We start from the raw sequence: 72089 nt of genomic DNA on the forward strand, positions 1-72089 counted from the left end.
CTCATATATATGTGGGTTTTCTCTTAAACATGTGAATCTTCTCATATATATGTTATTTTTCTCTTAAATATATGTGAAGATCCAACTATATATATGGATTTTTATCTAAACATGTGAATTTCTTATGGATTTTCTCCTAAATATATGCAAAATTGCACTTATATACGTGGATTTCCTCCTAAATATGTGATTTTCTCCTAAAATATGTGAATATATAATTTATATATATATATGAATTTTCTTCTAAACATGCAAATTCTCTCTTAAATATATGTGAAATACATCAGATATATACATATTTCACATGTTTATGAGAAAAATCACATATATAAGAGGAACTTCATATATATTTAAGAGAAAATTTACATGTTTGAGATGAAATGTGCATATATATGAGAAAAATTATATTTTTGTGAAGAAATTTGTATATATGAATCTACATATTCGTATATTTTATGCAAAACAGTATATATTCTCATATTTGTATCTCTCCGATTCGACATAAAAAATCTGCATTTTTATAGTCATTGAAAAATTGACACATGCTTATAACTTTATTGTTTTGAATCAGAACCGAAAACCCCTCTAAGATTTTCATTTTTGAGTTCTAAGATAAAAAAAACATGTTCTACAAACATGAACAACCAAACAATCTATCTTTCAAAGAACGTTTATTCATAGTCGCTTACCGAATCAAGGTGATCTTGGTGGCATTGAAATGCTAACACCTCGATTTATCCATCTTTTTTATTATTTTTCATATTTGTAGTGCAGGTAGACAAAAAATAGTACAGAATAATCAGGATAGCCGCAACCACGCTTGTACATCTCTGATTTTAGGAATGTTATTGAGGTTGTATCTCAACACTCGTTCACCATTTTCCAATGAATCAGGTGTCATTGGAAAGGTATTTTGTCTAGTTTCTTTATTTTTCTGAAATCCTTTATTTTCTGTGTTGAAAATCAATAATGAAGTTTATTACAGAACTTAGATGCAATACTTGGGCACATATTTGGGAGAAAATTCACATATTTGAAGAAAACTCATACATGCAAAGGAAAATATAGTTTTTTTTACATTCGAATATTTGCGATTTTGACCATAAGATGAATTTTGGCAATTTATAAGGTTTTTAAAAAAATATGGCATTTTTACCATACAGTACAATCATTTTCCATTTTTTTGTTTAGCATATTCCATTAGCCATGCCATACCATGCCATTAATAGCAATGATTGCTTATGCCAACACATTATTTTTTCTTTCTTTTTTTTCCTTTTAAAACATGTCAATGTGTGACCTTATACAATTTGTGAAATGTTCTCCTTTTTTGTTACTTTTCATTATTGATTATTCTATCAGCTTTTGTTTCATAGTTTCCAATCACTATGCGAGTGTTCACATTTTTTATGCAATTAACTTTTGATAAGTGGTGTAGTACACTTGCTTCATCAACACTCGACCTCGTTTGTTTGATTCTCATGCAAGGGAAAGACATTTAAGTAGGAATGAGCATTGATTTTTAAAAAATCCTGTCAGCTAAGTTTTTTTATGTGAAAACTTATATGAGGATAGGTGCCAAAGGATTTATACATAAACAATACTGGTAGGCAGTGGGAAAAATTGGGTCCACTTGTACTAATGACACTTTCTCACCATGATTGATTTGATGTTTGTTTCATTCATGGTGACAAAGGATTACAAGTAATCAGTTTTGGATTTAGATTCAGATAGAAAAAGCTAATACTAAATCTGAAAAGTGCATGTAATTAGATTTGGATATTCATCAAAGTAGGATATTTCGTCGAATTTGTCAAAAGGCTTAAGTGGGGGCAGTCTTCATGTGACAGGGGATTCGATCTTGGGAGTTCAACTCATCACAGGACCCACTGACCACATAGGTAACCACCATTGGAAATGTCAATTTTAGTTCATGTTTCATTCAATATCTTCTCACAACTTTGCTCAGGCAGTTGATTCATTCTCATCATTACAAATGTGCCCTGAAGTAGCTAGTTTGGGCCCATAGGATGGAGATTGAGTGGTGTTACATTCGGATGCTTGCGAGCGCTAAGCATAACTCCAGGGTGAAGTCAATAGATTTCCATGACCTAATTAAGCAAGTCTATGAGCTTAGGCACATCATTCACTGGCGAATACTTTAGGGTGCGTTTGAGAGCATAGGTTCTCAAATTTGAGAAATTGGATTTAAGATCTTATGACACTAAGAAAAAATGTTTTTTACTGGCATACAAGTGAAAGAGCATTTTCTTTGGCGCTATTTAAATTAGAGCTAGTGAAAAAATATGTTATACTGGCTTCAGAGGTACTGCACTACTATAATAAACTTTTTATGGCGCACACAAAAAGTGCACCAATAATAAGTGTGTCAGAAAAAAAAGTTTTTTTAGCAGACATAAAAAGTATGCAAATAAGATAAAAATGCATTTAAAAAAATCTGGTCATTTCACTCATTCTTGTGTCCTCTCCCTCTCTCACTTTTTGTCTCTCAGCTACCACTGCTCGCCACCATCGTCGGCAACCCTTCTCTCTTTCTGTCAGTATGCTCTCTCTCTCTCTCTCTCTCTCTTTGCCACCACTGCCTATCACCGCCGACCACCATTGTCGATGTCCCCTTTCTCTTCCTATTTGTTTGTGTTCCCTCTCTCTCTGCCAACACTGATGGCATCCTCTCCAACATCCTTTGCTCCCGATGACATCCTCATCCAAAGTATGCTAAATTTGATTTTTTAATTTATGCTTTAGATTTTAAGGGCAGATTATAATCTATTTTTTATAATTTATTAAGTAAATGCATGCTAAATTCAAAATTTTCATATATGTTTTAGATTTTAGATATTTTAGATTATAATTTATAATTTTGTAATTTATTGAGTAGATGCATGCCAAATCCGATTTTTTCTAGTATGATTTAGATTTTAGTTTTTTTTTTAAATTAATAATTTAGAAATTTATTTAGTAAATGCATTCTTAATCCAATTTTATTTTAAGAATGATTTAGATTTTAGAGGTTTTGTATTTTAATTGATAATTTATGAACTTATTTAGTGAATGCATGCTTAATCTGATTATGTTTTTAAGTATGATTTATATTTTAGGGGTTTTGTATTTTAATTGCTAGTTTAAAAATTTATTTCATAAATGTGTGCTTAATTCAATTTTATTTTCAAGTATAATTTATATTTTAGTGGTTTTGTATTTTAATTTTAATTTAAAAAATCATTTAGTGAATGCATGCTAAATCTTATTTTCTTTAAGTGTGATTTAGATTTTTAATAGTTTTGTATTTTAATTACTAATTTTATAATTTATTGAGTAAACACATATTAAATCTGACTTTTGTTCTTAAGTATACTTTAGATTTTAGGGGTTTTATATTTTAGTTGTTAATTTTATTATTTATTTAGTGAATGCATACTTAACCCAATTTTATTTTCAAGTATGATTTAGATTGTCAGGGTTTTATATTTTAATTGATAATTTAAAATTTTATTCTGTGAATGCATGTTTAATCCAATTTTATTTTCAAGTATGCTTTAGTTTTTAGGGAGATTGTATTTTACTTGTTAATTTAAAATTTTATTTAGTGGATGCATACTTAATCCAATTTTTTTTCAAGTATGATTTAGATTTTAGGGTTTTTTCATTATAATTGCTAATTTTATAATTTATTTTGTGAACATGTGCTTAATCTGATTTTTTGTCATAAACATGATTTAGATTTTAGGGATTTTAATCTCATATATAACTTAAAATTTAGGGGCTTTGCGTTTTAATCAATATGTTTATAATTAATTTAATATATATGTATATATATATATATAATTAGATTATCAGAGTTTTCTAATTAATTTAATAATATAACTATTATATGTATATAGTACTTTAATAATTTTTATGTGATCCAGTTTGGCAAATACACTTTGAAATTGCGCATATTTGAAAAAGTGTCAAAACATTATGAATGACAGAAGTTGGATCTAAATTGAAAGGTAATTTTAAGTATTTTTTTAGTTGTCTTATTTGCAAGTTAAGTGTATATTTAGATGTAATAGTTGATGATGACATGTCCTCGATAACCTTTATTTCATAGGAGAGGCCTCGACCAATATTTGAAAAGAGTTAAGAATTTATTAGAATTTGCCTAAAACAATAATGTAGTATATCAGGAAAATCTCAGGTGCCCATGTCGAATGTGGTAGCCACTGCAAGATGTGTTTGATTATATAATGTGCAATGAATTTTTAAAAAGCTATGTCAACTGAACCTATGAGACCATGTGCAAGTGTTGTGCTAGTTGAAACGTCTGAAGTACATCCAAATCCATTAGCTAAAACATCAAATGATATGGATGAGTTGATAGTGGATAGATTTGAAGTACATCCAAATTCGACAACCGATGATCATGTAAATGAAATATCTGGTGAAAGTTTAGAAAGTTATTTAAGCATCAGAAAATGCATTTTTTAGCATTAAAATATCATAAAAAATAACATTTTTGCTATAAAATAGCGACAGAAAAGATATTTTTATAGTGCAACTTTAACATAATTTTTTTTCTTATGCTAATAAACTTGTTTTTATGGTGCTATATTAGCACTAGTAAAAACTCCTTTTACTGGCGCTATGCATTAGCATCAGTAAATGCATTACCATTGATACTTTTATTGGTAAAACTAATAACACTACATGAGCTCTAGTAAAACTTTTATTGACATTAATTTAGTGCTTGTAAAGTTTCTTGTGATAGATTTTGTAATCAAAGATCTCTAATCCCAACCCAACCATGTATTAAGAGTCAAGTATGTGTCTCGTACTCTAGAAGGGAAGATCTATTCAAGATACTTCCTTAGCTTATAATATACCGGACCCACACTACATCATATCACAAATTTAAGATGAAGGATGAGGTGGAATGTCTGCAGCAAGTGATTAAAAGTGTGCAATCATATTTCCCCTAGAGTAGATGGTGGGCGATCAGCTGCAGCAGCACACCAAAAGTGTGCAATCACGTTGGCCTCCCGTTTTTAAACCCTTGAGCTTCCCATGTACAGTGCCTTTTCACAGTACATGAGGAATGTGCAATCACATTGCACCTGATCTGCCTTATAATAGATGCATGGCCCTTAAATGCGTTCTCAATAACCGAGAAATTTTGGTCAAACCTAAAATTTCCACATACCCACTTTTGTCTTTTTTCTGAATAGTCCAAGGGAAAAACATCCCATCACCGACCCCACAGTGCCTCTGGATAAAACCCTTGAAGTTTCCATGTACAGTGCCTTTTTCCTCATTGACTGAGAAATTCTGGTCAAACCTAAAATTTCATCATACCCACTTTTGTCTTTTTTGAATAGTCCAAGAGAAAAACACTCCATCACCGACCCCACATTGGCTGGCCTCCGGTTGATAAAAGGTTCCCACCGGTTGGTAAAAGGTTCCCCTGTACAGTGCCTTTTTCAAATATTTTACCAACAAAAGCGTGTATATTGTGCCAAAATTATGATATATTTATTTCGAGGCATTATTTTTTTTTCTTTTTCCCCTTTCTCAACATGTTTTTTTTGTGAAATTTGCAAAATGTTTCCCTTGACATTTTTTTTTTGTTACTATTTTCATCATTGATTAGTCTGTTCACTTTCGTTTTATAGTTTCCAATCTATGGATGCAATTAACTTCCAAGAAAGTGAGTTTTTTTTTCTTAGGCAACATTTGTTATTAGAGATGTAAGCGATTCATATTTGCGAGAAGGCTTGGAGGCATGATGTGAAGCGCGCTTTTAAGAACAATAGTCAACCCATTGGTATAAAATAGAGTACAGCAGGTAGGACACAATTTTGCTTATGGGATACAACCAAGTTTTTTTTTTTTTATTTCGTGCATTTTGCTTATGGGATACAACCAAGTTTACACGCCGACTTTCTACACTAAGCAAGACCACCACCATGACACAATCACTGAGCAGCCTCAATAAAAAAAAAGCAAAAAATTAAAAGACAATAAAAAAGTGTTTTAGATCGGGTAAAAGCAAAGTCTAAATAAACCCTAAACAGACACCGTAGGCATCCCTCCAAAATTTTTATCTCATTTTGGAGTAAGGTGCACTCAAAATGAGATAAAAAAAGATTCTTTTACCAAAAGGTCAAAGTTTTCAAACGTTGGAAATAAAAACACAATATTTAATATTCTAAATACTTTTTTTTACAAATTCAAAACGTTAAAAATAATAACCAATGGTCAAAGTTAAAGACCGAGACCCAAACCGAACCAAATTGAACCAAAGCTAAAACTAAAGCCAAATTCAAAATCCAAGTCTAAAATATTTAATAATTTAAATATTTTTTTTTACAAGTTCAAAACCCAAAAAATAATAGCCATATATCAAAGTCCAAAGGCTAACCACCCAAAAAAATTGCAAAACCTTCATCGTGGATCTAACCCATTTGCATCCCAAGATATGCATAAAAATCCATGTCAAAAAACACGTGGACACAAGAATGGATGATGTGGGTTTGATCATGCAAGTTTGAATTTTTTTCTCAAAAAATAAAACATAAGGAGAGAGAGAATTTTTATTTTTAATCCATAAAAACTAATGCTTTGATATTTTAATGTTAAAAAATGTATTTTTTTTGAAATGATACTTTTTAAATATTAAAAATATTAAAATAATATTACTCACACGTATCAGTGTCCATGTTTACGTGTTCGGTCGTGTCATAGATAAAAATCTATATGTCTAGGCTTGTGCAACACCAATTGCTTCCGACTGGGGTTTTGCTTGGCTCAGTTGCCTTATGATTTTAAGGTTCACCGGAAGATTTTTCCGGTAAAGTAAATTCTCTTGATCAGTATTAAAAAGTGTTTTTCTAAGAAAAATTCAAAATAAAAATGGTATATTTAACCTTTAAAATATACAAAATATAAGATAAACATAAAAATGTAAATATTATGATAAAAGCACAATATTTTTTTAAATAAGCCCATATTTTGAAGCTATCTTGTTTTTTCTGGGTTTTGCAAATCTCGTGATAAGCTTGATATTTATGACTGGTATGGACTCACTCACAGGTTATGAGTGACTTTTGCCTCCAATGGTTTCACTTATCTCGCAGGGGCTATTATGAATGTCACCAAGTTGATGAGACGTCACAAGTTCAAAATCCACGAGTGGCGTACCTTGCCACAAGGTCGAAGCTGGTTTACTCTCTGGTGGGCAGAGGGACCTCAAGGGTTTTACCAACAGAAGGCCATCTAATGTGGGGCCGGTGATTGGGGGGTTTTCCTTTGAATGATCCAAAAATAGGTCGCGAATGACTTTTTTTGGTCGATGGGGACCAGTGTTGGTCGTAATAGAGACCAGGGGGGTCAGCTAAGTCTGAGTGAGCTGGGCCAACCCAACTGACCCGAGTCAAACCAGCCTGCTTCCAAAGTCTCTCTCTATTTCTAGGGGAGTAGGGTTTAGGAAAGACCTCCACCGGATCAGACCGTTCGGGTCCGCGTTGAGTGGCTTCCCGCGTTCTCCGCGCGTAGAGAGAGAGAGAGAGGGGTCACCTTGATGACGAGCCTTTGGTATTTAGTTCAAGAACTTGCGATTTGAAAGCGCAGAGAAGGAGCTATCTTCAGAGAGAGAGAGAGAGAGAGAGAGAGAGGAACCCATTAATGGGTGCTTAAACGACATCACAAAGTTTTATATATTTGGAGATCTTGCAAATACTTTGTGGGTCTTTGGTCTTATTGATTCTCGCCGTCTTTATGATCGGTTTGTGCATAAGGTGTGGTGGGTTTTATGGGTTCCCTATAAATCGTTTTCCTTTGGAGAGTTAGAGATTTGGGGAATCTCTAATTTTTCCCCACCTTTTTTTTGGATTTTTTAATGATTTCATTTGATCTCTTTGGGATGCCAACTGTTCAAGGTGTGTGTATTTTTCTTGTGGTTTTCTTGTGATCTGGTTTTGATAAAAAAAGTTGAAGGAGATATCCGTCGCTCTTTTTTGAATTTGGGGATTTGGATTGATTGTCGGGGTTTTAAGATTGTTGATAATTTGGGTTTTTTAGAATTGCTAAAGGTGTGGGGAATTCTTGGGGTAGAGGGTGAGATGTGGTATGCTGGGGGTTTTGATGGGACTCTTCTCTCTCTGCTGCCGTTCCTTTGATGTTGCGGAGGAAGGGAAGGAGGACCTTCTGAGGTACAGAGACTTGGGGCGTCATGCCTTTGGGGAATTCTCTATGGCCATCGTCCAGGCCAATCAAGTCCTGGAGGATCAGAGTCAGATAGAATCGGGGCCGTTCGGGACGTTTGTCGGCGTGTATGATGGGCACGGAGGAGCTGCAGCCGCTCGTTACATTCGTGATAACCTCTTTCAGCACTTCAAAAGTTCGTGTTTTATTCGATTTCTGAGTTCTGTATCATTCTTTGATGTGTTACAATGTTAAAATGTGTCTTTTGCCTGAACTGTTGTTTGGTGATCGGAAATTGATTTTTATTGATGTTAGGTTGTAGAATTTGATTGTTGGTCTTTGATGAGAAACTTGTGGCAGTCCATGATTTGGTTTAGTACCTGCAATTGAATAGGGAATTTCTGTTATCATCTTGTTTTGTGGAGGTCTTCATTGAGCTTTTATTTGGTTGCACTCTAGCTCTCTATAATTAGGCTGCCAAAAACTGCTATAGTTTTGTAGCAGTGTCTAATCCTGCTTCGTTTAAACTTAATTCGAATCCACCAACTTGGTTGAGTTGCCATAAAATCCAGTCCATAATTGGATATACTTTGCTAATCGGATCATTTTTACCTGAAACTATTTAGGTCGATTGGCAAGATGCACCATGAATGTAGTTTGCAAACTGTTGGTCCATGGACTTTGCATTTGATTAATTGATTATGTATGATGCAAGATTATTGTTACATGCATAGAGATGACAAACCAAATGGCTGCTGTACGAATGGTGTTGTGGTTCCATTTGAAGCTTGTCATCCTTTGCAACTTTTAACTTTAGGGTGTGTTTAAATTTGCTCAGAGTATTGTCCCTTCATATCCCTTGTGACCTGTAGTTAAGATGTGCAAAACAATGGAGTCGTGAATTGAATGTCATTTCATGTAAATGATAACAGGGAGGTTGGTGAATAAAACTATTTATTTCCACTTTTTCTGGAATCTCCACAATCTCATATTTCTGAAGGTCATACACCGATCATGGAATTCCAGAGAAAAGGAATGAGAATTCTGCTAATCTGAATACTTTACACCCTTATATGATGAAAAATTCTCACTTTATTTAATAAAAATGATAGAAGAGTGTGAAATTCGTGATTGGAGGTATCGATTATGGAACAGGTAGCTATATAGCCTATTTCAAATAAAACCAAATCCTTGAAGAAATTTCTACCTTGTTTAGATTAAAAGCAAGGGTACCCGTGGAAAAAAATGGCTAAGCGCCCTTTATTATTTCTTATATATATATATATATATATATATAAAGTGTAGGTTGGGAAGTTCTTGATCCTTGCCTATGGTAAAAAAAAGTTCTTGATCCTTGGTGAGTTACAGCTTTATGTATTTTCTTCAGGGATTCCTATGATCATGTATTTTCTTCAAGGATTCCTATGCTCGAGATTGTTGCAATTACTCTTCCTTCTAATCTTGGGAATATCTGTTTTAGTGATTTAATTCTGAGCTGCTTTCTGTTGATTCTAAGATGTGCTCGTTTGCAGTTTAATTTTTTTTCTTTCTTTGTCTTTTTCTTTTTCATTGCAGCATTTTTGTCAGAGGCTGAAGTTATGTCCCCTGACATCATAGATAGAGCCATTCAGGAAACAGAAGAGGGATTTACTGCTCTTGTTTCAGAACAATGGAACAGAAAACCACAGATGGCAACAGTTGGGTCCTGTTGTCTGGTTGGCATTATCTGCCAGAGAGCACTTCATGTAGCCAATATTGGAGATTCGCGTGTTGTGCTTGGGAAGTTTGTTGGTAATACAGGAGAAATTGCTGCTATACAGTTGTCAACTGAACATAATGCTAACCGAGAGGCTGTACGTCAGGAGCTCAAGGTGATGCATCCTGATGACCCACAGATTGTGGTGCTAAAGCATGGAGTTTGGAGGATAAAGGGTATTATTCAGGTGGCATCAACCCATCTATACTTTTAACATTGTTGGAATGTGTTGTTATTTTGATTTTTTGTGGTTTTCTTCATTGTGTTTTTGGAAACTGTTTTCGATCCATGTAAACTTCCTCTTTTTTCTAATGAAATGTGTAGGATTTGGCATCATTGAATTGTAAAATTCCTTTTCATTTTGATTTTGTTTCATCAGTTTTCATGAGTTGGAATGATAGTTTTTGAGTTAGGTCAAACCTTGAGATGGGCAACTGACCGGATTGGTACCAGTGTTGGAGTAATCCATCAATGTATTATTCTTCCTTGATTGAGACATGCTTTGTGCATCAAAGTTTAGTCACAAGATCCTCCTACTGATGCACATCACACTTTCACCCTTGTGTATTTTTAGGTTCTCCTGCACAAAATTGTTAACCGATTTGAACTTGGTGTAGCTTCAGTGAATCTGTGAGCACTCACATCTGTGACACGAAATACTCCTTTGTCATTTACCCATTAACATTATTCATCTAATTCTGGCAGATGATCATCCTCATCTATTTCTTAGCACATTTCATTCAAACAGATATTCTTTAATGCGTTAGTGCTATGTGTCTTTTATTGATGGATGTACCCCAGGCCCCTGCATGTTTTTAGGAAAGTAATAACAACCAGCAAGTTCAAACGTTTACTTATGTATTGCTTAAGTTATTTATGCCTGAATTGAAAAGACTATTTTCTCCTATTTTTCAACCATAGTCACCAGTATTGACAATAAATTGAATTTTTCAAGAGTTTACGTCAATAGTTTATCCAAAAATTAAATAAGCATTAAGTTGTAATATATGCTTTTTTATCTCAATTTTGTTATGATACTTGTAACTCTTCCCAAAAGTTTTAACCAAAAGTTAAATAAGCTATTACGAAAACAAGCTTTATGAATATCCTATTTCTTTTCTTTTTTTTCTTGTTTTCTTTCTTTCTCTTTTGCATATAACATGTTGCAAACTGTTGTACTTTTTTTTTTGTATTGGTTATCCGTGAGATTCACTAAGTGATAAAAATCTTAAATCATCCGTTAACGTTGTTTGGCTATATGGGTTCATCTTTTCCTCGCTAGTTCCTTCCCCAATACTCTAAAAACACATCTATAAAGAATCCAACAGAAGTTTGACATTTATTTTTCATGTGATTTGTGTGCTATTAGTAGATTCTGGTTTAATAGGGTCTCCACAATTAGTGATTTTTTTTTTCTTTTGGCAGTCTTGATAATTTTATTCCTTTACAAAAGCAATAGGCCATTTTTTGTTGCATTTGAATTTCATGTCCTCTTTCTACTTGGAAGACTTCCTAAGTAAAAGGGTATTGTCTGTTTGTATTCAACTTTTTTTCCTTCACTCAATTTCTTTTGTCATTTCATATCATATGTGACAAATTTGATGATTAATTGAAACATGAAAGAAAAAACTGAGTTTACTTAATTGGCTTAGGTTAATATGAAATATGCATTACTCTGAGTAGGGATTTTTGGTCTAGTCTTATCCTGATTGTAAGTAATGGAAAGTGACTTACGTCAACTATATGGTGCAGGTTTCTAGATCCGTTGGTGATGTTTACTTGAAACATCCTCAATTTAAGGGGGAATCACTCAATGCAAAGTTCAGAGTTTCTGAACCAGTAAATATGCCTATTTTGACTGCCAATCCATCTATCATATCACTTGAGCTTCGACCTTGTGATTCATTTATCATATTTGCTTCGGATGGTCTCTGGGAACATTTGAGCAATGAGAAAGCAGTGGAAATTGTTCACAAGCATCCACCTGCTGTAAGATTTCATCTCTTTATGTTATTATCTTGTTCTTTCTTTTCAAGCCACATGTAAATTATTGCTGAAACTTGATTGACACCTGGATGTAGGAATAATGGCTCAATGAACAAATGCAACAAGCAACCTCCATGTAATAAAATAATTCATCATCAGCCAAAAAAAAGGAAAAATGTTAAAATGCAGTTATGATTTTCTGCATGCTACATTGGCACTTCTTTGAAGTTGAATTGGTAGCAAATAATTATAGATGGTTGATTAATCATTACTATTCTTGCGAAAGATCTGCGCTATATGTTATCCAGCTGTATGCTCGATTTTTTGGTGGCTTATATGAGATGGCTCATCTTTTATTTTTCCCTTATAATTATAACCTTTTCAGATATGGTTGTATTAGTGTTAAATGCTTTGAAAATAGGATTCCTCTCATACAATTTGCTTTGTTTCTTTCATTCGTTAATGACCTTATATCTCATTGAAATGTGTAGCAGAATTTGGATGTGAAATAAACTGAAAGGGTTAATGCACATTCAGAATTTGTTCCCTCTTAATTAATTCATTCAGGATTTATAGTATTGAAATATTATTGGTTGGTTAACATAGTGGAAGGGTTTGAACAAGAAGCTTGAGTTCAGAATCTGAACTTCATGCAGCAGAAGAATTTGCACTGTTTTGTGGAAAGCCACCTTGCCACAAGGTCATAACTATAACATCTGTTTCACAGTTCGTATTTCCATTTCTAATTTGGAACAAACAGCCACCTTTCTAGATAATCCTATGAATTTTGAGATGCTGCTATGTCAAATTGCCTTGACTTTTGCTGTTCAAAACATGTGGATTTTTTTAGTAGCTACAGATAGATGCGGAGAATTCATACGATGCCACTGTAATTCGAGAGCATCTTATTGTATCTGACCAAAAGACCAAACTGTTTCGGAAATCTGAAAGAGAGAATAGGGTGGAAAAACTGAAAACTGAGAAAACATTGACTTGAGAACAAGCTGAAAGTTCTTGAGCTCTCTCTCTTGGGGCAAAATAGGCCAACCATAGTCGGCCTTTTCCCTCACTATCAATCTAAAGAGAAACTGTATCTTCTTTTTTTCTCATGACTATGAAAGAATGTTTCAAGCAAGAGACTGTTTTACATTCCTGAATTTTCTCCATCAGTTGCCTTTTGCCTATTCTTGGTAAATTGCGGTACTACTGGAAATACTCAATCTGTCAGGCAATTCAACCGCCTGATAAATGACAAGAATTCTTCCATAGCTCAAAATCTTTGTTCTAAAAGTGATTGAATTTACTTCAATCTTATTCACATGTATTTGCGCTACAGGGAAGTGCCAAGAGGCTTGTCAAAGCTGCTCTGCAGGAGGCAGCCAGGAAAAGGGAAATGCAGTATGCAGACCTCAGAAAAATCGACCGGAAAGTTCGACGGCATTTTCACGATGACATAACTGTCATTGTATTGTTCTTGAATCATGATCTCATCTCAAGAGGCTTGACGCAAGGTTCTACCTTGTCGGTCCAAAGCGCTTTGGAGCATTGAAAGTGCCTCTTATTTTCATCCACTGTTTTTGTGCTCTGATCGACAAAAAAACCAGCAACTTGCCCAATCAAGAAAAGAGGGATCACCCAAATTGCACTGAAGAGAATCATTAGTCAGGAGACTGGCAAAGTCTAAAAGGTAAATTTTATGCTTGAGCTTTCTGTCCAACCAACCTGTAATGTGACTCGAACATTCCTGGCTTGTATTTACTTGTCAAAGATTAAATGCAAATTTTGGTCTTGATGGTCCCTTGGATTTGGGTTTTGTATATCCTCTAATGTTCACAAGCTTTCTGGTGGTCACCAGGACACGTGACACGTCATTATTGTCTTTTTTGTTAAGAAAAGTATACAATGGGACACGGGGTGGTTTGCTGCATGTGTTCAGACAGTGCAGTGCGAACTGATTCTAAATTGAAGTAAAGGGTAGCCTTTTGTTGTGGTGTTCAACCCATGGCTAAACTTGCACCATTAGTGATAAGTGAGTTTTTCTAAGTGTTGTGAAAGCCTAGTTTGTCGGACATTTTAAAGGGTCAATATATCATGATAGTTTGATTATGTTATGATTGTTTTTGTTATTTAAATGTCACAATATACTGTCGATGTTTTTATCGATTATATAACATGAAAAAATATTTTTATATCGTTTTATGCTATAGTATTTTACCCTTTTCTTTATATATTTTTTCCACTTTTTGAAATTATTTATGTAGCTCTTGTTACAGTTGTCTGAGAGGATTGTGGTGGCAGCATGATAATCGTGACATACGGGGAAAATATTTGATACCCTCGAATGTACCGTACTTTTTAGTAGAAACAGCATGTTTCAACGTATTTTCTAGAGTTTTTTGTGAGTCAAGCCCTATGGATATGCTCTAATATGGTTCGTCAGACCAAAACATGTTTTAGATCATCCCATTGTATTGTATAATCGGATTTTTTTAGACCTTCAAAACTCAATGTTCTATAATGTGTAAAAAAGTTGCTGAGATTTTTATATGAACCATTCAAATAAAAGTGTGTTTTCTGGTACTGACCCCTTTGTCTCAGGTTCGACTTTCATCGGGTGTGTGGGTAACTTCAACTGGTGAGCTCCATAAGGGCTCGTGTGTCCGTGACTCCACATGGAAGCCCATTAATTGACCCAATTTTTGGCAAGGGTTCTTCATCATTAAAAAAAAGTAAATTCACTGAAAAAAAACCAGGCTGAATGCACTGGCCAATAATTTCATGTTCTATATATATATGTATGTTAAAATCAGTTCACTAGGCAAATCGGTTTCTTAAAAAAACTATCAAGTTGAATTATTTGTGAATGGACAACTTCTTAGCGTCAGATAACACGTGCCATTAAACAATAAAATATTAAAAATCTTAAATTTGTAACCCCTTTAAGAATATTAAAAACCGAATTGAAATGACACATGAATGGGCCCTTTTTTAATCGGCTAATGGCCAATCCGATCTGAATCGGCTGATTCTGACCCACTTTAACATTGATTTATACTCAGCATCAATGAACTCATATTGACCATACCATTTAGCTCCTCCGTACTTTTATCATAGTCAAGTAATTTTAGCTATAGTTCACTTCTGAAATGATAAGGATGTGAGTGTAGACGTGACTTGGCAAAACCCGAACCCAACAAATTATTATTTGGGTGGGTTTAGGTAGACCTTATAGGTCATGTACCGACCCATTGACAAACCTACTTAGGGCCACAAACTCTTTCTCCATTCTCCCCATCATATAATTTGGGGCGGTCTAACAAAATGTTGGGCATGGATCCAATGCTAGCTATATTAGAAAAAAAGTTCAAGATCAGTGTATAGAAGCAAAATTGAAGAAGGAGTTCTACTTTGGTTAAGAAAACAGGATTTTACTAATAATTTGATTAGGATTTCATAAAAGTTTTTTCAATCTGCATCTGAACAAAGCACAAACCGCAATAATCTGACCAGCTTCCATATAAAACATATAGAAAATAATTGCATTGGATGGTTAATTTGACACATTTCCCAAAATGCCGTATAATTTTCAATATTCTTTCCATGCCCAAAATCACAAGTATTTGAATTTAAAAATATCTTTTTACCCTTCACACATGCGAACTTTTTATATATGCAAACTTTCTCTTAAATATGTGACTATTTTTTGCAAAACAGTCTTTCTTCTCAGATTTGTATTTCTCTGATCCGAGTCAAAAACTTGTGTTTTCAAAGTAGTTGAAAAACTGAGAATCAGGACTATAACTTTCATGTTTTAAGTCAGAACCGAAAACCCCTCTAAGATTCTTATTTTTGAGTTTCAAAAACGAAATAGAAACATACTATACAGACTGAAATAACCACATAATTTATCTTGATAGGATATTTTGGCCTATAAATAGAAGGAATTATAAAGAACACATAAAAAAAAACTAAACAGAAATACCTTTCCAACTACACTTGATTCATTGAAAAATGGTTAATGGATGTTGAGATACAACCTCGACATTAATCTTAAAATAAGAGATGAACAAACATAGTTGCGCCTTTTCTGTCTATTCTATGATATTTTTGAGTACTTTTATCAAAAATCTAAAAAATAACAAAAATAAAAAAAGACAAACCAGAACATTAGCTTTTCAAAGTTATCAAGATCACCTTGATTTGCTGAGCGATTGAGTAGAAACGTTCTCTGAAAGATAGACGACTGATTACATGCAAATATGATAAAGTCTGCATAAAATGAGGAAGTCCGCATAAAATATATGCGAAAATGAAAAAGTATGCATAAAATGAGAAAGTCTGCATGAAATTAAGTGCTAGCATCCTATTAAACTCAAACCTCAAAACTTCATAAATATCTGACTAAGTTCACATATAACTCAAACGTTCGCATAAAAATAAGTGTGAACATCTTGTTTAATTTAGAAAATTGCATGTATTTAAGAAAAAATTGCATGTTTAAGAGAAAAATCACATATATAAGAGGAACTTTACATATATTTAAGAAAAAACTGCATGTATAAGAGAAACTCTGCATATACTTAGAAGAAAACTACATGTTTAGAAGGAACTCTACATATAAGAGAAAATCACATATATAGGAAAAATTGCACATATATGAAGTAAGAAAATTACATATATAAGAGGGGTTTTCGGTTTTGATTCAAAATAGAAAAGTTACATGTCTATGTCTCAGTTTTTTAACGACTATAAGAATAAAATTTTCAACATCGTATCGAAGAGATACAAATTTGAGAACAAAGACTGTTCTGCAAAAAATATGCATATTTGATAGAAAAATTGCATATATTTAGGAACTTTGAACGTGCGAAAAGTAAAAATTTATTTTTAAAACCAAATATTTGAATTTGTAGATGTGAAGGGAATAACAAAAAGTATAAGGCATTTTGAGAAATGTGTCAAATTAGCCATGCAATACAATTATTTTTCATACAAGATATATTATTAGTTAATGAGAGTTGGATTCAATAGGACATGAATCCATCTAACTGCAAATCCTAATACTAATTTGATTAAACAAAGTGGTCAACGTGGTTGCTGTGAAGAATCAAATCAAACCTCATTGTCGCAGATGTGTGTTTGGCTTTCGAAGGTGGGCCATGTAAAGCAGGGTGGTCGTGGGCCCGACCTAGCGTTTGCCCTGATGGGAGGTGAGTCCATTAAGTGGCGTGGTTCTCATCACAAAAAAAATCTGATTAAGCAAGAGACAATTGGGTCGCATCTAAGGATGTTAACGGGTCAGGTTTGGTTCAGACCCAGGTAGAACCAGACCTTGTAATATCCATAATTTTTTTGTATTTATTAAACATTTAAATGATAAGAAACAAAACATCCGATAAATAGTCGTAGTTAAATTTTGAGGATAACATTTCTTTAACGAGGGAAGGATGTAAAACCCGTATTTTTTTTATACTCTACGAGAAATAATAGTAAATTAAAGTTAAAATATTATTCAAAATTATGGTATAAAATTAATTATAATTTAAGTATTAATTGGGATTCAAAATAAAGTTCGAGTTAAGGATTTATTCAGAATTAGGGTTTTGATTTTTATCGGATTTAATCTGAGTTTAAGCTGAACTTAACTGGATCTTAATTTGAGTTTTAATATTAGTCAGGATTCGAACTAAGTGTGTATTTTAAATTTGAAGTTTTATTGAATTTTGATTTCAAATTCTGAAGTTTTATCAGTCTGAATTTCGATTTAAAAATTCAAATTAGGATCGGATTTGAATTTGAATTAAGAGTCTTATTGAATTTTGATTTTAGTTTCTAGAGTTTTTCGAAAATGGATTTTGATTTATGAATTGGATTTCAGCTTGATATCTACGTGACCAAGCTAAACACTCCGATCCATACCTGGCCCAAAATATACTTGTTCAACTTAGCCTACATGGCCACCTGACCCGTTGCCCACTTGTAAATCCATCACCAAGATTGGTTCAGGCTCATGTGTAGGGATGTAAACATGTTGGATGCGGGTTGAGCTCAGGTTGGACCTAATATAGTCGGATTCAGAGTGGGAAGCATAGAGCTTATACCAAACATGAGTCCAATTAGAGTAGGTCTCCTAATGGATCCAACTTTAACATTTAATTAGTTCCGATCTTGTCGGACACCAAGTCTTACTCAGATTCGGATGTGAAAAATAATACAATCGGTTCCGAGTCCGATTGGCATTCGGATCCGGTCGGATATCGGACCCTAGCACGAACCGTTTTTGGAAACCCTAACACGAATTCATTTGGGGCAGTTTTCTTTGGAAACCCTAACGCGTATAAAGAAACTATTTAACGCTGCCTCTCTCCTCTCTCTTTCTCGTTTGTGGTTCTGTGCACATCGGCAGTCCGAGAGCTCCCCTTTTGTGTTGGTGATTTTAAGGTAATCATCGATCAATCCCTCTCTGTTTTTCCTATGTGTATCGCCTGATTATGTTCTTAATCTGTACCGATTCTTTCATGGTTTTTGCTCTCTCTCTCTCTCTCTCTCTGTAAGCCCTTTGATGGGTCTCTTCCACCATTTTTCTGATGGTTTTAGGGTTACCCATCTCAACGATTCCTTTGGAGGGCTTAGATTCAAAGCAGGATTTTGTTGAGTCACTCTGCCTTTCTTTGCCACAGGCATAGTGAATAACGGACTGCGACATTGAACGTTAAAGCAATCGCGTTTCTCATAACCTTGCTTGCTTCTGGGGAAATCGTCTTTGAAAAGAACGTTTGATTTTGCTTTCATCTTTTTTGCCGTTTCCAAATGTATTGAAGGTCCGATGATGGCATGTAATCTTTGAGACCTGATTTTTTTTCTCAATTGATGAAAATTAAAAGCAGTAACTCTGAGGACCCTCAAAACAGATATTTTCCTCTTTTCAATCATTTTGTTTTAATTCTCAATTTTTTCTGAGTTTGTATCTAACGCCCTTTAGGCATAAAAAAACTAATTTATGTTTTGGGGTGAGCTTGGATGATGAAATGCACTGGGCTCTGAGCAAATTTCGTTGATGGAAATGCATTTGCCTAGAAAGCATTGTCTGACTTAAAACCACCCACTCAGCTTTTCTTTGCCGTTTGTCTGTTTCATAAGAACAATAGTCTATTGTGATGGAATATGGGGTAAATATCCATTTTCCTCTTCATGTCCTCCATTTCCGGTTCAAATGGTCCAAACTTGGTGAGGTGGGGCGACTCGTTTTCTCTGTCATTTCGCTGGCTGACACTTTCTGCCGTCAGAGGAAGGAGAGGATAGAAATGGGAGCTGCCACTGCATGTTAGAGGAAAGGGAGTGAGGAGAGGTTCGATAAAGGATTTTATGTTAGGGTTAGAATATATATATAATGATTTTATAATATATATAATGGTATAGTACTTATTATATATATATTATATATATATATTATGATTTTATAATATATATAATGGTATAGTAGTTATTATATATATATTATATATATTATGATTTTATAATATATATAATATTATAATAGTTATTTTTTTAGGCGGGCGGGGTGAGGTGGGGCAGAGCAAACTTTTATCTCCTGTTAATTTTTGTCATTTCATGTCCTCCATGCCTGGTCCAAACGGGGCAAGGCTAGGGGAGGCCTCCTTCCCTCTCGTGTCATTGCCATCCCTAAGTTAAGCAGAACCCTACTAGTTATACAACAGTAACATTGGGTTTGAACTTGCAACATCCCAACACAAAGGGACGTGCACTAGCTGCTCCTACCTGACAAGCAGAGCCCTTTTTGGTTCTGCTTTGGTGCTTTCCTTGTAAGATGTTCACCTCCATAAGGTTGATCGGTCTCCCGATCGTGCAACTAATAATCGGGTTCAGGTTTGGGTTCTATCGGGTTACGAAAATATACACATAATATTTTAGAAATATATATATATATATATAATGCCTTAAAATATTGTTCGCATAAATCTAGTCACCAAATGGTAAATCTAGCACTACTGCTGTGTTTAACATGATTTATTTATTTTATTTGAAGGTTTTATCATGATTAATACTCTATAATTTTTTATTTCAGATGTGTTTAACATGATTTATTTAGCATATTTAAATATTTTATCATGTTTAACACACCAAGAGACAACAGGGGTTCTGCATAATTACTGTTGGGGGCCTGACTAATCCCAGCTTGCCTTTAAAAAGAAATAGAAGGTTTTATCATGTTTAATGCATCTTAATATTTCATTTATAAGATGGTGGAAATCAATGAGTCACAATTTATGAAAATAATGATAGTTTAAAAATGGCATAAAAGACCATATTTGAGTCAACTTTGACACAAAAATAATAATTAGAACAGGCTAAGCATGATTCAAATCTAAAAATTTCCTTTTGGAGCTTAGATCTAGGTAAATCAAGTGTGGTTACAAACCGGTTCCTTGAAACCCAAGGACTTATGTGTGTCAGTTTATCCTATTCCTAATGCCTTACCAAATTTGCACAAGACACTGAACCTACTTGTTTTTCTCAAGTTCGAAAAAATCTGATGTGGCGTAAGGCCATGGAGGATGAGTTTAATGCTCTATATAGAAATGGTACTTGGTCTCTTGTTTCTGCTAAGCCTTATACTAATATTGTGGGTTGCAAATGATTTTTTAAAATTAAACATTTGATGGTTTTTTTGAAAGATGTAAGGCAAATCTAGTTGCAAAAAGATACATTCAGGAGGGCAGTGAGTGATTACTTTTGAGACTTTGTCTCCTTGTCAAGCCAGCCAATTCATCAACATGATGTTCATAATGCCTTCATGCATTAAATTTTACTCATTAAGACTATTGTATGTAAATTATCCAAATTGTATTCAAATTGTCTTAAAACAGGCTTTCCAAGCTTGGTACCAAACACTCAATGACTTTCTTTTGTCAATTGCTTTTGTCAAATTCAGTCATCCGCTACAATGTTGTTTATTCTTATTTATGTAGATGATATTGTTATTTCTGAAAAATGTTCTTCATATTATTCAAGGGTTGGGTGATGAATTTGTTATTAAGGACTTTGGCCCCTTACATTACTTTCTGAGAATTGAAGCTATCAATACCTCTTCGGGCTTGTATTTATCCTTACAAAAATATATGTTAGATTCTTTGGACGAGACAAATATGGTTGGTGCCAAACCTGTTACTACACCCATGGCCTCCTTCGATATCGTCAGGTTGTTGGTGCTTTCCAGTATTTTATTCTCACTCCACCTGTCCTTTTGCTGTTAATAAGTTTGTCAGCCTACCACAACTCACGGAAGTGTTCTCAAGCAGATTTTTAGTTATGTTATACATACTCTTCAATATTATGGGGTTATTGATTCCAAAATGATGTCAACTCTGAAATTTAGCTTATTCTGATGTTGATTGGGTTGACTATGTTGACGACAACCCATACTTGGGCAATACTTATCTTAGAACAAAATGGACTGTGCAAATCAGGATCTTTAAACTGTTGGTGACAAACCTTTTGAACTTGTTCACTCCAATTAAGTCCTATTTGGGTTTTAATTACTTTGTTACCTTCATCCATGTTGTACATGAACATACTTCGTTAAACACAAAAGGGAGGTCTTCAATGCCTTTAAAGTGTTCCACAGTATGGTTTAAACCCAATTTGAATTTGTTAATAAATATATATTTTTCTGAGCACCTCATAAGCTAAGGTATCAACACAAAATCTTAGGACTCCTCATTAGAATGGGGTTGCTGAACTTAAAAGTAGGCATCTCAGGAATGTGGTGCGCAATTTCATGTTCTATGTGAACATCCCTAAGGCTTATTGGTTCGATGCAGTTTCTACTGCTTGTTACATAATCAACAGACTCACTAGTCAACAACTTGGAAAAATCCCTATGACTCTACCTAAGGGTAGACGATTGTCTCTCCCACTGCATTTTTTGGTGCGTTTTGTCCACATGCAATAATATTACTGAGATAAGCTTGTAAAAAGGTCACCAAGTGCGTCTTAGGATAATCTAAGATCCAAAAAAGCTTTTCTTCTTAAGGGATGAGTTTTTCCTGAAATAACCATAATTTTTGGAACTAGACCTTTTTCCCTTTTGACAATAGGGTTCAGGGGGATGGCTCTATCAAACCTTTCATTAGGGGATATTAGATTCCCACCATTTCACCCCATGTTGCTATTCCTCACAAGGAGGTATGTATTGAACCAGAGAACAATGATGATGGTGACCCCATCGTAGAGGAGATTAAGGTGGTTACCCTTCCACCAAGTTGAGCGCCTACTATATATATTGTGTTTCATCCCATGATCCATCATTGGATTTTTCCAGGTTTACGTCTCTCACATGTGCAATGTTCACTCTCACGATAAACCATCTACCGTTAAAGAAGCCAGCTCCCAATTTCAGTGGAAACAAGCCATGAACAATGAGCTCAATGCCTTAAAGAACAGGATATGGAAAATCGTTGAAATTCCACCTGGCAAAAAACCCAAAACCCGATGGGTTCAGTATCCCAAATCTAGACCGGTGGCAAAAGTCTTTACTCAAGCTGAGGAGACGGTGATCCATATACCTTCACACATGTCAAAATCAACTCCAGTTGCTGCCAATAAAATTGGCAACTATATCAACTTAGTGTGAAAAGTGGTTTCTTACGTGGAGTCCTTTGAGAAAGTTTAGACTGAGAAAAATGACAAATAACTTGCATTCTAACTCAAGCGCTCAGGCAATCATCAAGACCTTGTTTTTCTAAATTTAGCTCATCCCTCGGCAACTCTAAAGTAAGAGGAGATGCCAAGGAGATGGCCCGGACTACTATGAAAGAGAAGGAGAGAGAGATGTGTCTCTGGGGAGAAAAATGAGTTAGAGAGAGAGAGATAAGGGGAAAGGTGTGTTTATAGGATTTTTTTGAGGGATGGTATTTGAAAAACTATCTATCACCTCTTTTTTTGGAAATGGTTTTGGAAAAACCATTGCTGCTCACTTTTTTTGGAACTTTGCCTCTCACTTTTTTTTTTTGAGAAATGATTTTGTAAAAACCATTGTTTGATTTTTTGAAAAACATTTAAACCCTTTAAAATTCAAAAAATCCCTTTAAAATGTACCAAAATACCCATGGTTTAATTTTTTGCCCTTTTTTTCTGCGTCTTTTGCGTAGTGAAAGTTTGACAGGTTGTTTGAGTTGTGCGGCACAAACTTGCCTTAAATGTGAGGTACATAAGATTATCAGTTTCAAGTTTAGAGTCTTGCATATTTCATACATGTTTAGCACAATGAGATATCAAAAGTGTCATAGTTGAACAAGTCGATAGAGTAGGGCAATGTCAGTTTAGAGCTTGAAGCAAGTTTGGGCTTACGAGGGATGGATGTGTCACCTTCATATGATGAGTGCACAAGCAATTGATGGTCGATATAATCAATTACGAATCTGAATAAACATTATAGGTATTAAAGTGAGCATTGAGTTTCAAAGATGCACCGAAGAGTGGTATATTATATTTTGACACCTTCGGGCTTTGTAGAACGTAGCGTGCAGCCCGCAGTAAAACCTCCTTTTACGATGGAAAAGACTTTTTAGCTTTTAGTCTAACTCAGTTACTAGTTTGACATAGAAAAGCTCTCTAATCAAGAGGAATTAATATCGCTCGATATGCCCTCATTGAGTTTCTCGCATAGGTGTGAGGTTGGGCGGTCAGAGCGGGTCTCGTGCATGCCTGTCATAGAGAATTTGCATACTCGTGAGCACCACCGTGAATATGAAATTATTATTTTACCTTTAAATATTTTAAGTATTTATAATAATATACTTTTGGGTTATGAAATTATCATTTTGCTTTTGAATAATTTAAATATTTATATGTATATCTTTAAAATATGAACTCGAATAAATATCTAAAAAGTATCAGTTTGAATAATATCTAAATTCGTTAAAAGATGGGTTATAGGTTAAAATTTAGTAAAAGATTCAGATTTGAATATTATTTGAATCATGTTTCTGGACTTTGGATCAGGTTTGAGTCTAGTTTAAAATCCATAAGGTTTCATTTCATATAATAAATTTATTTAACATTTAAAAATGATTTATTCATTCTTACTTATATTGTACCACTTTACAAAATCCTTATTGGTTTCTTTTTTTGTCCCTTTGAGCCAAAGGTGCCTAATTAAAACCTTTATTAACGATCAAACGGGTAACATCGATGCCTGTGATTATCCTTTTACAAAGTAATGGGTCCGTGCTCAATGAAGTAAGCTGAATGAAACGTGCTAAATGAGGTTTTCAGGTTTTGCTTGTATTATTTTTTAATTCTGACCATACAAATGTAATCTCTGTACTTGATTTTATAGGGATTAGCTCTTAAAGTGTTCAATTCCTGCACATCGGTGAGTTTTTATAATGTTCGAAAAATCAACCGTCCAAAATCTTTGTAAACTTTATTTTTTTCATCAAAAACACATGATCCAGGTGTGGATTTCTCATAAATCTACACTGGCTAACACATTTTATGGGTTCAAAACTGTGAAAAAACACCCAAAAAGCAGAAAAAACCCTTTTTACCATATTTCATTTACTCCTTTTCCAATTTTCATAAAAAAAAAGACCACTCTTGCAACTCATCCATTCAAAAAAATGATTGTGTTTATTCCTTCAGGCGAAAAACTACCAGCGTCAGCTCCCATCGTTGTGTTCATCAACTGGATTTTCCTCGCCAACATCTGATTCACAATCAACAGGTGAGTCATAATCGAGCCCTTCTTCTTCCACAGTCCTGTCGAATACTTTGCATAGAACGTAGTTATAATTCTGCAAACAAAATGTCACTAGTGAGCCACCATGAACAAAAAGTGATGAAATAAGAAGAGAGCAGATCCTGTGATCAGTCCAGAATGCTTAGCAAGGTAGTCGGTAGGGATGCAACTGGTTCGGATCCAAAACAGCTAATTACATGGAGATTCAGATCATAATCAGATCCAAAACAGCTAAAAATTGCAAAAAACCCATTCTAGATCTGGCCCATTTGCACCCCTAGTACTCCAGCCCTTGAAATACAACACATCCTTGTGCCACTCCAATGTTACATGCATGCCACAGACATCATTAAAGTCATTTTTAATGGGTCGCTTAACATACCAACCTGGTAACCGACCCATAACCTGCCCACATAACCAAGTATCAGGTTTCAGTTTTGCCGGCTCGCCTAGATGAAATCTCAAACCTGGATTCGTATAATTTCAAAAGATTACTTTTACTTAAAATACATATAAAAAATTGGGTCGGGTCGAATACCTGGCAAAAAAGCTGAGTTGGGTCAGATATCCAGCAAAACTTATAACCCAAACCCAGCCTGCATATTGCTCGGCCTGGTTCGGTTCAATCCGAATATTATTCGGGTCAGCACTTTTTATGCCCAAATCCAAAAATTCTCATTCAGGTCTGGTACCCTACCAACCATTTTCAAAATTGCCGGTATGTTTAGCAACTAAAAAAAGACGTCATTGTGAATGCCTGTGGCACTCGGGCAAAACAGATCATAGTGACAACTGTTTTTCTCGGCAAGATCTCGTTTGTCAAAAACTCGTGAGAAATTGAAAAAATTTCTTAAATCTTGCATTTTTTGGAAAAATCTTGGCAATAAAAAATAATTAAAAATATATATAAAATGTTTTTTATATGAAAATATTAATAAAAATTATTTAAAAATAAAAATACATGGTTTTTTCATGATAAATAGCCGTTTAAAACATAAATATCACGTTTAAATAGTGGTATTTATGTTTTTTTTTCACAAATCTTGCGATATTTTGAAAATCTAGCAAGAAATCGCCGTTTTGAACTTTCAGGCAATTTCTCGCAATATTATCGCGAGATTTTCATAAATCTCGCGATATTTGTTACAGAGGCACAGATGCATTTTGGAGGCCTAAGTACCTTGCTAAACACTTGGCTTGATCACTGATTCATGTCTTTGAGAAGCAGAAGTTTTGTCCTTACTTTTTTCATCTGTAGCCAATGCAGTGAGCGCTTCTCGTTAAAAGATTCTAGAACATCAATTTGATTAGATGAATCTAATCGGTACTCGTCCATTATCCAGTTGGTTTCATTCCCAGATGGAGGATAACCTTTATAATAAACCCATCTCTTCTTTATAGCAGAAGGAAGATGATCTTCCTCATGGAGGACCACCTCTTCTTCATTAGCTTCTTCCCAGTAACTTCCAGATCCTACCAATCGATGGCCTTGCTTCATATTTGAATACAATTTATCTTTGGGAGTAAAGAAGTATCTCGTGCTTTGATTGATATCGGCACATGCTGCAGATTCAAAACATGACACGAAAAATAGAAAAAAGAAGGGGAAATGTAAGTTCGTGTAAGTAGAAACTGCGGTTTGATGTAAATTAATTCATGATCCCACACTTTGCACAGGTTATGTTTATGCTATTAGTTTTCATATATATATATATATATATATATATATAGATAGATAGATAATGAGAAAGGGATTCTGCCGCTTTTTTTTAGGTTATGTCACTCTTACGACCTTCCAAAAATCATACTTTTAGGTGTTTTATGCTACATCTGAACCATTAGATGTATTTATCATACCAACTGGCTCCACGTAGTTGAATGGAGCTGTCTGTGCACGTATCCTTGCGGTGGGTCATTGTAGGCTCAGACCCCAGTTAAATAATAACTGGTGGGGTCTGCCTAACTTAAAAAAAAAAAAAACTGCATTCATCATTATTTATTTATCAAGAAAAAAGTTTGACGTAAAAATGTGAATATTTTATCATCAATTTTTAGTACAATTTCAACCGTTAAATTTTTTACCTCTTTAAAGTACACATCATAGCATGCTAAATCAACAAATGATAAACAGAGTAAAACTATGATTTTTGTGGGTCCTAATGGTAACATAACAAAAAACAGCAGCACCATCCTTATTATATATATATATATATACACTTTGCCATTTTCATGAACTAACTCTGCATATGTGATTTACATGGTTTGGTTAGTGAGAAACGGCTCTTGAATTATTTGATTATGACATGTAAGCACAATTTTAAGGCCCTCAAAAAATCAAGTACCTACAGTGCACAATTTTCATAAAATCATATTTTCACTGAAAATACAAGATTCAAGACCCGCTTCCTAGCATTTAGACCAAGGTTGCCAAAACTAAGAAGAGAGAAGCGAAACATTTTAAAATTTATAGGAAGCGAAGTATAAATTTCAAAGCAAAATAAGAATAAAAAATGATTCAATATGGTAACTGAATAGGAATTGAAGAAAGAAACAAATAAAAGCTAAAATAAAATTGATTATTCTTATATTTCATGATTTTTTCAACAAGAGTTAAATTTTTGTTAAAATCTAACAATGATGGTTCCCAATTTAGAGAAAGTAGATAGGAAGTGAGTGAAAGCGTGAGAAAAAATACATGAAAGACATGAAAAGAAATGTGTATATATAAAGTATACACCATGTGTGTGAGAAGAAGAATAAAAGAAGCGTGTGAGAATCAAGATTCTCAAGAAGTTTTGAAAGCAAGAAGTATCGTGCTTCTGAAGCAAGCTTCCAAGAAGCGCACTTCCCACCGATTACTCTTATTTGGACCATGTTTGATTAGGTGAACACACCCCTTTAATATGATTTCCAGCTCAACATGACCCAATCTTAATAAATAAATATATATATATATATATATATATATATATAGAGAGAGAGAGAGAGAGAGAGAGAGAGAGAGACCCTTTTTGGTTAGGTGCATTCCTTAGGCCCCTTTTTGGTTAGGTCTCGTTAGTCTCTTTCAAAAATTGTAGTTTTAAGTAATTTTTCTCAAGTCTAATGCCGTAGATTTTATGTTTTTCCGGTGATCCAAAATCAATAGCTATGAAGGTATCAATTTTTCTCGGCTTATAAATTCATGTTTTTTCATCAAAAAAACATGATCCAAGAGTTGATTCTCACTAAATCGATCATGTTAAAACACATCTAACGGTTCAGATCTATCATAAAACACTTAAAACCTATAGGCAGAATATAGCAGAATGAGAAATGGGGTCTAATATGTTCAGTTCTCCTATTTATATATGCTGCAATCCATTATACCTATAATTAGTTGGGATCTCAACAATGACAGTCATTTTGGTACAATCTAATCTCGTAGATTTGTTGTGGATGGTTGATTTGCTAGAAATTAACCCTTGAATATTTTTTTGTTTGACCAAGAAACATGATTTTTTTGTCAATAGATCCTTGTGCATTGATCTACGAGAAGCCATGATATATATATAGTGTGTGTGTGTGTGTGTGCACATGCACGTGCGTGGAGAAGGGGGATGGTTCACCAACTAAATGGTCTACTACTTATCCTCCACTTCAAAAAGTCTGTCAGATAGATATGTTTTTTAACAAATCTCACTATGATCTCCTCGGTTGAAAACACATGAATCAAACTTTTTTTTATGTGTAAATAGGATTTGAAGTTTCTTATGTTATAAAATCTTTCTTCCATGAAAATCACATACATACAGGCAGATTTTGCCAAAAAATATGTCTAAACATACAGATTTTAAAGGGGAGGACATGGGGGTGAACCATTTAGTGGGTAGACCATCCCCCTTCTAATATATAGACTACTGTCTCCTGGATGTACTATTTTTATAGAAAAACATAGATGTAAGTTATACCTACTGAAATTGAGCTCATAAATTTGTTCAGCATATTTTATCTGAAATGATTGTTTTAATGTAAAAATATGATTTGAATCATGAAAATTTTGATACAATGTAAGATACTATATAAATCACATCTATATGGTTAGATCTAAAAGAGAAAATGGTATTATCTTAATTTCAAGTACTAAAGCGCAAAACGTTTGATATGCACTCTTCTATCATTGACATAAAATTGATCTCCTTGACCCAGCATAACTTAAACATGGTGCCCTGCATTCTATCTAAAAAAGAAGCATAAGTTGCATATAGGCTTCTAATGTATGGCGAATTTACATTTAGCTAGTTTCAACTTTAAAATAATTAAGATAAGATACTAAGCTTTTAACAAATTATTCAGATGACTGCCTGTGCTCCAGTTACCTTTTAAAATTACTTATTTGCCCTTGATATTTGAATTCAAGAAGGATGGCAGTGGACCGGGGGGAACGGTGCCACCCCGCCTTGCTCCGTTTGGACTGGGGATGGAGGTTAAAATCAAAACCCGTGTGAGGATGAAGGAGGGGATGAACTTATGCTTTCTCCCGCCCTGTCTCATCCCTGTCCCGATCCTCGCCTTGCCTCGCTCTGTCCTCAATCCTTCTTTGGGGATGGCAATCGACAGAGGGGAAACATGACTCCACCCCACCTCGGCCCGTTAGGATCGGAGATGGAGGACATGAAACATGGACAGAGGTTAAAATCCAAGAGGATGGAGGTGGGGATGGAAGTCCGGATTTTGATATTGTGTGTGTGTGTGTGTGTGTGTGTGTGTGTGTGTGTGTGTGTGTGTGTGTTTTGGTGTTGGTGGTGGTGGGGGGGGGGGGGGGGGGTGTTGGGGGTTGTTTCAGATAGCACGGCTTCTTTTGACCATATGGTTAGATTGCACGGAGGGAGAAAGATCTAAGGTGTGATGATGCTTTTGATATAAAATTGGGCTGTTATTTCATGAAAAAGAAATACATCCATTAACCTCGCAATGCAAGATGGAAAGGAACGACAAAAGGAGAAAGAACGAAAAGGAAAGCTTGCTTACTTGGTGCCTCCCAAGGGCTGAACACGACGGTGTCTAAGTATTCATCCACCGTCTTAATACAATCGGTATATGAAGAAGAGGGATCGCAGATCTTCGCCAGCAGGTAATAAGTTACGATTTCGTGGTCAGTTGGCAGAAATCTGAACCCAATGGGAACGTTGAAGCCCTTTTCTTTCCCTCGCTCTCTCTCTATCCCTTCCTTATCTTGGCCGGTGCTTGTCATCCTGCTCTCGTGCATCGCTTCGATGAGATACGCTATGATGGAGACCGAGAGATGAGAATGGTTGATGGGGACGGGGACTGTGCCTGCCTGTATTTATCAGTGAGAGAGCGAAACTTCCAAACCGTTGTTTGAAAATCCAACTCTAACAGAATAGGTTTATCTAGCAAGAACTCTTTTTGGTTCAGTTATCTAGTAAGAACTTGTATCTAGAGGTAGGCAATGGCCAGGCTTGGGCCGATAATATTAGACCTTAGCTTGGCCTGAAGTCTAATCTGATCCGGGCAGTCCGGCCCAATTCGTCTCTCTCTCTGGATATATATATATATATATATATATATATATATATATATATATTCTGGCCAGCTCAGCCCAAATAGTCCCACAGGCCTAATGGGGGGGGGGGGGCAAGCATTTGCCAACAAGCTAGCTCAATGGAGCCTAGGCCTGGTCCGTTGCCCAGCCACCCCTGTCATTTAGGAAAATGGGACTCACAAGACAAATTTTGTTTCTCTTTTTTAACAAAACCTTCCCTGTCATTTTACAAAACCAGACCAACCAACCAATATTTGTTCTTTTTTTAGTTTGGATCTGGATTTGAGTCTAATCTATTTTGATTAAAGAAACTTGTTTTAGTCATAACTTTTAGTTCAACTATTTTTTGGGGGTGGTTTTTGGCTTATTCAGAGGCTTACAATCTTTAGTTTTATTTTTTTATGCAAAAAATGCCCTTGAATTAGATCTAACTACTTTGAACATGAAATATGGGTACTTCAGAAAAACAATCCTTTGGATAAGACCGCAAGATTATAAATGATCAGAATTGGAGTATCAAAACCATATAAGTCAAATAGCTATTTATGACTTTCAAATTTTCAAAAAAATTATATTTTTCTTAAATCACAAAGTTTTATTCATATTGAATATGGCTTTACAACATCGTTCAAGTTTAATTGAATTTCTCCATTGTTTTTTTAAAAGCCTTTGGATTTTCATTATCTTTTTAATTTTACACACTTTTTTTTTTGTTTTGAAATTACCCTCTTTCACTTTATTGGAAAATGAACACACTTTTTTTTTTTTTTGAAATTACCCTCTTTCACTTTATTGGAAAATGTTATTTACAAAATCATATTTTGTATTAAAAACCAAAGGAAAGTTTGATAGCAACCCTACTCAAAAATACTTTTTATACTATTTTTTGGTATTTTTATTTTTGAATCTGGGTTTACCGACATTGGATTTGGATCAGGATCCGTGTGTGTTTGTGAGATTTATGGATTAGGTGGAGGGTAATCTAGACATTAGCACTAGACAAGGGCATTTTAGGTATTATCATATTTTAGAGGAGTCGTTTGGTCTCCCTTTTGGGATGGAGCAATTTTAGGGGGAAAATGAACAAGAAAAAATGAAAAGATCTCTATTGGATAAGGACGGTCAGCTAGGGCCTTCATTTTAGGTTGAGTTTGCCTTCCTCTCTTTAAAAGGCTATGTAATCCTCATTTACTTATATGGGTTTACCTTGATAGGATTTATATGTATGTGGGATTTGGAGATTAGGTGGAGGGTAATCTATACATTAGTACTAAGCAAGGGAATTTTGAGGATTATTATATTTCAAAGGAGTCATTTGGTATCCCTTCTAGGATGGCATCATTTTAGGAAAAAAATGAGAATGAAAAAGGAGAGCGGATAAGGACATACAACTAGGGCCCTTCATTTTAGGTTCATATTGACTTTCTCTTTATAAAAGGCTCATGTAATCCTCATTTACTTTTTATGTGAATAACAATAATTTTAACAGGTTTTCTTTACCTTTTTTGGCCTACTTATTTGGTAGGAATAAGTCTCATTCCTTGGAATGGGAAGACTCTTAAGTCATCAAGAAAATCTCACCTTAACTGTCCAACTACTTTACCGTGTCCCCTCTCTATTCATCTTCGTTTCACGTTTCCCATGGCCTCCCCCCTCTCTCACGCCCGTCCTACTCTCCTCATCTTTCACGGATCACCAAATCGCCCAGCCTCTCTGGCTTTGTCGCCAATGGCAATCGACATCTCTGGTTCGACTATAGCAACCCACACTCGAGTACTTATCAAAGTTTTATTTCAAATCATTTGATGTCTTTGATTATAAAAGTGTAGGACTGGGATCCTACCTTTGCAAACAAAGGATTTTATTTTTAAAAGAATTAGAAAGTATTTTTTTAACCATTTTTTTCAAGATATTTGGTGTCATCGTTCTTACTAAGTTAAATTGTTCCACCCCCAAGTGGTGAGAGATAATCCAACTAAGGCTCCCGAGAAAATTGAACTTTAGAAGTCTCCTTCAACACCTATGGAGTAAGCTAGAGTGGTTAACCCACCCAAGGCTCAAACAAGAGAGAACAAGTGTGTGCGAATTAATAGTGAAGTGTGTAAGAAAAATAAATCACAAAAAAAAAACAATTAATAACAATAGAAGGAGAGAGAATACTTACTCGGGCTTCTGGCGAGCACTAACCCTTGCTCACAGAACTGGTGGAGTCTATTCTCATAATCGCAACCCAAAAATCTAAGAGTCACCCGTCTCTTACCAGGATTCATATGTGGGAAGGGCATTCTTCATAGAAAAACTATTCTACAAAGTGAGAAATCCACAAAAAAAATAAACTATCCTAGACAAGAAGAGTACTATGCACTCTTTCCTATTTTCCAAGCTTGGTAGCCAATCAAGTGAAAAATCTAGCCTAAAACCTAAGAAAACTAGCTAGAAAAGCTACCTAGATGAACTACGTAGCACCAAGAGAAAGTTGGAAATTTTACTTGTAGGAATCGCTTCCCGTTGTGAAAAAAATGAAAGAAGAATGTGGACACTCTCGGTTCTCTACTAAGATGCAACCACTCAAATGAAAGAGCTCACCCTAAGCTCAAGATGCATGAAAATGAACCCAAGAGGGGGCATTTATAGGTTCCTTGCCGCTCAAACCCCACCCAACTTGCCATGGACCGATTGGTGCCTAGTTGGATTGGCGCAAGATGGACCGATTGGCACCATGCTGGACAACACTGGGGCCAATACAGTTAGCTGGATTGGATATTGGGATGAGTCATATACATATTCGGTCTAAACCCGAACAACATGGCACCAATTGAGCTCACTGGCTCCAAGCTCTCAAACTGGATTAGGTTTGAAGTAGGTCGAATCTAGATCTAATCCAGATCGGGTTCAGAGAAGGTCGAATCTGGATATGGTCTATATCCAAAGAGATCTGTGCCAATCTATAAGATTGACTACAAGCTAAATGGATATGGATCTGAATCCGGGCAAAGAAAATGGTAACTAAATCTAGGACTTTTAGGAGCCACCTGAAGAAAATGGTAACTCATCAATATATAAACAAATCAATTTTATAAGTATTGTTGCAAACCTATTAACTAAATCTTTTATCATTTTACTTCACAGGAAGCAGAAAAATGAGGCATTATGTCATACAAGGATGTGTTTGTTCAAACACATAAATATAAGACCACGGGAGAGTTCATATCGGAGAAGGCGAGAACGACAATGGTATGTATTTATTGTATTAATAATCATTGTAATATATAAGTTATCATAAACATTGCAATTCTTAATTATTAATTCATACTGTAAACATTATTTTGTAGGAGTCATATGTGCAACAGATGGTAGAGCGATATGATGATGACTCTACTCAGCATCCATTATTTGATCCTGCAGCATGGGTGACTGCAGCAGGTGAACCCAAAAATGGTCGTGTGTTCGGGTTTGGGAGTAATATGAACACCTCACTAGTTGTTGCTTCTTCCAGTCACGGCTCAAAGACTTCTCCCATCAACATCAGCTCCAAGCATCCGACTGATTCTTGGGATGATGTACGCCAGATCGTTAAGGACACAATGCGTAACTACTTCCATGAAACAATTGTCAACATTCTCCGAGATGAGTTCAACAGTTTTTTGCAGAACAAGGGAGCTTCGTTTGCAGGTGCCTCTCAGGTATGAAAGTTTCATGTGATGTATTGCATGTCGTTAGATTTCATATAACTTTGATTGCCTTAACTTAGGTGCATTGCATATAATTTATTTCAGTATATTTTGTTTATCAATACTGACCTTTTATATAATATTTCAGTATAATATTTTTACTGCTTTAGAACACATATGAGCATAATAGAATCACATATATAGTTTTTTTACTGCCTTTGTACACATATGAGCACAATAGAATCACATATACAATTGTTTTACTGCCTTAGAGCACCTATGAGCATGGTAGAATCACATATACAATTTTTTGACGGCCTTAGAGCACATATGAGCATGGTAGAATCACATATACAGTTTTTTTTACTGCCTTAAAGCACATATGAGCATGATAGAATAACATATACAGTTTTTTTTACTACCTTAGAACACATATGAGCATGATATAATCACATATAAAGTTTTTTTACTGCCTTAGAACACATATGAGCATGATAAAATCTCATATAAAGTTTTTTGACTGCCTTAGAGCACATATAAGCATAATAGAATCACATATAAAGTTTTTTTGACTGCCTTAGAACACATATGAGCATGATAGAATCACATATACAGTTTTTTGACCGCCTTAGAACACATATAAGCATGATATAATCATATATACAGTTTTTTGCTTGCCTTAGAACACATATAAGCATGATAGAATCACATATAAAGTTTTTTTGCCTGCCTTAGAACACATATGAGCATGATAGAATCACATATAAAGTTTTTTTACTGCCTTAGAACACATATGAGCATGGTAGAATCACATATACAATTTTTTTACTGCCTTAGAGCACATAAGAGCATGGTTGAATCACATATAAAGTTTTTTTATTGCCTTTAGAACACATATGAGCATGATTGAATCATATATAAAGCTTTTTAACTGCCTTAGAACACATATGATCATGATATAATCACATATACAGTTTTTTGCCTGCCTTAGAACACATATGATTATGATAGAACCACATATACAGTTTTTTTCCTACCTTAGAGCACTTATGTATGGTTATGATAGAATCACAAAAACAATTTTTTTACTATCTTTAGAACACGTATGAGCATGATTGAATCACATATAAAGTTTTTTACTGCCTTAGAACACATATGAGCATGGTAGAATCACATATACATTTTTTTGACTGCCTTAGAGCATATATAAGCATGATTGAATCACATATAAGTTTTTTTTACTGCCTTAAGAACACATATGAGCATGATAGAATCACATATACAGTTTTTTTATTGCCTTAGAACACATATGAGCATGATAGAATCACATATACCATTTTTTTACTACCTTAGAACACATATGAGCATGATGAAATCACATATAGAGTATAATTTATTTCAGTATATTTTGTTTATCAATACTGACCTTTCTTTTCTCGTGTAGGTTGTTGGCGATAATCAACGTAGTAGAGCTGAAGGGACAGATCAAGACAATGAACAAGAGGACGCACAAAATCTTGGCGTTGATTAGATTCATGTGTTGAATTTGTTTTACCTTCTTTTTGTTTCAAAAATGTAAATATTGAATTATAAATAATTAGAACTTGCGAATTTTACAGTTGATTGATTAATTATTTTAGTTTCCTTTTATATGTATTTTGATGTGTACTTTGTTTTTTATTCACATAAAATATAAATTGTATTACGAAAAATTTTTTCTCGATATTTAATTTTCAAATATTTTTTTTTTATTTTTTTTCTTGTTTGCGACGGATTAGTGACGGATATATCCGTCGCTAATTACCATTAGCGTTGAATGTAGCGACGACTATAAATCCATTGCAACACCAAAATTGCCGTATAGTAACGACGACCTTGCGACGGATGTTGGCATTCGTTATTCCGTCGCAACTTAGCGACGGAACTGGCGACAGATACATTTTGTCGCTACTTAGCGACGGAATGGGCGACATATATATTCTGTCGCTAATTAGCATAAAAAAATTCGTGATGAAAGCTATTCGTCTCTAATCCGACGCTAATCCATCGCTAAGCTGTTTAGCAACGAATTTAGGTCATCGCTAATCCATAGGTTTCTTATAGTGAGATCTCTACTGGATAAGGACGGTCAGCTAGGTCTGTTCATTTTAGGTTGACATTGCCTTCTTCTCTATAAATGGCTCATGTAATCCTCATTTACTTATATTGGTTTACCCTCGTAGAATCTAGATCTGCCGATCCAAGTGAGTGTACGTGGGATATGCGGATTAGGTGGAGGGTAATCTATATATCAGTACTGAGTAATAGAATTTTGAGGATTATTATATTTCAAAGGAGTCATTTGGTATCCCTTCTAGGATGGCATCATTTTAGGAAAAAGATGAGAATGGGAAAAGGAGAGTGGATAAGGACGGCGCCCTTCATTTTAGGTTGATATTGACTTCCTCTCTATAAAAGGCTCATGTAATCCTTATTTACTTTTTATCTGAATAATAGTAATTTTAATAAGTTCTCTTTTACCGTTTTTGGCCTACTTATTTAGTAGGAATAGGTCTCTTTCCTTGGAAAGAGAAGACTTGAGTCGTCAAGAAAATGTCACCTTAACTATCCAACCACTTTACCATGTCCCCACTCTCTTCATCTCCCTCTCATGTTTCCCCTAGCCTCCCCCTCTCTCACGCCCGTCCTAGTCTCCTCATCGTTCGCGGATCACCAAATCGCCCAGCCTCTCTAGATTTGTCGCCAATGGCAATCGACATCTCTGGTTCGACTATAGCAACCCACACTCGAGTATTTATCAAAGTTTAATTTCAAATCATTTGATGTCTTTGATTATAAAAGTGTAGGACTGGGATCCTACCTTTGCAAACAAAGGATTTTATTTTTAAAAGAATTAGAAAGTATTTTTTTAACCATTTTTTTCAAGAGATTTGATGTCATCGTTCTTACGAAGTTAAATTGTTCCACCCCCAAGTGGTGAGAGATAATCCAACTAAGGCTCCCGAGAAAATTGAACTTTAGAAGTCTCCTTCAACACCTATGGAGTAAGCTAGAGTGGTGAACCCACCCAAGGCTCAAACAAGAGAAAACAAGTGTGTGCAAATTAGTGAAGTGCGTAAGAAAACTAAATCACAAAAAAAATAACAATTAATAACAATAGGAGAGAGAATACTTACTTGGGCTTCTGGCGAGCACTAACCCTTGCTCACAGAACTGGTGGAGTCTATTCTCATAATCGCAAGCCAAAAATCTGAGAGACACCCGTCTCTTACCAGGATTCATATGTGGGAAGGGCATTCTTCATAGAAAAACTATTCTACAAAGCAAGAAATCGACAAAAACATAAACTATCCTAGAGAGGAAGAGTACTAAGCACTCTTTCCTATTTTCCAAGCCTAGTAGCCAATCAAGTGAAAAATCTAGCCTAAAACATAGAAAAACTAGCTAGAAAAGCTATTTAGATGAACTACCAAGCACACAGAGAAAGTTGGAAAATTTACTTGTAGGAACCACTTCCCAATGCAAAAAAAAAATGAATGAAGAATGTGGACACTCTCAATTCTCCACTAAGATGCAACCACTCAATTGGAAGAGCTCACCCTAAGCTCAAGATGCTTGAAAATGAACCCAAGAAGGGGCATTTATAGGTTCTTCGCTCAAACCCCACCCAACTTGGCATGGACCGACTGATGCCTAGTTGGATTGGCTCAAGATGGCCCGATTGGCACCATGCTGGACAACACCCGGGCCAATCCAGCCAGTTGGATTGCATATTGGGATGAGTCATATACGGATTCGGTGTAAACCTGAACAACATGGCACCAATTGAGCTCACTGGCTCGAAGGTCTCAAATTGGATTAGGTTCGAAGTGGGTCAGATCTAGATCTAATCCAGAGCGGGTTTAGAGAAGATCAGATTTGGATATGGTCCTGATCCAAAGATATTAGTGACAATCTATAAGACTGGCTCCAAGCTAAATGGATATGTATCTGAATCCGGTCAAAGACTAAAATTCCACTAAACATGTTCTAACACATCGCTGTAAGATACCTATAACTTGGGATTTATAAATCCATTTGACAAAATGTTTGCTGAATTTGAAAGCTACCATCCTCGGCTACAGTCGATATTTTGGGATTGAAACCAAATTCAACTATTTGAAACGTCAAAAATGCCTTCAACCTACTTTTCAAACAAATTATTTTTGAGATCTAAAATCTTGTTTTGATCATAACTCTTCATGATGTTAGATTGAAGTGATTTTTGGACCATGTCTCAGTCTTGCCTATCTTTGTAGAGACTAGGTTCTTTCAATAAAAGATATGTATACATGCCCAACTATAGAATCTGGCCAAAAGAATGATTGTATGTGCATATACTAGAAAAATCAACTATCCCTAAGGATCACAAATGGACAAGAAATAAATAGTCCCAAACACGCTTCAAGAATCAGATTTTACAAGGGACATCCTATCTAGGCCTGCAAAAGTTGTGGGGTCTCTCTTTACCATATGTTGTCATTCAAACAAAAGTGTCCAAGATATACTCCTAACAACATGGCTGGCAAGACTTTCATAGAGCATTGCTTGGATAACATACCCTCGATGCATCAATAAACAAAATTTTTAGGATTTTGCAATTTTCAAAATTTCAAGCTTTTTAGAGAACAAACCAATTTGGTTTTTGGGATCCTAGGAATTTTCCCAAGCTTCTTCCAATTCTCTTAGAGAAAATCTTCTGCAAGAGTTTTTAATGGGCTGCTTTTGAATTGAGATAGCTAAGATCTTGATTAATTGATTATTTAAAATCCATTTGCCCTAAACTTATCTTGAATTTTGAAATAGTGAAGTTTGTGCTTGAAGTGTCTCTTATTTTATTCTAGATGAAATATTATTTCTTTTGGCATTGATTTTCAAATTCAACCAATTCTATTTTTTATTCTCATTTAAAGAATTAATATTGATACGTAACTCACTTGAAATAACAAATTAGTGATGCCCTAGTTAAAAACCTTTAGAACTTTTAGTTGACTTAGGATCCCTTAAGATGAAAATTCCTTTATATTAAAGGAATAAAACAATTCTTTTAGTTGGATTAAAATTGAAAGACTTTCCAAACATTTCTCTTTATTGATGTCTTACTTGGGGAAAAAAAAGATGAAGATTGAAAAAGTTCTTGTGGCAGCCCATGAAATGAGATGTATGGTGGGTAAATGGTTAATTTTATCTTTTATTTTAAAAAATTTCTTATTTAAAATAATTGAAAAGTTGTCATTTTTTCTTTCTTACCTACATTTTTCAACAATTTTCTCGCTTTCAAACTTGTTCTTATTTGTCAAAGGTAAAAGTAAGTATTTCTTTCACCCCCATAAAGATTTGGTGTAGTGTGATGGGGCCTAGGCCACTAGGCAGGCTGTCTAAGTTCAAAGCTCATGGGTGTCACCCCTTGCGCCGAAGCATGGCAACTTCTCACAGAGTTTTACACTGCCATGACAGTGATCGTAAGTACGGCAGACATAGCCACTGTGGCTGGGTCTCTGATCATAGGTGCAGTTTCTCCGTATAAATAAAAAAAATGAAATCTTTATTTGCTAATTTTCAAAAAATAAAAGCCCACACTGAGAAAATAAAAGAATATAAGGTCTTCTTTAAAATTAGGAGCAAAAGGTTCACCTAATAGAAATTTTCACACATCATGCCTCTCGTCAACCAACACGACCCCACGGTGATCTCCCTTATGTCTATATAAAACCCCAACACAAACTCCCCACCCACCAAGACCGTCCCAGGCATCGAAAAGACAACGAAGAGAGTCCCTTCTCTTCTAAAATATTCGGCAACATGTGCCCTTCGAGGAGGAACCGGCCCTCGGCGACCACCGGAGAGACCAGTATCCGGGACGCATTCGCCGTGCTCGACGCGGACGGTGACGGCCGGATCGGCGTCGACGATCTCCGAGCGTTCTACGCGGGCTTCTCCGGCGGGTCCGTCGACGACGATCTCCGAGCGTTCTACGCGGGATTCTCCGTCGGGTCCGTCGACGACGAAGCCATCGGCTCGATGATAAAGCTTGCGGACGCCGACGAAAACGGATTCGTGGAGCTGGACGAGTTTGAGAGGGTCGTCAGCCTGCCGCGGGGCGACGCAGCCGAGCGGAGGGCTCTGGAGGACGCTTTTCAGGTCATGGATCGGGACGGCGACGGGGTGATCGGATTCTCGGACCTCAAGAACTACATGAGCTGGGCAGGGATCCCCGTCAGCGGCAAGGAGATCATGACGATGCTGCGGATGGGCGGTGGAGACTATGCCAAGGGGATTTCCTTCGACGCCTTGGTGAAGATCTTGACCGTTGATCTCGGTGGATGGTCAGTTGAAGGTGAAGGGCGTGATTTGACTGTACGTTCGGATCGTTTGGTTTGATAATAAGAACTGTTGTTGTCTTATTCGTTATAACTTATAAGATTTCTATTTAACCTCTCTCTCTCTCTCTCTCTCTCTCTCTCTCTCTCTCTCTCTCTCGCCTGTGAAACTCTTTATGATTAATAAAAATAACAAGTTGGACATTAAATTTGTATTGAATTTCAGATATGATTTTTAAGAATTTATTATTCTTTTTGTACAAGTTGAAACGGTGCACCTATATCCAATTAGGGGTGTCAACGGGTCAGGTTAATTTACCCGGACCCAACCCACACCAAACCCTATAGGGTCTGGGTATGGTGATAAGTAAGAAGACCCCATTAGGACTCTTAAGGTCTAATTAAGAGTTTGTGGAATTTTATACCAGACTGGGGTCTGACCTAAGTTCCGATTAAAACCTGCAATTTTCCAATGTGAAAATGATAAAAACATATTATTTTATCAGGTATAGCCCGAGTCTTGTTCATGTAGTTTTTATTGGGTAATGTTTCTTTTATGATAGGTCCAATTAGACTTGAGTTCAGATGTTGACTATTTTTCATGGGATTTTTTTTCACATCAAACACAGAAAAAGAAAATGACGATAATTTTAAAAGATCATATACATACATATCAAGTCGTTACCATACCGCCTGATTAATGACATTCCAAAGCTTAGGTTGACGTAAGACCAGCTGTAAAAAAATAATATCTATATGTCAACTTGTCAACTAAATATAGGTTAATAGTAATTGCAGTAAAGTACTTTTTTCTTGATTTGCGTAAACAAAACCGTAGTGATTTTCCGACGTGAGGCGCATTTTTGGACTGTGCGAAAAAGATAGGTGCCATATTGGAAAACTTTTTTATATATCTTTGTGGGCCGCGTGGCCAGTAGCGGTGGCTCTGAAAGTGGTGAGATGAAGGCACCGGATCAAATCCCACTGGAGCAAGGGTGTGTCCATAGCTTTTTGAGGTGGGCCACGTAAGGCCAGGTGAGCCCGACCCAGGGTTTTTTCACTTTAGTGATGGTTCCTATTTATCAAAAATATATATCTTTGATGACCAAGTTCCCCACTAAAGCAAGTAATTTTAGGATGGGGTCGCCGATACCCGAGTCCTTACTAAAACAACCAGTGAAAGTCACCCGCACCCAGTGATAAAAACATATTATTTTATCAGGTATGGCCCGAGTCTGGGTATTGTTTCTTTTATGATAGGTCCAATTAGACTCAAGTCCAGACCTGATACCATACCAGAAAGTTGGGGCCAAGTTTGGTTTCTCCTGGGTTTGAACCAAACCCAACCGGTTGACATCCCTATCCTCAACCCGGAGGCAGGCCTATTAAGTGACTATTTTTCATGGGGATTTTTTGACATCAAACAAAGAAAAAGAAACTGACGATAATTTTAAAAGATCATATACATGTATAATCAATGAATCATAACAAAATCAAGAAATCAAGAAAAGGAAAATGACGATAATTTTAAAAGATCATATACATGTATAATCAATGAAACATAACAAAATAAAGAAATCAAGAAAAAGAAAATGACGATAATTTTAAAAGATCATATACATATATAAACAAAGAAACATAACAAAATAAAGAAATCAAGGGATAAAGATATCAAGTCGTTACCACCTGATTAATGACCTTCCAAAGCATAGGTTGACGTAAGAACGGCTGTAAAAAAATAATATCTATATGTCAACTTGTCAACTAAAGATAGGTTACTAGTAATTGCGGTAAAGTACTTTTTTCTTGATTTGCATAAACAAAACCATAGTGATTTTCCGACGTGAGGCGCATTTTTGGACTGTGCAAAAAAGACAGGTGTCATATTGCGAACCAGGTTATACGTTCCCCCGAAGAAGACGCATAACGTGGTGCATGTTCTGGTCCGAATGAGCACCACGTACATAAGCACGTGGGGCACGTATCCCTGTGTGTCAACATCACTTAGCGTTGGAGTCCAGTGCGATTGCAAAGTCTTAAGTACCATTTTTGTCATTCTCGCCATGAAATGATGATTCAAAAAAAGAACAAAAATGTCTATCTAGAAAAGTAAAATGCTGGTTCGAGATCTTCTATCTAAAAAAGTGAAACACTGGTTCGTGATCTTTCATCTAGAAAAGTAAAACACCGGTTCAAGAAAAAGATAAAAATGTCCTCCATCCAAAAAAAAAAGAATGATGTTAACTATTCAAAGTCCTAACGTTCCGTTTTCGCCCTAAGCAGTAAACATTTGCACCATCTATGATAACAAGAGCTCTCTCTGATGATGCATCATTTGTCATCATCTACTGCTACTGGAGCACCCTTTGTCGTCGTCTGTTATCGCTGAAGCATCTTTTATCGTCGTCTATGCAGTGAGAGCGTCGTTGTCACCATCCGTTGTATCTATCTTCTGGGTGTTTCTCCTCCACTGTCGGATTACCAAAACGCATGTAATTTCAGTGAGTTTCGTCTAAGGTTTTGTTATGTAAACAAATCGATTTATAAATCTGAATGTTAAATCTTACAATTGATTGTACTATTCATGCTAAATAACACATGTTTTCATACTGAAATAAATTGATTTGTACCTATCCACCTTCTGGGCATCGAAAAATAGTTAGCACAATTTGTTCTTATGAAGGCCAAACATTACAACGATATTTACTTATGAAGGTTAAATTTCTACAAAGATTTGTACGTTGAAATGCAACAATGATTTATACATTTAATTCAGTAGCGATTTGTACGTTCGATGCAACAACAATTTATATGTTTAAAACAGTAGCAATATGTATTTATGATTTATAAAGTTACCACGATTTGTACCTAAGTTTACTAAATCGTCCAACAATATTTACTCATGAAACCCAAATGTTACAACGATATGTACTTATGAAGGGTGTGATTTCTATAATGATTTCTAAGTTTGAAGCATGAACGATTTATACATTTAAATCAGTAGCGATTTATATGTTTAATGCAATAGCAATATATATTTATAAAGTTACCTCGATTTGTACTTAAGTTTGCTAAATCTTACAACGATGTTTACTTATGAAGCCAAATATTGCGACAATTTATAATGTTGGTCATTGTATGACGAATATGATAATTTATAACAATATATACTTGGAGAGGCAGTTGTAACATATAATGATGCAATTAAATTTATGTGTTATGCAGGTTAGCAATGACTAAAATTTGTAAGACAAGAAAGCCCCTATCGTTCGATGAGATGACTATTGGAGAAATTATCTGTTAATCCCATATATATGAGCGTTATGAAAGGTACAAAAATATAATAAAGATTGAGAATGATAAAGACAAGGACAAAGCATTGAAATTGTATAATGCGGAGCATTATCCATCAGATATTGAGACTGAAGAGCAAAGGAAGAAGGATGAGGAAGAACTAAAGATGAAGAAGAAGAAGGATGACGAAGAGAAGGAAAAGCAAAGGAAGAAGAAGGAGAATGAAAAGCAAAGAAAGAAAAGGTAAATTAAGAAGGAGGAGGAGAGGCAAAGGCAAATGAAGAATAAATAGGAGGAAGAGAAGGAAAGGCAATTGAAGAAGGAGAAGGAGGAAGAGAAGGAAAGGCAAATGATGAAGATGAAAGAAGAAAAGCAAAGGAAGAAGCATCAGAACGACGAAGAGAAGGAAAGGCAAACGAAGGAGAAGGAGGATGAGGAAGAGAATAAAAGGCAAAGAAAGGAGAAAGAGGACGAGGAAGAGAAAAAAAAGCAAAGGAAGGTGAATGAGGACAAGGAAGATAAGGAAAGAGAAAGGAAGAAGCAGGAGGAGGAAGAGAAAGAAAATGAAAAGGAAAAGCGGGAGGAAAAAAAGAAGAAAAGGGAAAAGAAGGAAGAAGTAGAAAAGCAGAGGAGGGAGGCGAAGGACTGAAGGAAGGAAGAAGTAGAAAAGCAGAGCGAGGCGGCAGAGCGAAGGAACAACAAGAAAGGCAGAGAAGGGAGGAGGATGAGCGAATTAGTTATATATTTGTGTATGCCATGGGTATGTATAATAACACTTGCATGTTTGTTGCAAACAGACTATATATGATTTTATCATGTATATTCAAAGTCACGCAACAACCAATACTAGACGCATCGTCACCGCTTATTTCATGGTATATCGGTTCTCTTATATATTTATTTTTTTTATTTACTCTTGTTGCTTCATATTTTAACCTTACTATTATCACTGTTTTGTTCAACAGAGTTTCGTCCGTCGACTATCATACACCATTGGATTTCAAGATGAACTATAATGTTGGGGTAACGATGATCACTGTGGAGACTTTTGGTCAAGTGAAAAGGTAAGTGAAGAAACCTGTTATCCAAGGTTTATGAGGCATAACAGTCCTAACACATTTTGTACTATCGATTTACAAGATATTATATCGATTTAAGACATTGTTTTGATTCTTAATATTGATTTGTATGCTGATTCTAAGCTATCAATATGAATTTCTATATCGATTTGTAAGATATTTTATTATCAATTTACAGATATTGATTCCTACATTATAGCAATCTTCTGAGCATTAGGTTTTATACGTTATGGATTTACGAAAAAAACAACTATGGTGTTACAACTCATTGAACTTTCACACTGGTATACAATGTGACATTATGCATTTGGTAAGTTTCTATCTATAAGTATATTGTATCGTGTACGGTGGCCCACAATTTACTTACTTCTGCATTAACCACGGGAGGGATTCCTCAAAGACGTCTTGGGTGTCGATATTGGCGAGTGTAGGTTTCACGGCGCACACTATGCTCATTTACAAAATAATGGCATCGATTATGGCGTATTTATAATAAAATATATTGAAGCAATATACAATGGACAAGAACCTGATTTTGACATTATATGCTATACACTTAAACATGTTTTATTATCCTATATTATTGGGGACTCAATTTATATATTGGTGTCACATTATCTTTTTGTTGCAGGATGATATACTTGGATTTTGCACAGAATTATGCAAAAAATTGATAGAGTTTTTAATTGCGGAAGAGAAAAAAACTCAATCGGCAAGAATACCTAGAAGGCAACAAACAACACGACCCTCCAGAAGTAATATGATGTACAAAGATTTGTAACAGATTTTATAGAATGTGTATATAAATTTTATATATAAATTTTTTTAAGACTGTGTATACAAATTATGTAAATCTCTCTGAGTTGAAATAAAAATTCAACAATTACCCTGATTTTACTAAACACATCAATAAGTTAGACTGTTATTTGTAGTAAAGGCAAATCGTTATCTCTGACATGGACGTCATTATGTAAATTGCTATAGGACACTATCTGATATAACGATTCAAATATAGTATATGTACAACGATTTGTCTTATTGTGATTTACACAATTACTGATAAAAGGCGAAAAAGAGAAATAGAAAATAAATCGACAAGATGTTTATTGGTAAAGTATAAATCTCGGTAACTTGATAAATACAAATCGACTTACAACTACAATTCTTTAAGTTTCATACTATAATAATATTTGTCCTATCGTGATTTGCTTTTATGAGCTTTGTCAATGTAAACGATATGTTCTATCGTGATTTACATAATGATTGATTCATAAAAGGTAGAAAAGAAAAATAATAAACAAATCGACACAATGTTTAGACTTAGTAAACTACAAATCGAGGTAACTTCAATGATATAAATTGAGGTAACTTCATAAATACAAATTGACATCATTCACAAAGACATATCATTGTCGTGGTAACTTCATAAGTACAAATCGACGTGATTTACAACCATATTCATTTACAAAAAATATAAGTATTCCGTTACAATACATCATGACCAATGGTTTGGCTTAGATACAATACATGACCATCGTCATAAAAGAAAGCAGACATCATCATTAGCATCACCCCCATGTCCAAATAGTAATGTGCTTCGAATGCAATCCAGGTGCGCATGGAATCTAGATTGCTAGTGCAGAAAGCTTTGAGGCAGAGTTGACGAAGTTGCAGAATGTATGGAATACCATCATCATCGATATGTTTTTACAGGCAGAGAAGATGGAACCACACGACTATAGTATATTTGTCATTGTTATATTTTGTGTAAACTTTGATATACTTTACGATAAATACGCCACAGTCGTGGTCTCCTCGTTTGTTTTTGATCAAGTACATATAAGACTTTGCATGACATACAGGCAACCAAGCCCTTCGTTCATGCTTGTGAGCATCAATTTAGAGACGACGATTGTGTCGCATGTGTCTTGAATATATCGATGTATACACAAAAGATAACCACCATAATCATCATTGAAGATTATCCAGATCTTTTCTCATGGTGTGAAACAACTAGGTTATCAGCACCAAACCCCATCTATCAAGCACAAGTAGAAGGAGCACAGAATAACAAAGAAGAAAGAAAAATACAAGAAAGAAGAAGAAGATGACGAAGGAGGAGGAGAAAAAAGAAGAAGAAGAAGAAGTTGCGCTGCCGTAGAAAAGAGGAAGAGAGGTTAAATAGATTAGAGTTTTAGACTTGGACAACAAGTTGGGTCAGATCGGGTAGGGTTTTACATAGATCTATATTAGGGTTTTACATATATACTAGGGTTTTATGCACGTGTACACAAATCGACACGATGTTTAGACATAGTAAAGTACAAATCAAGGTAACTTCATAAATACAAATTGATTCACAACTTGATACTGACTTAAATAATAATTGCAAATCGATTTCACTGTTTTGTTCATAATATTTTAGTAGCAATTGCAAACCTATATGAGTAAATAGGGATTTTGTATATCGATATTGTTCATAAAGACATATCGTTGTCGCAGTAACTTCATAAATACAAATCAACGTTTCTTACAACCACATTCATTTACAAACAATATGAGTATTTAATTACAATACATCATAACCAACAGTTTGGCCATAAAATGATTTGTAGCAATACATCTCCGACATAGACGTCATTATATAAATCGCTATAGGACACTATAACATAACGATTCAAACACAGTATATGTATAATATTTTTTATATGTAAAGGTTAGATGAGACAATGATTTTTACTTTTAATATAGTTTATTCACTGAACAACTTTTTGCGTAATGATTTAGCTAAAGTATATGTATAACGATTTGTATATGTGAAGAATAGATGAGACAACAATTTTTACTTTTAATATCATTTATTCACAAAACTTTTTTGCACAATAATTCAAATACAGTATATGTACAATGATTTGTATATGTGAAGGCTAGATGAGACAACAATTTTTACTTTTAATACAGTATTTACATAATTATATAGTTGAAGAAATAACACGTGATTCTTGTGTTCCATTGCTCAATTTTGAATTGAACTGAGTCTGTCATGAAACAGAACAATATAAGACACTACATTACGTTTATCAAGAAATGCAAACATCATCCCAACATTGATTACATACCAAAAGACTTATAAAACTGATGTCATTGTTCCACTTAAACTGGTTGGGAGGATTGAAGGTTACAACATTATAGTGCACATCTGTAGGGTATTGTTGTATGTTAGAAATTGTACAAGTTAGATATTGATAAGTTGCACGTAATGCAATTTACATGAAATGTAATATAATATATTACATACATGTTCATGAGAAGGGCTTGGTTACCTTTGCTTAGGAGTTGGTTGTTTCTTAGACCTTTTTTTGTCAAAAAATTCTAGTGTACCCTTTATCCTCCAACAATTGTGATCAGAGGCAGGTTTTCTTTTGATACCCTTCAATAGGTTTATTTGTCCATCATAATCTACAATGTTGACTCCTGACTTGTTGAAGATGATGTTTACGCTTCGGTGCAACTTCTCATGCGGGTCAAAGGAAGCATGATTTTTACCTTCGTTGTTCATTATCATTTTCTTAAACTGGTCTTCATGAGTTACAATGGACTTATGGTGAATTAACTACACATTTTAAAGTAACCCCCTTGACATTTTTCTCATGCTATAAGTGATCTACATAGTTGTTGGTAATGGGAGGCTATGTGGCACTTCTCATCAACACCAGATGCACTGACATTATCTGTATCTAATAGTTCAATCTTTGTTTGTCTCGTTCATCTTTGTATTAAATATGACTCAGGTATTTCTTGTAACTTTTCTTGATTAAGTACCTTTAATGCATAACGATATAAAATACATTAGAATTCATACATTTTGCATATACATTCAACTATTTTGTTGTCAATATTGTACGCAATATGTGCTTCTTGCCTTTTTGGATGCTCTTTGCCCTCCCATATAATATGATATTTGTGCATATTCTTGGCTTGCATACGTCCTTCTATGTTGCAATTCATGACCTGTATAACCTCATTTTTAATTCATTCAAATACAGTTAGTGTATACAAATCTGCAGGTCACATCAATATTTTTATGCTCAAAGTTACAGGGTGTGTGTTGAAGCATTTCACATCTTGTTCAAGCTCATTCTGTCTAAGACTGTCTATAAATAATTTATATTGTTCCATAAAGCAAAACATTATTAAACATTAATACAAGGTTTTTTTCAATGTGGCATGCATAGATTCAGCTCTTTGTGTGCTTATCATACCTGCACAAAAGTATTGTCTTCCATATGTCAATGCTCACTTCTCTTTGTCTGCGTATAGATTTTGTAACCACATACAGTCTTTAATCTCGTACATCTGAATCATTTCCTCTCAATCAGAAATAAAGATGACCTCATCTACGCTCTCAAGTACACACCTTGTAAGTTTTTTATTAAACCATGTCTTCTAATTAAATGTGTTCTATGTTCTTTGTTGCATTTTGAAAGATATGTCACAAACATAGGCGATGATGTGCATCTGGCCATACATGAGACACTGCAATCGCAATTGTGTGATCACCATCTGTAAGTACAACTTCAAGTTGCTTCTCATTCATTGCCTGTATAAATACTCTGAACAACCACTCAAAGGTTTCTTTGGTCTGATCATACAAAAAAGTGTTGCCTAATATACAACTCTGTGAGTGATGGTTCACTCTGACAAACTGCGTAATTGGCCATTGTTTAATATTAATCTTCACTATCATATAAAAAACAAGCACATTATTGAAGCATTTATAATCTACTTTTGACTTTGAATCTGCCCAAAACATATTCACAACATATTCATCTTCATCCAGTTGCATTGCACTAAAGAAATCAGGGTCATTGCTTGATTTCTTTTGTAAGTAATCAACCAAAGAACATATTTCTTTATTCTTCATGTTATCTGTCATTTTCCTTTTCAAGTAGTTTATTAAATCCATAGGTGTGAATGGCACATTCTCGTGACCATCATCTATGTGCGCGTATAAATTGTATATCTTTTTTGATGCAATGTTAGCTCTATCAGTTATTTCAGCAATTATAGCATGCGTTTTAGTTACTTTATGATGTGACCTTAACATAAGAGTCATAAATGAAGTTGTTAATTCATGGTTATGATCACTAATTAAATTATGAACTACATATTTTCTATTTGGAAGTCTTCTTAACACCATTCTCGCTGGACAACCACATCTTGAATCTGACTTGCTCCTTGTTGAATTTTTACTTGACTTCTTCTAACCTTCCTTAGAACAAACATGTCTTTCTCACCATGACACCCTGTGCATTTTTTGACCAAGAATACCTTCTAACACTGAAGCCAAGTTTGAAGGCATAATCATTGTAAAATTTGTATGTAGCTTCCTCATTATTAAATTGCATTCCTTCTATGGAAATAAAGTCAAGTGTATTGTCATGATCGTCTACCTCATTATCGAATTGCATTTCTTCTGCTGGAACATTCAAGTCAAGAGTGAATCCAATGCCTACACTCTTCTTATCATGTGCATCATTAATGCACATGTTCACTTCTTCAGGTGCGTCATTAGTACAGATATTCACTTCTCCATAATTTTTCAATGAATGTGATACATCTTCACTGCAACATAAGCTCACCACTGTCATAAGCAAGATATCAATTTACGTTAGCCAGACATACATTTACTATAATTTATTCAAGATGCATATAATAACAAATATTGATTAGTTAAGCAAGTCAAAGAAATGATTAAATGAATCACAATATAAAAGCCACAGTGATTTGTTATTTGCTTATACTATGCATCAAGTTATTATTTACCATGCCAATAAAAGAAATGATTTATCGTATATGTGTGTTGATGATAACGATTCACGTGACAACGATTTAATTATATATATGATGTTGTGAAGCGATTTCAATAAAAAATGCTAAATGAGCAGCGATTTGAATATGCAAATCGCCACTGCAAGCGCACAACAATATAAATTCTGCACGCACACATTTTAATATCATACTACAAATATCTTACAAATTAACACTAGAAAACACATAATATCTTACAAATCAATATACATATCACATAATATATTACAAATCGATATGGTAATTCAGCATAATAGCTTACAAGTTGATATTAACAAATAAAACAATATCTTACAAATCGGTAGTATGTTACTACAATCGTGATTTATGATACATTGCATATACTGAGTGAATGGATAATATCGGATGAGGTAGAGGCTCTTCCTTGTATCTGTAACCAAGCATTCTTGTCAACAGGTTCCAACATCCTACAAATATCTTTAATTTTCTAATCGTCGAAAAGCGAACATCCACCTGCAATAACAAAATAATGCCTTAATGGCACTCACGATGACATACGTTCTTCAATAATAGCATAATGACATGGAAAGGTACTCACGATGCTTTAATGGCACTTATTGAAATGTTTGTGCGTCATTGCTTTTTTTTATACTGCCTAACGAAAACAAAAAAGAAGAGAAGACTGTAAAAAGAGATGGCTGACAAAATCCCCCTATGACGAACCAGTCGATCGATTTATAATTATCTCCACGAGGTAGGAATGAACCCTAGAATGTTTTGTAACAAAAGGCAAAAACGAGAAGGCGGCAATGTGTTGTAATACAAGATAACTTGGACTTACGGGAATATGCAAAGCTATTTACGGGAGGACATTTCCGTCAAACACATATCTATCTTACCGGAGGACATTTCCGTCAAACACATATTTATCTTTTTTATATATTATTTATCTTTTTTATATATTGTTTTATTATAAAACCATCATGGGTAACATTGGCATATGAATTATCACGGGTCCCAAGATATTCCTTCGTATACCCCAGAACACACGAATTTGTCTTCGGGGGAGAACACACAACACCCTCTCTTCATATTGAATTTTTTTTTTATATATCTTTGTCGCCCGTGTGGCCAATGGGGGTAGCTATGAAGGTGGTGAGATGAAGGCACCAGATCAAACCCCACTGGAGCAAGGGTGTGTCCGTAGCTTTTCGAGGTGGGCCAAGGCAAGGTGATCATGGGAACCCACCCATGGTTTTTTCACTTTATCAAAAATATATATCTTGGATGACTAAGTTCCCCACTAAAGCAAATAATCTTAGGATGGGGTCTCCGATAGCCGAGTCCTTACTAAAACCACCAGTGAAAGTCACCCACACCTAGTGAGAGGGAGTCATGGGTAAGGAGTAAGAAACCCTTCAAGAAAAATCTATATTCTTTTATAATTCTTTTATTTTTTCTCACATGTTACCCTCCACATGTGATCTACATGTTTGGTTTAGTAAAAACCAGCCTTTGTATCATGATTTTCTAACATATATGTCGGATTTTTTAGGGTTTCGGAAAAATCAACTGCCTAAGATGTACTGAATTTTCAGCCCTCAAAATTACAATTTAACCTTGGTAAAATTCAACCCAAGAGTCGGCCTTTACTATTTTGTCCATCCAAACACATCTATGGGTCAGATTTGGTCCAAACAAACACAGTATCTAAAATCATCCTCGGCAAATCATCGTGGGTTGCCTTCCTCGGCAAATCGTGATTAATGGACACAAAAATCGATCAACCTGGACATGAAATTTTTTCACTAAAACATGATTAATCGGAAAAATCATAAATTTTATATTAATAACTATAAACAGTTAAAATTTAAAAGTGTAAATTTATAAAAATTTATAACCATGCTTTTAGAATTCTCGACATGTTAATATTTTAATTATACCATAAATTTTGTCAAAACTATGCTATCCTAAGACAGCAAAAATGTTGAAATTAATCAAATTTAAGACAAAATATGTGATCTACATGATTCTAAAAGACTGTTATGTTATTAAATTAAAAATGTCTTAAAAAACTGTAAGATGCTTTCATTTCTTATGTTTTTTACTTTTTAATTGTTATGTCTATATTAATATTTTTATTGATAATTTATAGAATTTTATTTTGGTTTATATCATAATGTAATGGTTGTATTTAGTATTGCTCATTGGCACTTTTTTTTTAATTGACTATCATTAATACAAATTACCTTTTTCTTGTCTTTATTCAAAACACGTTGCTCCAATTTTCACTACAAGAAATTATCTTTTTTTACTAGTATGCCTCCTATGCAGTGCCAATAACAAATCATGTTTAGTAGCGTAAAATATGTTTACACCACTAAAAAAGTACGTTATACTTGCACGACATGCATTGCCTAAGTATAACACCTTTACTGGAGTAACTATTTTTCGCATAGTGGAGTAAACATCTTTACTAGTCTAAAATAAGCTCGCACCAGTAAAGATACTGGCATGACAAAGGTAACATTGATAAAGGCTTCATAGGCGGAGCTGGGGGGGGGCAGAACTGGGCTGTAGCCCTGTCCTGACTCCTGGCCCAGTTAAATTTTTTTTTTAAAAGCCCAGTCCTAGCCCAGCCCTGATTTCATATGAAATAGATTTTTACTAATAATTGTAGCCATTTTTTATTTTATCGCGCCCCCAAACCCTAGACTATCACACCAATTTTTTCCTTTTTTTGGTACACCCCTGTTTACCCCCCCCCCTCCCCCCTCACATGAATCCTAGCTAAGCCCTGACCACGATGTCGGCATGAGCAAAAACACTCATGTTCAGCATGACCTGATCTGCTTCCTGTCTTTACTCAGTATTTCTTGTAGTCTCTCTTTCTCTCTAAATGCGGAAAAGAGATCAGGTGCAATGTGACTACACTTTTAGTGTGCGGCTGCACCTGATCACCCTCCATCTTGGAGATAAGGCCTATCAGTCATATATAGAGCCCAAAAAATGGAGGGCGATCAGGTGCAGCGGCACACTAAAAGTGTGCATTCACATTGCACGTGATCCTCCCTCATAGATGTGAATGCACAAAGCATCGACCTTAGGCAATGATACATCACCTCTTACTATGAAATTGTAGTTGACAACTTGTTCATGAGTTGGATCACGATTCATCGGTGATTTGACCGATGAATCAGCGACCGCGACTACACTGAAAAGAACCACCTCTTATGAGTTCCTTACCAACCGGGTTAGCCAGTGTTTTCCCTTTACATAAATTGGAAACAAACTTTGGTTGACGTAGACGTTGATCTCGCATTTGGATATGATGGAAAATTAACATGATAGTCATGGATTCTCAGGGTAGCCTATCTCAGCCATAAAAATCAGTAATTTGGAGACCTAGCGACACTGCCTCTCTCTTTTTTTTGATAATCCAAGGGAATACCCCTCCCCCAACATCACCGTGTCCGCACATCGACTGGTTTCCGGTTGGTAAAACCCTTGAGGTCCTCTCTGCCCACCCGGGAGCATAGTGACAAACGTTTTTATCGGCAATTTCTTGTTTTTAAAAAACTCGTGAGAAATTGAAAAAAATCATAAATCTGGCATTTTTTTGGCAAAATCTCAGCAATAAAAAAATGAATTTTTTATAAAAAAAAATAATAATAAAATTTATTTAAAAATAAAAATACACATTTTTTGCGATAAATAGCCGTTTAAAACATAAATATCATGTTTAAATCGGGGTATTTATGTTTTTTCATAAATCTCACGATATTTTGTAATTCTCACGAGAAATTGCTGTTTTAAACTTTGAGGCAATTTCTCGCGATATTATCGCGAGATTTTCATAAATCTCGCGATATTTGTCACACTGCCCGGGAGTACGCCCAGCTTCAACCTTGTGGCAAGGAACGCCACATATGGGTTTTAAACTTGCAATACAAGAAATTATGTCTTTAATGGCGCACTAATTGCGCCAGTGAAAATATTTGCTGGCGCAATATTGTGCCCACAGTAGTGCCAGGCAAAATGCCGCCTGTAATGCATTTGCTGGCACAACTTTACACTGCCTGCATTTTTGCTGATGTACTTCTTGTGCCAGCAAAAAATTAATACTGGCACAGTTGGTGCGCAAGTAAACATATTTCATGAAACCCAAGGATCTTTACTGGAACAAAATTGTGCCGGTAAAATATCGTTACTGGCAAAATATTGTGCCAGTAAGGATCTTGTCCAAAAAACGGAAGGACTTTTGCTGGCGCAATATTACGCCGGTAAAAAAGCTTTACTGGCGCAATATTACGCCAACAAAAGCCTCTTTTTTTACTGGCGCAGTTTTTGCGCCAATAAAAACTGTTTTCTTTTTAATATATTTTCCAGTTACTCCTATAGGTTATTCACAGTTAGCATATCAAATTATCAAAGAGGAGGTTCCCAGAAATAGGATCAAACAATGTATTATGGTTTGCAGCATTTTGAGAGTAATGGCACTTGACAACTACTGATGATCAGATTGATTATACAACTGATGGACCTGATTTTCACATATTTTTGTAAGAAAAATACAGGGTACAGGGGTAACACTTTTCCTTCTTATTGACACAATTCAATTCCCTTGTGAAACTGGAGTGGACCTGAAGTGGGAAAAGGTACATGATATTTGCTTGAAGCCTTGCTTCCACAGCACCAAGATGCAGCTAATGACCTGAGGAAGTGCCCGGATTTGTTGAGGAACTGGGTTTCTTTTCATCTGCAGGCCAAGAAGTTGATGTTTCAATATAATTTGTCTTTAACATGAATATTTGACCAGCAACCCCTTTGTTCAATCTATGCTAATGTTTGGAAAATCAAACTTTCCCACTAATTCAGTGAGAAGCAAGGTCATGCAAATGGATGATCATACCATGTGCCAAGGGTGTGATTTTATCTGTGGAAATCTGAACTCCGTAGGGTTCATGCACCTAATTTTCTCACGGGTTGGTGTGCCAAGCACCTGAACAAGTTTTGATGATTGAGTCTGACTTACAGGAAGGCAGATTGTTAATGTATAAAATAAGAATAGCTACCTTAATGCAGTGGCGGAGCCATGGGTGGGCGGTCGCCCACCCCAGAATTAGAAACCGAGTCAAAATATGATACGACTCGGGTCTTCTTCTTCATTCCCCACGATTTGGAGGTTGCATTATTTCCTTGCGAATGCTTGTCGAAGAAGATCAGAGCAGGGTCGTGCAGGAGTGGAGATCACGCCTCCCTACGATACAGAGTACCCTATGGCACCCAGACGCAGGAGATGGTGGACATGAGATGGAGCCAGCCGAGGGAGTTGCTCTGCCTCGATGCTGTGGCGAGGACCGTCCCCTCCGAGAGAGAGCTGAGGAGGCACCTCAGTTGGAAGACCTTTGGCTTGCTGCTGGATCACCACCGAGAAGGAGGTGGCTCAACTACCGAAACAGGCTTTCGATCTCGATGTATGATCTTCACCACCATGGAAGCTTCGTGCCACTGCACCACCGACATAGGTCGATGATCACCACCCGAAGTCTGCCCACCCAACAAAAAACTTCTGGCTCCGCCACTGCCTTAATGATCTCAACAAGCTGGTCTACTGCACTTTCTCCAGGAAACAGTGGCTAAACAGAGAAAAAAAAACTGTCAAAATGCAGATATATAAAAACTGATTGTCAGGAAGCAAAAACTAAACAAGACATAGCCTAACCTGTCCAAGAAGTAACTCAGCTAGAACGCATCCTGCTGACCATATACCAATGGAAGTGGTATACTCTGTAGCTCCAAATATGAGTTCTGGAGCTTGATAGTAACGAGAACAAATGTATGCGATGTTAGCTTCACCTCTTACCTGATATGCAGATCAAGAACCATGGCCACATGAGTCAACTTTTTCAAGAATGTGAATTGTGAAACAGGAAATAGAAATTTGATATTAATACGTGAAGACATCATACAATGTCCTTCCTTAACAAGCAAAATATTCTTTTAGATGCAGGCAAATCTAAAAATTTTGGAATATCCATTAATCTACAAAAGCCTAGATACTTTAACAAGGTCTGAATTCCAAAGAGACTAGCATTTTAAGAAGCCCCCAGTACCTAAATTATGCAAAGATGGGCATTTCTTAAAACTGCATATAATCAGTAACTATCCAGGCTTTGGCATTCAACTTGTGTGTTCATTCAATTTTAACATTTAAGGGCACTTATACTGCAAAAGAACAGGTAGTAAAAGAGTACCCATATCAGTTCATCAGGACAAGTCCCACACATAAAATAGAGTTCCATACAAACATGTGAATGCATGCATGAACCAAATAAAGATAGTGGTATCCAATGGACCTCGACCACAAACAAAAAAACTCTTGGAAGCCATCTTTTTAGCACACATTCATCTATACCACAGGAGACCACTCTGAATAAATAGAGGACAAGTGTACAACAGAATTTGCTACACAAAGAAAAAACATCATGCATTTCATTTTGATGTGCATCTTCACAGATCATTTACTATGAGATCATAAGGAGAGGGTGACGGGAGAGAAAATTTCATCCGGATTATTATTTACTGAACATATGAAAAAAAAAACAGGCACCCCAATGCACTCTCATTGCAATACCCATGAAGAAATCCCTATGTAAAATGCAGTTTATAATTCATATGGTTAAATGACCATGCACATGCAAGGAACCATGTGCATAATATGTATGACCACATGCAGATCATGCATTTAAATATGCCACAGTTAACGCAAACAAAGACAACATAGGAAACCTGCTATGGTACTATATCATTAATCTCTATCAATGACATGGCTTGTCTCATCTACATGGGGTCGATCTTAGAAACCCACTCTATGTAAAAGATGAATTAAATCATGTGAGCAAGATCCCAGCTGATACAGCAGCAAAAAGCATGGGGCAAAAATAGAATAGAAGGCAGAAATTAACAGAACTTCAGCACTTCCAAAGTCACAAAGCTTAACCTGGTAGGTAAGAGGATCAACCTGCAGATGTTCAAAGATAGTGAAAGGAGGGAAAAAAAGAAAGAAAAGATTATTCACTTCACCTAGCATAAATAAAGTAAAAACAGGTAATCTCGAAAAATATATACCAGAAGATTTTGGGGTTTAACATCCCTGCGACAAACCCCAGCACCATTGTGTATATAAGCCAGTGCCCTAAATATCTGGAGTAAAGACACCAGTCAATAAGCAAAACAAGAATTCAGCAACATAGCATGACAAGAACTAAAAAAAACAGACAGGTCATCATACCTGGTAAGTGTATAGCTTCACATATATAAGTGGCATTCTTTGGTTTGTGTTACTGCAATGCCAGAGCACTCGATAGACAGTTTCAGGGATGTATTCCATAACCAGATTTAGAAATAGCTCATTATTGTTTGTTGTAGAGAAGAAACAATGCTTTAAAGAAACAATATTAGGATGATCCATTGAGCGCATCAGCTGTAACTCATGGTTCTTGTACCGCCTATCTTGCAAGACCTTTATAGCCACAGTCTGCAGTCTCCAAGCATTTTGCCTGGACGTGAATCTCATTGCTCACAAAATGTTCTAGCTGGCCTTAAAGTAGGACAAACTGATCATTTTTTAATACCTGAAAGACAATGCCAAAAGATCCAGTTCCAACAACTCGTTCTGCCATGTAACTGATAGTCTGTAATATGAGAGAATCAAACAAATTAGTGTCCCTTCAACATTAGCAAAATATACAAGAATAATATCATCCGTGGAAGATGAGAAAAATAGAACCCTACATGTCTATAATTCTAATTCAGGGGTTCAGCTAATGGAATATACAGCAGCAAGGGCAAGAACAATTAATCAGATTTGCAAAACATTGATTTAAGTACCTATCAGCTTTAAAGTTTAAGCATGCAAAAGATATGATTCACAGAGCATAATAATAATAATATTAATATTCATAATGAAGATGATGATGATGATAACAATAATGATGATAATAATTTTATCAGGAAAGTGGAACCCAAAAGCCCAAAACATGATCAATTAATCAATACAAATGGACCCCATGCTAAGATTAACAAGTTTTAAGCCAGAAAGATTCATCAACTGACAAGAATAACAAACCAGGCACTTTTCAAGTAGAAACCAAGATAATAACTAATTACAAATGATCCATAAAACTAAAATCACTTCAGTTTTAACCAAACACATTATGAAGGGCCAAATGAACAAGACAAGACACTGACTGAAAGAACAACAAATTACAAATGATCCAGAAAGCCAAATATCATATTAGTTTTAACCCAACCCATTATGATTGGCCGCATGCCTAATGCAATACAATGAACAGAAGCCATCAAGCTCACAAATATTACAATTTAATTTAACATTCAGACAAGCCACTTTTGTAATAAAAAACAAAAATTACAACCAAACACAAGCGATCCAGAAGATTCGGCATCATTCAATTTTTCTATTATAAGTATGCCTATTATTGAGGGCAAAGAGCATACGAAGACTGTATCCGTGAACAACAACCATCAGGCTTCTACCATGCTACAATTCACTGTTCAATAACCATACAAATCATTATTTAATTATCACGCAAAAATAGAGAAAGGAAAGGAAATTTTATGAGAGCACAACCAGGAAAACTGACCCGTTTCATTTCACCATTTTTTCCTCCAATAGTTGTGGAAATGATATGACCGGTGCCAGCGTCGTTGCCCTCAACAACAGGCATTGAGGCCGATAAATCCTGTGTTTTAAAAATAACATTAGTGGAAAAGAAACAAAGTGGCAGATCAGAGATCAAAGATATTTATTTAGATCTTAATATAGCAAGATCTTTAGGAAACAATGACACAACCAAGCTCAAGCTAAAGAACAAAATATTAGCATAAGAACACAATATGAGTACATGTAATAAAGGAACTAACACTCTAACATACAGAAAATCTCACAAAGAGGACCGATGCCGAAGAACAAGAAGAAATTTGGGAAGAGTGAACTAAAAATCTATCCTTAGAATAAACAGGATCAAGACCAAAGCATACTAAACCCCTTAAAAACAGAACAAAAATTCACTAACAACCCATTAGAAACCCTAGCATTAACAAAGAGCAACTGAGCCACCTAGAATAGTAGATCGACCTTCCCCAAGATCTCAATAAGACAAAAAAGGAAAGGGAACAATGACTCCGCCGGAAAACTACAAGAATGTCGCATAGATACGCCTAAAACAAAAATGGAGGGAAGGAATTAAAACTTTACAAATAGAAGAAGAAGAAAACACAACGAACTATGTAGGCAACAACTCGATTCGCAAGCGAAAGACCAACACCATACATATTCCCCACAAGACCTTACCGAAAGAAAGGAAATCACAAGACACTCCCAAACAGGAAAAACGAAAACAGCAAAGGAATAGAAGAGCAAAAGCGTCAAAATGAAACCAACTCACAAGAATAAGTCCTGAAACAAGAGAGAGAGATTATTTAGATGCAGTACCTTCGCTGGGAACCACTTCTGAGGGAATGGCACAAGAAGAAGAAGAAGCTGCCACAGTTGGTGGAGGTGCCCTCGCCGTCCTCCCATTCTTGAACAGAAGATCGAAGGAATGGAACGAAAACGAAAAAATGAGGGAGAAACAGATTCAGAAAAAAGGGGGGGTGGCGTTCTGCAAGGAGCAAATGAAAACGCCTAAAAAAATTAGTTTTTCACTGGCGCCGGATAAAAAAATTTTGCGCCACCGAAAACTTTTTTGTGAAGCTTTACACTGGTGTGTGGCCCGATTTTTTGTAGTGTTGTCACGTTTCAACTTAGTATTTTTTTATAATATATCTAATGTTTAATTTTTATTAATACATATACAATCATATTTTTTATATAATATACATAATATCTATATTATATTTTATACAATATATATAATTATATATATTTTTTTTATATGTATGCATGACTCGCCATAACTCAGTCAAGTTTTGTTAAAAGCCGGGTGGCGAACCAGGCCAAGTCAACCTGACTAGTTTTTAAATTATAGTTTTTATAACATTCAAAAAATCATTCTTTCAAAATCTTTGTAAAGTTTTTAGGCTTTAAATATCATTTTTTTCATTGAAAACACATGATTCAGGTTTAGATTCCTGATAAATCGACCATGCCCAATACTTTTATTCGGTCGAAACTGCAAAAAAAATGCCTAAAGAGCAGAAAAATCCTATTTAGCACGGACCCATTTCTTATATATATATATATATATCGAGAATGCCACCAGTAAAAAATTAATTGAATTGACACTTTGGGGCTGGAAGTTTTTTTTTGTGAGAATCTTACCAAATCCATGGAAATTAGCAAACATGAATACAGTCACACCAACTGACAGTTTTTTTTTTATATGTACACAGAAAAACCTCCCCCAGAATCATAAACCTAGTCGCGCTGGCTCTGCCGGACGTATTTACCATCGCAGTCGTGGCAGCGTAAATCTTCGTGGGCTTATATGAAATTCCAACAAACATTTAAGAAACTGTAATAATTTAATATGTAGTCAGAACCTTTATATCAAGATTTTTTTGGCATGGAAAAATCTTGTATAGATTAAATAATCTGTTTTCTGGCCCAGTTAACATTTAAACACCTAGTATGAAAAAGTGATAGTTTGAACTCACTACTGTTTTTTGGGCTTGTCTCTTTTTTGTGAAATTATCAAGATAAATTCATAGAAGAAGCCAAATTTTTGTATTAATGATGATTTTCTCAGGGGTCTTGTCTTCTATTAGGTTTTTTTCTTTAGAGAGGATCACGTACTATATCACCTGGGTAGGGATGGCAGTGGACCGGGGCGGGGGACAAGGTCTCCACCCCCACCCCGTTTCAAAATCTGAACCTTCATCCCGGCACGTGGATGGATTTTAACCTTCACCCCTGCCTCCATCCCCAGTCCAAACGAGGGTGAGGCGGGGTGGGGCCATATTCGGGTCATATTCCCCTCGGTCTATAGTCATTCCTTAAAGGATTGGGGACAGGTCGGAATGGGGAAAGGTTGGGATTGACGGGGACGAGACGGGGTGGGGGAAAGCATAAGTCCATCCCCACCTCCATCCCCCCGGGGATAGATTTTAACCTTCAGCCCCACCTCCATCCCCGTTTCATGCCCTTCATCCCCGGTCCAAACGGGGCGAGGTGGGGCGGAGCCCCCGGTCCACTGCCATCCCTACACCTGGGGCAGGTCATGACCACTTTCCTTCCTTTACGTGGAGCTATGAACATACCCGTACGTCAGCAGATTTTGATCAGTCACCTCCATCTCAGCACTCTCACAATCACCCTGCTGGCCACTTACGTGAGCGACCCCCACTCGTCTTATCTTATAATTAATCATGATAAATTTAAAACATCACCAGCATTTGTTACAATGGTTGATAATCATTCCTAACTAGGGATTGCCGGGGGACAACTGGGCTCCGCCCCGCCTCGCCCCGTTTTGGACCGGGGATGAAGGGCATGAAACGGGGATGAAGGTTAAAATCTATCCCCTGGAGGCGGGGATGGACTTAAGCTTTTCTCCGCCCCGTCCCTAATCCTTTAAGGGATGTCTATAAACTAAGGGGAAACACGAACCTGCCCCGCCTCGCCCCCGTTTGGACCGGGGATGGAGGACATGAAACGAGGATGGAGGCGGGTGGAGGTTGAAATCCATCCCCGTGCCTGGATGGAGGCGGAGATGAAGGTTTGGATTTTGAAACGGGGAGGGAGACACTGTCATCCCTATTCCTAACTTGAACTAGCTACAAACATTCAACACCAACCAACCATTCACTTGTTACGAATCATATTAGCATTCTAAGAAATAAAAGGACGTCATACAAGGAAGCCAACGAGTCTCAAATGAGACCCAGCGATTCCTGACATTAAGCTTCCATCTCATTCGTTTAATAAGGGATCAATCTCATCATTAGCTAAAGCACTCAAATCCAACAAGGGAAAAAGAAAAGAGAAAAAGACTAACCCAAACAACCTTATTCGGTTGTAGATTGGGCATGGACTCATGATGCATAGGGATGTAATTGGTTCGGATTCAGATCGGATGTGGCTATTCAACTAATCGGATGTTGGCTAAATGGATTCAAAAGTTGAATTCGGATTCGGATGGTGAAATGCTCATACCATATCCACTTTTTTTACAGTAAATGGATTTAGATGTTTGTTGGATTCTATAGCAAAAAAACAAAACTATATTTGTGTTTGATTGCAATAAGATATGGTCTTGACTTATTAAATGCAACTAAATAGAATCGAATTGAGTCCAATATCTATTGAACTTTGGATTAGATCCAACTTGATGTGACCCGTATTGATACAAGCACACCTAAGGTTTTCAGTTTTTGAGGTTTGGGTTATAGGACAGTTATGAGAATGAAGAAATTACATAACTGTCCATGTACTTCCAATACATAATCCTATGAGTGCTACTTGATATTGGTTTTTTTCAATTTCTGGGGTCAAGGGTCCTTATCACCTCTCAACTTGACGGTTTGGGCTCATCGAAGGCGTCGATTGGCAGAGGAGAACACCAACAACCCACCTCTATTGAAGTATTGTTCGGATCGACAATGGTTGCTTCCTGTAAGTGGTGTTCTCCTGGTCTTTTATTCTAATTTGGGTTATGGGCCCACCGCATTTCCGTTGCGCATGTTATGGTTGTGGGTGTGTTGGCATCCATGCTGTGCTCACCGGAATTATCCTCTCATTTTTTTCATTTTCCATCAAGTCCATGTTGCTCGAGTTTGAGACAGTGTCGACCGTCGATGGCCAACTGTGTCTTAACATCAACATCAATCACCAACACAAGCCACCGATGTATAAGAGAGAGAAAGATGGGAAGATTTGTCAACAACTTCTTCTTCGTTGGGCTCTTGTTTGGATTTGAAAGTCGGTGGTGAGGGGGGGAGGTGTCGACCGGTGACCCACCGCCAGCAAGCCTATAGTTGACGTCATGAAGGCCCCGTCGAGGCCGACGATGGTCATCGTCGTCGACGAAAAAAATTATCGGGACCTCAGACACAATTTGTATTGTCCCTTCTCCTTTCATTGTTTTTTTTTTCATTGTTGCAGTCACCAACGAATGGCCGAGACCAACAGTGACTGGCCGTCGAATGCCGGCTATTGCCACCGGCAGTTGTGTCGACTACTAGTGGCGGCGGAGGTAAATGAAAGTTGAAGGGGGCGTAACCTTAAAAGAAACCAAGTAACTGAATTCATAATATATGTGTCATGGCATTGCAATATGAATATACTTATGGTAAAATATATCGATCAACTCACTCTTAAAATGATTGAGGGTTCTTTGAACCGTGTTCAGATTGAAATTTAGTATTGCGATTATGTTTTAAATTATGAAGCAATTATTACACCTAAAATCATATCATTGTGTTTCGAATTCATACCGAGTGTAACAGTAGGTATGTACATCGACCCATGAAGCATGTTTGTACCTAAAGGTATAGTGTCAAATTGCCTCTATACTAGTTTCATCAATTGAATGACAATTTCTTGATAGTTGAGAAGGTAAAGCATCTATGAATATTATTGTTTTCACCAAAGTGAAACCATAATGACCCTATTATGCTTGCCTTAAAAAATATGAATAATAAAGGGCATCATATTTATCTTTTCGATATGAATCTTGTATGAGTATTTATTTATTTATTTATTTTCTTTCGTTCTTACAATACCAGGTTTTTTTTATTTTTGACGATTCTAGCTATATCCTTATTTTAGATGAATCAATTTTTTTTATTAGAAAAAAATTATGTTGTTCACTTTGGGTTATATGGACCTAGATTTATCTTTAAAAATTAACAAATCACCCACTCTTATAGAGTAAAGCACAACTGATCAGAAAGTTGACTATAAGAAGTGGTAGCGCTTAAATAGACTTAGCATGTTGCTTTTGTAATCATGAGTGGCTAAAAATATTAGAGGTGCCTTTCCTCACTACAAGATAATGAAAAAAAAATATAAAAGATATTAAAGCTTAATTTATTGGTTCTAATAAGACTAGGGTCAATACTGTCATGTCCAAGTTGGTATATATGAAATATTCTAAAGACAGTTATTTTCGACAACATATTTTGAAAATGAAAATTATTGTATATCAATTGAATGATATGAAGCTTGCCATTTCTGACCCCTTTCTAGTGCATTTGATTATGACCTCATTGCCTATAAAATACAGACATTTCAAAATCTCTTATAACACACATAATGATGAGTGATCCTTTAATGACCTTTTAACTAAGTATTGAAAAGAAAAAAATATTGAAGGTTGAGAAAGTGCAAAATGCACATATGACTTATTATCTGGCAAAGTATAAGCCTGAGGCAAATAAAAGTTCCCTCAAGAAGAAGAGAAAGAAAAAAACCTCTGGTGAATATGCTTTTGACTAAAACAACTGGACTCCAAGTTGGGCCTGAATTGCATTTGTCACACACTATTGAGTAAAAAAAATCCATACCCGATCGAAAGCACATTTAACTATTTTAATTGGATCCAATTTAGAATCAGATGACAAATTCAAATCTAGCCCGACCCATTTACCTTCTGTGTACAGAAAATAGTCGAGATTACCTATTTTGTTGGGTTTGGCACCAGGAATTCAAACCAGACAGGACCTGAAAAGCAAAGCTTGCCCCAAAATTATATCTGAAACCACACTCAATGAACGAAGTATCTTGTCATGCATGGCCCGGATGATATCCAATCTATTTTCAACACTACTTTGGATATGGTCACAAAAACATAAAAGGTGAGATTGTCCTTGAGTCGTATCGACTTGTCTCGACGATGCATTTTGGTCATTAAATTTTAGTCTATAGCGTTATATTGTAAAATCGTATCTAAGCAGGGCATTGCGTCATTTGGAAGCAGTTTCAGGGGTATTTTCATCAAATAAGGATCTGATTTGGCCCGCTATAAAAGGCCATCGAGCAGTGAATTTTCCCTCCAATTTCATCCCCTTAATGAAGCTCAGTCCAAGAATCTCCCGCCCAGCGAGAGGTCGACACCGATGACAAGCTTGTCCCACAAAACCCTAGTTCTTCGATCAAGAGAATTTTTTGTCAATGAAATCGGGCACCATATGGACATGTGCGATGGAAAAACTGTCGGAAAGTTTAAATTTCTAGCCTTCTTCATCTCCTTTTTTGATTATCGGCAATCAGATGATTGGTATTGCTGAATTTTGTCTTTGATCGAAAAGAATTATTCGTGATCCTATCAAAAAGTTTATGTTCCTAGCCTTCTTCATCTCCTTTTTGGGTTTTCGGCAACCCGATCATTCAAATTACTAAATTTCATCTTCGATCGGCAAGAATCGTTCATGATTCCTTTCGATTATTTAAATCAGACAGATTCTTCTCTGCATTCACGAGTTTGTGATTAGATTACATGGGTTTGAAAGGCAATTTAATATATTGGATTTTAAATCCACTGAAAAACTAAAAAGATCATTGTTCTTATTCGCACTAAATCGTTGAAAGCAAAACATAAACCAAATCTCAATGCATAAGCATACCTGAATCCATTGATGCTCCAGTAGATCGTTGACGAGTATGATCTTCCAGAACCTATATTGATGCTCCAGTAGGTCTCTTTACATAATAACACCACACCATGTGAGATATCACATGGCCAAATCAAATTAGATCATATAAAGAGGGCCTAAACCATAGACAACATATGACTTATCATATGTAGGCCCACATATTTTTTCAAACATGATTTGCTCTTCTTGAGATCAATTTTCCTCTCCCAGGTTGTCGTCAAATAGTCGACATCAAAGATATTCAGACCGTCAGAATCTGTCGAGGAAGTGAGCCCTCATCTCAAATATCGTCATTGGTGAACAGGGAGATGTTTTGATAGTAGATCAGAGGGACGAAGGTGAATTCATTGATCTAGACCTGAGGCTATCGTAAGAGCATCAAAGAAGGCTCTTTTCCAGGCGATGAAGTCGTCGGACGTCGAATATCGATCCAAGATGCACCTGGATGCATTGATCAAGATGATGGTGGATGACTTTAGTTGTTTTTTTGACGAATCGTTCAATTTTGTCGATATGTTCTGTGCAATGGACTTTGTCATTTTCGCCTTCTTGTTTCTCGTCCTATTGTCATTTGTTTTGTTGGCTAATGAACTTTCTTTATGATAAGGATGATGATGGATTTCATTTTCTGTCCCAACTTTATCCTAAGAATTCATTTACGTGAGAGCCACATGTGTCGTTAGAGCCTCACAAGCGAATGAAGAAAGGAGAGGCAGAGTATAAAAACATCTCCTTTATGTCATTTTATACTTTCCACATTTGCAATCTAATCGATAAAAGAAAAACTTAAATCAAAGAAATATTTTGATTTTGAGACGCCCTTGACAATGTTACTGTCATGGGAGTCCTGGATGTCGTCCATCTTAACAATGAACTTCATCAAATTTCAAACAGTCACCTCAAAATGGCTCTTTATGCGTTGTTTATGTTGGATACCGTCCATCTAGCATGAATGGCACAGGACAAAGTAGCATCATACCTCATCCTATCAATGGGCAGCTCATACATGGACCTCTAATTGTTGTTCATCTTGGGATGCCAAGGTGCTCCTGAAGGTAAATCTGTTAGATAAATCGTGTGGGCCTACACATGTTTAATCACACATTACACATTATATATTGTCTAAGGTTAAGGCCCATATAAAGTGATCACATTAGGTTGAGCCATATGATATCTCATATGGTATGATTATATTATGTGTAGAGACCACATGTGCCCTTTTTGTCTCTTCAGATTGTTGGATGACAGGGGGGTTCCCCTCTTCAGATCGTCGGATGGCGGGGGGTTTCCCCTCTTCTTATCGCTGGCAAGGGGTTCGCCCTCTTTTAAACTTTGAATGGGCGGTCACCTGCTCAGATCATCGAACAGAGAGGGTGGACGCCTTTTGAGGGTTGACGGTAGTCGATATTTGGTTCGACCTTTCGTCAGCGACAATCAGTATTTGGTTCAGCCCTCCGTCGGCGGCAATCAGCATCTAGTTCGGCCTTCAACCGCAACAATCGGGTGGGTTGATTCAGCCTTCAGCCGATTCGAGGGCCCATGCCAGTTCGGCCTTTAGCCGACTCTATCGGGGCCGACTCGGCCATCAGCCTGAGCCGGGTTTGGCCTCCAGCCGGAGTCGGGTCGGCTTTTATTTTCCTTCAGGGGTGGCTAATCTGGTTCGGTCCCCATTTAGTTGTGGGGACTGAATCGAGTTAACTGATGTCTCTGTGTGTCGGGCCTGGCCAAACCTATGTTGGGTCAGGTTTGACCTGACCAGTGGGTCGAGCCTAGTCATACTCGACCCTATGGCTCAGGGTTGTACCTGACCGTAGTGTATTAGGGTCTGACCCAGGCAGGTCAGGCATGTTTTGACCCACCAGTTGAGTTTGGCCCGATCACATGGGTTGGACCCTTGCATGTGCCTTTAAACTCATAATATTTGTTTTTAAGGATTTAATTATTGAATCCAGGGCCATTAAGTATGTATTTTGGGTCCCTTTAGAGGGTTGACTTCGGTTACTTTTTGACCCTATATGGATTATGATTATATTTTCTTTTATTCATATGCATATATTCACATATTTGAACAATGGTATTCTTTTCAGCATAAGAGTTTGATATTCTAAAATAAGTTGATTGAAACATGTTACCAACGTAATCTCTCTTGTATAGATTGACTTGTTTCAAATATTGAGATGTTTGTATATTTGAGTTTCATGTGAATGTCGATTGGCTCAAAGGAAGATTACTATTTGGTCGAGACTAAATATATGTATTTTCATTAATGAATATGAGATGATTATCAAGTTTTTCATGTGAACAATAAGTTGGTACAAAGAAAGGCTTGTTGTTTGACAGGATTAATTATCCATGTTTGATTACTATGATTAAGAGTATCACTTACAAGTTGATATTTTTATCCAAAGACTAAATGCCAACATTGTAGTGGGTATCTTGTGATGGGGTTCACCACAGTTTAAATATGTCAGTTTATGTTAATGCATATGGCTATGTATGCTAATTGTAAACTTATTTTGTTATTGATTCAGTTAGTATTTCTGCTTCTATGATATCTGCTAATATCAATTCAGTCTCTGTTTTGAATTACTCTAATTTTAAAAACTGAAAAGAGAACGTTATGATTGTTCTTGAATGTATGTATTTTGACCTTGCACTTTGAGAGCATCAACCACCTGATCTTACAGATAGAAGTTCTGCTGAGGATAAAAGGAACCATAAGAGGTGAGATTAAACCAATCGCATGAGTCTTATAATCATGAAACATGTAATTTTGAAAACCTTCAGGGGCACTATGTTTGAAGAGGTCAATGCCAAGATGTTCTTTGAAAAAATTTAAAAGTGTTTTGCTAAAAACGAAAAGGCTGAGACAAGCACTTTCCTTTCGAGTCTTGTTTTAATGAGGTATAAAGGTAAAAAAAAACATTTGGGAGTACATTATGAAAATGTCTCATCTTGCTTCAAAACTAAAGGCACTAAAGTTAGAGTTGTCTGAGGACTTACTCGTGCACTTAGTTTTGATATATTTTCTTAAAAAATACAATCAGTTTAAGGTCAGTTATAACTGTTAAAAAGATAAATAAACTCTTAATGAGCTTATTTCACACTGTGTGCAAGAAGAGAAAAGGATGAAGCAAGAAAAGATAGAAAGTGCTCACTTGGCAGTAACCTCTAAGGACAAATTTAAAAAAAAAATAAAAGAATAAGAAAGTCGTAGTGGACCCTCAATCACAGAAGAAACAGAAGAGACATTGGGATCCAAAGTCCAGTTGTTTCATTTACAAAGGGGAGGGTCACATGAAGAAGGATTATACCAAATATCATATTTGACGTGAAAGAAAAGGTACGCTCCTTACTTTGGTTTATTTTGGGGTTAATTTAACTTATGTACTCAAATAAATTTGGTGGATGGATTCTGGTGCAACCACTCACATAAGTGTATCTATATAGGGTTGCCTAAATTGTTGAACACCAATTGATGTTAAAAGATTCATCTATATGAGCGATGACAAATTAGTTTAAGTTGAGGCAATAGGCCTTTAGTTTATTATTAAAGACTAGTAGTTATTTAGATTTGAAAGAAACATACATTGTACCGTCATTTAGACGAAATTTGGTTTATATTTTTGCATTAGATAAATCTAGTTATTCTTATTTATTTATAAATAGTTAATTTAAATTGTTTTTTTATTCAAATCATATTGGGACTGATTCTTTATTTGTGGTTGATAACATATATTTACTTAATATGGTTTTCTCATATAATAAAATCATGCATTTAAGTTCTTATGGTACAAAATGAAAATTAACAAATGATAATTTTGCTTTATTATATCACTAACGCTTAGGTCATATTTCTAAACAAAGAATTGAAAGGCTTGTAACAAATGAAATTCTTGATTCCCTTGATTTCACTGACTTTCAACTTTGTGTTGAGTACATAAACGAGAAACAAATAAACATAAAAAAATAGGTGCCGAGAGAAGAACATACGTCTTAGATAATTCATACAGATATTTGTGGGTTGTTCCCTATGACTTCTTGGAATGGTCAATAATATTTTATTATATTCATAGACAACTATTCACATTATGGGTACCTATATTTAATTCATGAAAAGTCTCAGTCCCTGGATGTGTTCAAATCATTTAAAGTTGAAGTTAAAATCTAACTTGACAAAAGAATTAAGGTCATCAGATCTAACCGTGGTGGTGAATACTATGGTAGATATGATGTATCAGGTGAACAACGCCAATAGCCCTTTGTTAAATTCCTAGAGGAATGTAGTATCATCTCTCAGTACACCATGTCAGACACTTCTAGCATGAATGGTGTTGCTGAGAGACAAAACAAGATTTTAAAGGACATGGTATGGAGTATGATTTATCATTCCACTTCACCAGAGTTTCTTTGGGGAGAAGCATTAAAGACTGCAACTGATGTATTGAACAGGGTACCAACTTAAATAGTAACCAAGATCCTATATGAAATATGGATATGCAAAAAGCCTAGCATGAAGCATTTTCATATTTAGAGATGTTCAGCTGAGGCTAGGCATTATAGGCCACATGAAAATAAACTAGACTCAAGAACGGTTAGCTACTATTTTGTTAGGTATTCTGAAAGATCTAGGGGTTATAAATTTTATGACTATGTAAATAAGTCATTTTTTGAAATGAGAAACACTTGTTTATTTAAGGATACTGAGTTTGAGATAAGTGATAAGGTAAAAGACATTGCTTTTGAAGAAAAATATGTTTATCTTTCTACAATTATTGTTGACAATAATTAGATTTCTATTTTTGATATTATTCAAACAAATCCAAAACAAGATAATGTTCAAGATCTTCTTATCCAAAATCAAGCTTTCAGTTCTAGAGTATAAACTCAACAACCTCAAGAAATACCTCAAGTTAAACCTCATTAAAGAAATCCACTAGAGAGAGGAGAAGGATAATTCCAGATGATTAGATTGTTTTTCTTCAAGAACATTAAGGTGATGTTGGCTTAAGGGAAGATGATACAATCAACTTTCACCAAGATATATAGAGTTCTAACTCTCAAAAGTGGGTAGATGTCATGGATGAGGAGATTAAATCTATGAAAGACAATGGCATGTGGAATCTTGTCACATTACCTGAAGGTATAAAACTCATTGATTGCAAATGAACATTTAAAACCAATAGAAATTCAATGGGTAATGTAGAAAGATATAAGGACCGTCTTGTTGTAGAAGGATTTACTCAAATGGTAGGCATTCAATATACAAAGACTTTCTCTATAGTTTCTATGAAAGACTCTTTCAAAATTATGATGACACTTATGACTCATTTTGATTTGGAGTTGCATTAGATGGATGTAAAGATTGCATTCCATAATAGTGATATTGATGAAACAATATATATGGTGTAACAAGAATATTTTGTCTCGGAGGATGCAAAGAAAATTGTTTACAAATTAAAGAAATCCATCTATGGACTTAAGCAGACTTCTCGTCAATGGTATCATAAAATTCACCAAGTTGTCATTTTATTTGATTTTGAGATGAATGTGGTTGATGAATGCATATATCATAAGTTCAGTGAGGGTAAATATATTTTCATGGTTTTATATGTCGATGACATATTACGTGTCAGTAATGATATAGGCATATTGCACGAAACCAAGAGATTTTTGATAAAGAAATTTGAAATGAAAGATCTTGATGATGCCTCTATTGTATTAGGGATTCAGATATATCAAGATCGTTTTTAGGGTATTTTTGGATTATCGCAAAAGAGCTATATCAAAAAGTTTTTTTATAGATTTGGCATGAAGGATGGTAAACCAGGTGATACCCCTGTTGCTAAGGGAGATAAGTTTAGTCTTGCTCAGTGCCCCAAACACCAGTTTAAAGTAAATGATATAAAAAAGATTCTCTATGCATCTTCTTTAGGGAGTCTTATGTATGCTTAAGTGTGTACACATCTAGATATAACATACATTGT

General features: G+C 35.6%; 3 protein-coding genes, 2 non-coding genes and 1 pseudogene across 5 annotated transcripts; 4 read left to right on the forward strand and 2 right to left on the reverse strand.

The window, feature by feature from the left end:
* The first annotated feature begins 7625 nt into the window (after window positions 1–7625).
* Window positions 7626–13742, forward strand: LOC149844161 (putative protein phosphatase 2C 42). The gene is made up of 4 exons (XM_090000356.1): window positions 7626–8398; window positions 9778–10145; window positions 11711–11947; window positions 13281–13742. Exons 1-4 carry the CDS (start codon window positions 8128–8130, stop codon window positions 13491–13493), a joined length of 1089 nt encoding a protein of 362 aa, XP_089856482.1. The 5' UTR covers window positions 7626–8127; the 3' UTR covers window positions 13494–13742.
* A 5024-nt stretch (window positions 13743–18766) lies between these two features.
* LOC149844162 (small nucleolar RNA R66) lies at window positions 18767–18844 on the forward strand. Its single transcript, XR_016431222.1, has one exon. It is a non-coding gene; the product is annotated as a small nucleolar RNA R66 (small nucleolar RNA).
* A 116-nt stretch (window positions 18845–18960) lies between these two features.
* On the forward strand, window positions 18961–19038 carry LOC149844163 (small nucleolar RNA snoR118). The gene has a single exon (XR_016431272.1). It is a non-coding gene; the product is annotated as a small nucleolar RNA snoR118 (small nucleolar RNA).
* A 5589-nt stretch (window positions 19039–24627) lies between these two features.
* On the reverse strand, window positions 24628–29952 carry LOC149844164 (NAC transcription factor 56-like). Its single transcript, XM_090001046.1, has 3 exons — window positions 29715–29952; window positions 25951–26270; window positions 24628–24762 (listed from the first exon to the last, which is right to left on the reverse strand). The coding sequence occupies exons 1-3, from the start codon at window positions 29950–29952 to the stop codon at window positions 24628–24630; spliced, it is 693 nt and encodes a 230-aa protein (XP_089857172.1).
* Window positions 29953–39761: 9809 nt separating this feature from the next.
* On the forward strand, window positions 39762–40340 carry LOC149844165 (calcium-binding protein CP1-like). Its single transcript, XM_090001048.1, has one exon. It carries the CDS (start codon window positions 39762–39764, stop codon window positions 40338–40340), a length of 579 nt encoding a protein of 192 aa, XP_089857174.1.
* Window positions 40341–55099: 14759 nt separating this feature from the next.
* Window positions 55100–60096, reverse strand: LOC149844166 (shaggy-related protein kinase GSK2-like; annotated as a pseudogene).
* Between the last annotated feature and the right edge of the window lie 11993 nt (window positions 60097–72089).

This window comes from Nuphar pumila, chromosome 3 (genome assembly GCF_984573655.1).
Source record: "Nuphar pumila chromosome 3, dmNupPumi1.hap1.1, whole genome shotgun sequence".
In the NCBI taxonomy this organism is placed as follows: domain Eukaryota; kingdom Viridiplantae; phylum Streptophyta; class Magnoliopsida; order Nymphaeales; family Nymphaeaceae; genus Nuphar; species Nuphar pumila.

What these genes read in the sequence shown, in the direction of transcription:
- LOC149844164 (XM_090001046.1), bottom strand. Translation starts at nt 29,952, where the DNA reads ATGCACGAGAGCAGGATGACAAGCACCGGCCAAGATAAGGAAGGGATA. An exon ending in CAGCCCTTGGGAGGCACCAA is followed by an intron (nt 26,271 to 29,714) that starts GTAAGCAAGCTT and finishes TTGAATCTGCAG; the next exon opens with CATGTGCCGATATCAATCAA. An exon ending in ATTGGCTACAGATGAAAAAA is followed by an intron (nt 24,763 to 25,950) that starts GTAAGGACAAAA and finishes TTTTGTTTGCAG; the next exon opens with AATTATAACTACGTTCTATG.
- LOC149844165 (XM_090001048.1), top strand. Translation starts at nt 39,762, where the DNA reads ATGTGCCCTTCGAGGAGGAACCGGCCCTCGGCGACCACCGGAGAGACC.
- LOC149844161 (XM_090000356.1), top strand. Translation starts at nt 8,128, where the DNA reads ATGCTGGGGGTTTTGATGGGACTCTTCTCTCTCTGCTGCCGTTCCTTT. An exon ending in CCTCTTTCAGCACTTCAAAA is followed by an intron (nt 8,399 to 9,777) that starts GTTCGTGTTTTA and finishes TTTTCATTGCAG; the next exon opens with CATTTTTGTCAGAGGCTGAA. An exon ending in TTCACAAGCATCCACCTGCT is followed by an intron (nt 11,948 to 13,280) that starts GTAAGATTTCAT and finishes TTTGCGCTACAG; the next exon opens with GGAAGTGCCAAGAGGCTTGT.